The 66766-nt window shown below is 49.9% G+C and overlaps 4 protein-coding genes and 1 long non-coding RNA gene across 5 annotated transcripts in view; 2 read left to right on the top strand and 3 right to left on the bottom strand.

The window, feature by feature from the left end:
• Positions 1–3542, top strand: part of LOC101833734 (H-2 class II histocompatibility antigen, I-E beta chain-like) — a 7641-nt gene extending 4099 nt beyond the window's left edge. The window contains exons 3-6 of the mRNA XM_040732247.1: positions 1432–1713; positions 2332–2442; positions 2820–2843; positions 3114–3542. Of these exons, the coding sequence (XP_040588181.1) occupies positions 1432–1713; positions 2332–2442; positions 2820–2843; positions 3114–3130 (434 nt within the window). The 3' untranslated portion in view covers positions 3131–3542. The remainder of the gene's footprint in view (positions 1–1431; positions 1714–2331; positions 2443–2819; positions 2844–3113) is intronic.
• Positions 3543–10130: 6588 nt separating this feature from the next.
• Btnl2 (butyrophilin like 2) lies at positions 10131–40082 on the bottom strand. Its single transcript, XM_040732525.1, has 20 exons — positions 39794–40082; positions 38007–38090; positions 35760–36110; positions 33094–33375; positions 30863–30883; positions 29849–30196; positions 27500–27778; positions 26510–26605; positions 25420–25479; positions 25257–25336; positions 18971–19050; positions 18358–18461; positions 16033–16380; positions 14685–14966; positions 14360–14560; positions 13876–13896; positions 13769–13795; positions 13566–13592; positions 11662–11688; positions 10131–10871 (listed from the first exon to the last, which is right to left on the bottom strand). Exons 2-20 carry the CDS (start codon positions 38083–38085, stop codon positions 10348–10350), a joined length of 3237 nt encoding a protein of 1078 aa, XP_040588459.1. The 5' UTR covers positions 38086–38090; positions 39794–40082; the 3' UTR covers positions 10131–10347.
• A 2124-nt stretch (positions 40083–42206) lies between these two features.
• LOC121134350 lies at positions 42207–45884 on the bottom strand. Its single transcript, XR_005871441.1, has 2 exons — positions 45603–45884; positions 42207–42788 (listed from the first exon to the last, which is right to left on the bottom strand). It is a non-coding gene; the product is annotated as an uncharacterized LOC121134350 (long non-coding RNA).
• A 1635-nt stretch (positions 45885–47519) lies between these two features.
• On the top strand, positions 47520–52383 carry LOC101828355 (H-2 class II histocompatibility antigen, E-U alpha chain). Its single transcript, XM_005088114.4, has 5 exons — positions 47520–47673; positions 49908–50153; positions 50462–50743; positions 51281–51452; positions 52038–52383. The coding sequence occupies exons 1-4, from the start codon at positions 47592–47594 to the stop codon at positions 51439–51441; spliced, it is 771 nt and encodes a 256-aa protein (XP_005088171.1). The 5' UTR covers positions 47520–47591; the 3' UTR covers positions 51442–51452; positions 52038–52383.
• A 1783-nt stretch (positions 52384–54166) lies between these two features.
• LOC110339725 (H-2 class II histocompatibility antigen, E-D beta chain-like) overlaps positions 54167–66766 on the bottom strand; it is a 13077-nt gene continuing 477 nt past the window's right edge. The window contains exons 2-5 of the mRNA XM_040732202.1: positions 57891–58157; positions 56926–57207; positions 55223–55327; positions 54167–54765 (exon numbers count right to left, since the gene is read on the bottom strand). Of these exons, the coding sequence (XP_040588136.1) occupies positions 54749–54765; positions 55223–55327; positions 56926–57207; positions 57891–58157 (671 nt within the window). The 3' untranslated portion in view covers positions 54167–54748. The remainder of the gene's footprint in view (positions 54766–55222; positions 55328–56925; positions 57208–57890; positions 58158–66766) is intronic.

Below are 66766 nucleotides of genomic sequence, written 5' to 3'. Positions count from 1 at the left end.
GAGAGTCCGCGGAGGGGGAGGAGGGTAACCTGTGAACAGAAGATTCCAGAAAGAACGGGACCTGCTGCAGGGCTAGGCCTTCAGTGATGTGGGGAGGTTGCAATGTTGCAGATCCATCACCAAGTTATACTTAAGCTTGGCGTACCATTAGTCCACTTAATAGCCACTCTTTGCCCTCTGTCTCTGACTTGACACTGTGGACCACTGAGAGAAACCTTTTGGGATGTGTAGAATTTTCAGACAGTTTCTCCCCACAAAAGCCAAGACTGTCATCAGGGAGCACCTGAGTTCCATGGTCACAGCGCCCACCTCATACATCCACAATGCCCTTGAAAACTGTTTACTCATCAAGCCCCGTGTTCTGTTACCATGGACACATCACGGGGCACTCTCCATATGGTAACATGGAATTTGGAGTCGTCTGACTCTGTGTTCCTGGGCCACGGTCACACACACTTGGCTCTAGAATGAACTGTCCCTTGTCCCCTCCGAGGTGGCACCGGTGTCATATACTGAAGATCACAAGGTACCTCTGGTTTTTCCCAGTCTCCTCTGGGTCTAAATCCCCCACTGCTGTCCGTGTCCTCATTCACATATGTTTACGTTTCTGGATGAAGTACACTTGTCCTGTAATTCACCATTTCCTAATTTAATACGCTAACATTGCAATCTAGATGAAGCTGACTGTGTTTGCATGTCCCATGATCTTTCTCTGTGTCACTGTGATGGTGTGAGCCTCAGGTCCCCTCCGTACACTAATTGTAAGGGAGGGAGATGGACAATGATAAGCCGTATGAATGTCTGCTACACAGTGTTGTCAGGACAAAAATAATCAGAAAAACGGCCCTGCTTCTTTAGTGCTAATAGGATTCTCCTCCTGTACCACCATCGGGAGCTCGTCCCCCGCTCTGCACGGGTCAGGGTGCAGACACCAGCACAGCCCACAATTCCCGCAGCTCACACTGTCAGGCCCCTGCTGAGGTGCCTGTGAATCCCTGTGTAACAGACACTAAGAGAACATTGTCCTGAGATACAGCAAAGTTGATTTATGTGGAGTTTGGCAAAAACAGCTGAGAATGGAGTTCTCGCTAAGTCTCCCTGCCCCTCACACACAGAACTGTCACCATCTACAGACAAGAAGAGACGGAATCAGGGACACCCGCGTGTAATTCAGCTGTTGGGGAAAATTCCACAGCTGGGATGAGCCTTTATCTCACCGCCAGGACGTTCACCTCCAGCCGGTGATTCCTCCAGGGTGTGCAGCTGACAGCTGCGGTGTGAAAACAGAACCAGAGTCCTGGGACAGCTGTGTTAGAATCTCAGTTTCCCCCATGGATTTCAGCCTGGGTGGACGGAGGCAGACAGACAGACAGACATCCTGGGAGGACAGCCCCGCCCTCATGACTTACTCTCACCCCCTTTCTACTCTAGTTGAGCCCCGGGTGACCGTGTACCCGACAAAGACACAGCCTCAGGAGCACCACAACCTCCTGGTCTGCTCTGTGAGCAGCTTCTACCCCGGCCACATTGAAGTCAGATGGTTCCGGAATGGCCAGGAGGAGAAGGCTGGGGTCGTGTCCACGGGCCTGATCCGGAATGGAGACTGGACCTTCCAGATCCTGGTGATGCTGGAGACGGTTCCTCAGAGTGGAGAGGTTTACACCTGCCAGGTGGAGCATCCCAGCCTGAGCAGCCCTGACACAGTGGAGTGGAGTGAGTGGGAATCCCCTGTCCATTGGAGTCCCCGCCCACCAGGGAGGGGCGTGGCTTACCCCGCCTATCAGCTCTCTCGGCCCACAAACTGTTTGCACTGGTCTGTGCTGACCCCTCCTTCAGCATGGCTCACAGGGTAGGTGTGTGATCTACAGCACCTTGGCCCCCTGGGAAGCAGTTTTGCCAACACACACTCTTCTGAGCCTTCCAGTGACACCACAGCCCAGGGACCTGCTTGTCCCTGGCTGCAGCCTCTGCCTCTGGCTGCGCTGTGTTTCTGCTGCTGCTCATGGAGATGATGGACAAGGAGCAGCATGGGGTCATGGCTGACCTCAGGGGCGTCCAGTCTCAGCTCTGCCTGTGCTTAGCTCTGTCACCCTAGGACGGTGCAGCCTCAGAGCTCAGAGGCTTCCTGTCAGCTCAGCTCAGGGCGGCCATGTAAAGTCTCTTCATGCTGTGACCCTCTTGCTGTTTGATTTCTTTCCAACATCAGCAGGGTGTTCAATTCCTGCTCTTCTAGAAGAGGCTTCTTCCCCAGTCTCTAAGCTCTGAGTCTCAAGGTCCCAAGGGGAAAAGAAAATTTGTGTGAAAACCTCTAGCCCTGGCTTCATTTCTCAGGGGCACAGTCCACATCTGCACAGAACAAGATGCTCAGTGGAATCGGGGGCTTCGTGCTGGGTCCGCTCTTCTTCATGCTGGGGCTGTTCATCTACTTCAGGAACCAGCAAGGTAAGGAGCCTGGTGTTGGCTGAGACCCCATAGCATTTCAGGGAAGAGCCATGCTTTGTTCTTGGGATGTCACCGGGTGTGACCTCAGGTTTCAATCAACTCTGTACCCAACAGTCTGGGTTACTGGATTGAACCCCAGGGAAAGCTAAGGCGATTCTGACTTGAGACCTGGGAACAGAGGAAGAGAGAAGGACAGGCACTGGGCCGTGTGCCTGAGGCTTCCTGAGCCGTCTCTCTGTCCTCAGTCTGCTCTGTCCTGACTGCTGTGGGCTGTGGTGCCAGAGGAATCTCAGGTGTCAGCTCAGAGTCTGGGGACATGTGTCTGGGGACAGATCTCCCTCCATGCACTTAAGTGTCTACTTTATTCTCTCTTCTAGGACAGTCTGGGCTTCAGCCGACAGGTACAGATCTGCTTTCCCTACAATGTGGGGCTGGGTTGATGGGCACCAGACACAAACACCAGGGAAGGCATAGACCCCAGGGCCTGGCACAGCGGTTTGCACTGAGCCGTGTTCCCTGGGCTTACAGAAGGCCTGTGCACTGCAGCAGCCTTGACTTGGGGCGTGAGACATTCTCTGTGCTCACTTCCATGAGTCAGGAGAGGCCTGAGGGGGTGAGAGAAGCCACTGCAGAGTGAGGTCTGGAAACACCTCTGTCCCTGTGCTCTGCAGGACTCCTGACTGACTGAGGTGACAAGGCTGAAGGAAGGAGCTTCCCATCTCCATGGCTTGAAATTGTGTCCAGTCTGTCTTGACCTCCTCCATTGGCAGTGCTCCTCTAGGACCTGGCTCCTCCTGGCTCTGGATTCTGTAGACTTGTGTTCCCTGTTCAGCCCCTGGCCCCAGCCTGGTATCTCCCTTCGGACAGAAGCTCCCCTCCCTGCACCTGCCCTTTGTCTGGTGTGCCTGAGCCCATCTGCTGCCACAATGCCTGCTGTCTTGGATGGTTTTGTGTCAACCTGACACAAGCTAAGTCATCAGAGGAGGGAATTTCCATCGAGATATTGCCTCCATAAGACTGAGCTACAGGCAATCCTGCAGGGCATTTTCTTAATTAGTGATTGATACTTGAAGTTGCATGGTGCCTTCCCTGGGCTGGTGGTCCTGGGCTCTATAAGAAAGCAGGCCGAGAAAGCCATGAGGAGTGAGCCAATGAGCAGCTCCCTCCATGGCCTCTGCATCAGCTCCTGCTGTCTGGTTTCTGCCCTGCGTGAGTTCCTGTCCTGACTTCCTTCAATAATGGGCTGTGTGGTAGCGTGAAGGTAATCAATCCCCGCAAGCTCATAGGTGATGGGGGACATCCTTCTGTGTATATGTTGATAAATAAAGCACTGTTGGCCAATAGGGAAGCAAGATAGGTGGGACTAGGATTCAAGGAGAATTCTGGGAAATGTAGTCAAGAGTGGGGAGTCGCAATGTGATCACGGGAAAAGAGGACACATGAGGCTGCGTCCCTGCAAGGATAAGTCCTTATAAAAATATATATTAGCAATTACGGATTATTAGTTAAGTCAGAGCTAGCCATTAGGAAGCCAGTAGCAAACGGCCAACAGCTTCATAATTGATACGGTGTCTCGTGCATCATTTGGGGGCTGAGACAGTGGCAGGACCCAGGAGGCTGGCAGAAAGAGCGCATGTTACACATAGGGAGTGGCACTTCTGTATATACGTTTCTCTTATTGGTTGATGAATGAAACACTGATTGTCCAATAGCCAGACCGAAAGCATCGATGCGGCTACCAGACCAGAAGAAGACTAGGGAGAGGAAGGGAGAGGGAGAGGCCCGCACGGAGACGCCATGCTGCTGAAGGAGTCACATGCTGGGTTACGGGTAAGCCACGCCTCGTGGCAATACATAGCTCAATAGAAACTGATTAATAATGAAGAGAGAGCTAGCCAGTAAGATGCCCTAACCATCAGCCAACAGTTTATAAAGTATTATAAGTCTCTGTGTGTTTGTTTGGGGCTAAGCGGCCGTGGGACCAGGCAGGACAGGAACCTCCATCTTCAGGCACCACTAGGTGGTATGGTCTTGTTGGAGGAAGGATACAGGCCACCCCAATTAAAAGTTTTTTTTTCCTTTATAAGAGTTGTTGTAGTGCTGTGCCCAGATTCTGGAACCCCCAGAATCACCAAGAGACCGGTTCCGATGCAAAGGCTAAGAGCCTTTTATTGTTGTTTAATGAGCTAACTGCATTAGCTCAGGCCCTTTGTCTGTTCACCATGGCCAAAGGCAGGAGGAAGACCCTGAGGAAAATTATTGGGGTGCATAAGGGGAGTGTCTAGGGGTACACAACAGTCTCAGGATTGGTGCGCTTCTGCGCTTGGACGACCTGTCCCGTGCTGATTGGCCAACTGGTTGTTATGGCCTATAGGCCCTCCCAGGGGGGTTGCTACGCTCTTCACGTCACTGCTGTGCCACTGGTACTGTAAAGCGCGTACCCAGAGCCGTAACGCACAGCCTGTCAGCTAACTTCTGATGGGCTCCCTGCCATATCTGACCTCCTAGTGACCTGGGCAGGCCCAGCAAGGTCAGACATGTGCCGAGTCAAGAGGCCTGCGCGTCTTCTCTGCAGCCTGTCATGGCTGCTAAAGTGGGGAGCCGGTCCCTTCAGTAGTAACCGTGTCTCTTCGCAGCGATAGAAACGTTAACTAAGGCAGAGGTTGGTACCAGAGCCGGGGTATTGCCGCGATAGACCTGACCGTGCGGAGCCTGGGGGCTATGGATTAGACAATCAGTCGCACGCTTTAAGTGCTGCTTAGCGGGTCACACTAGTAGGAGCACAGAAGACAGTGATGTCGAGGGTGATTTGATGACCTGGGGGGGGGGGCAGGGGGCTGGGGCGGCGTGGGGGTGGGGCTTGCTAAACTGGGTGGGTGGGGGTGGGGCTTTCTGACCTGGGGCCTGGGGCGTGTGAGGGTGAGGCTTGATGACCTGGGGTGGGGGTGGGTGGGGCTTGCTCAGTGGTTACAGAGGAGCAGAGTACCAGTATTTGGCCTAGAGATTACCGAGGTATTTTGGTGAAGAAGGTGGCGGCTGCTTTTTGCCCTTGGCTGAAAAGTCTGCCCGAGGCTAACGTGAAGAGTTCTGGATTAATTCTCTGGGATAGACTCCGCAATGTGGTTGCGAGGGTTGGCGCTAATGGAGATTAGTAACGAGAAGCAGCACACTGAGCCATGAGAAATACAAAGCGGGCAGACTGGAGAGGGGAAACAAAGGCACCGGAATTCTGTGTTCCGGGAGGTAAATGGATAAAGACATGGGATAAAGGGTGTGACGACCTCAGAGCAAGATCCCAGCCAGCTAATTTTCCAACAAGTGTGAGGACACATGTTAGGTTCCCGGAACCCTTGTTACGATGCTGGGTGTCTCTCCATTTGCCTCAAATAAAAGAAAAAAAAAAGACTGTGACTCTCTGAGTCCCTCCCTAATCCTTCCTGTGTGTCTCTCTGTCCATATTCCTGGGTCTCTGTCCTCTCTGGGGCTAATTCCTGTCAAACTAGTCCCTGGCTCTGCCCCCTGAACTAAGGTTAATTTTATTAAGAGTCTCAGAGTTTCGCAGTGTGGTCAAATATCCCATAATAGAAGTGGCAACACCGTGAGGAGCTGGACAGACAGGCAAAGGCCCTGGGTCACTGGACCACAGCCTGATAAGGGTCTCAGAGACCCATCAAGGGGGCCTAAGTAAACGTGAATGTGAGTTTCATCCGTCATGTTGGATGAGACACACCCATCCTCACGCTCCAAGAAGACTGCCCAGTACACACCCTAACACAGCGTGGTGGCCCAGAAGCGGTTTTATGTTAGTCTTCCCACCCCTGGTCACACGCATGCACACACACACACACACACACACACACACACACACACACACGCACACACCCAGGCCCCTGTCTTCGCAGCACCTGACCTCTTTCTCCTAGCATCACTACCCCGAGACAAAGACCTGCTGACCCAGCACACAGGGCAGGGAGTAAAACTCTCATTGGTCCATGGGGCAGAGCCAAGGTCCTCCCGTGGTCACATGCCTCCCTTTAGATAAGATGAGTTCAGGGTGTGCCTGGGTCCAGAGTCACAGCCTGATGGCTTGCAAGAGTCCTCTGCAGACTGAGATGGAGGGGGGGGGGACACTGGGACATGGGTTCTGTCCCCTGCTCTCCTTCACCCGAGGCTGAGCCCAAACATGGGGAGCAGACTCTGAGACGGACAGAGAGTGACTCACCAGCGTGGTCAAGTCCCCCCCCCCAGTTCTCAAAAGAACACACATGGGCACTAGCAGAATCAGCATTTGAATTATTTAATCAGCATTTGAATTTTCCACAGGAGAAGCCAGTCCTTTCCCAGGTGAATTCTAATGTCCCGGAATGCACTTTTGTACATTTTGTTTGACCTAGTGTTTCCTATTCCTTTCCTTACTAAGTACGGATGCTAGAATTAATTACTCTAAATATACTTCCCATGGTGCGGACTAGAGGTGTTCGCCGTACAACTATTGTCTTCTGGAGCAGATAGGAGGTTCCAGTCTCTGCCCTCCCTGTACTTCCCATGGTGCGGACTAGAGGTGTTCACCGTACAACTATTGTCTTCTGGAGCAGATAGGAGGTTCCAGTCTCTGCCCTCCCACAGGGATTTCTGAACACACACGTGGGTGGCACAGGGCGGCTGTGAGGAATGAGGCACGGAGTTCATGTGAGGCTTTCCCGATTTCATTCTCATTATTGAAAGGGTAAACTAAACTCAGAGGCTTCACTTCTAATAATGTAGAAATAAAGGGACCAGACCCTCACTCAGCCCCTGCTTTATCAGCCATGACAGACTACAGAAAAGACATGTAGGCCTGTGACACAAGGAAACTCCAGATCCTCTGGCCTCCCAGAGCCTGGGGTCAAAACTGAACACAAAGAAACTCCAGACCACCCTCCTCCCCAGCCTCCTAGATGCTTGGTTCCTGGGAACTGTTTGGCCACAAAAGAAACTCCAGGGGAAACCAAAACCTCCCCTGTAGTCTCCAGGGTACAGTTCTGAAAACTATCGGTATCTACGTACAACAGGCCACCTGCAAGTAACAAGACAATGCCATAGAAACCACAGAATGTTCCCTCTCAGCGCTGACCAATGAGAATAATGGGTACACAGGTATTACACGCCGAAAACATGACTTTGAAAAATTTCTTGATTGTTCCCCCAAATGTCAACCAATCAGAAACCAACCCGTACCTACTGATGTAGTCCTGTAACTTTCGTCTTTAAAACCTAGCAGTAGACAGGGGACTTCACCCCCTCTGGAGGCTGCTGGGACGGCTAGCCAGACGGGGTCCCTGTCACGGGTGGATGAACAATCACTAAACCTTGCTTTTGCAGTTTAGTGGGTCTGTCTTCCTGGTGGTCTCTGGGGAACTTTGCAACTTGGGCACAACAATTGTAACACATTCCCACCCTCCCCAGGCTGGTCTGCATGCAAGTCCCCAGGCTAGCCCCAGGATGATCCCCAAGAGGGACTGCATCCTGGTTCACACGCTGGTCCCCAGGCTGGACCCTAGCATGGTCTGCATTCTGTTTAGCAGGTTGTGGAAGCTTCAGAAGGCAGGACATAGCGTGAGGAAGACTTTTGCTGAGGTGCAGGCTTGAAGTTTATGGCATGGCACTAGGCTCTGTTCTCACGTGTAAAGAGAAGCTTTTTCCTTGCTAGCCGCTTTGGTTTATCCCCCGCCAGTCACCTGGGCTCTGCCGCATTGTAGTCCCCAAATAACACACAAGACGCTGTATTAATTATGAAGCTGTTGGCCTTGCTTGTTTCTTACTGGCTAGCTCTGACTTAAGTAATTACCCCATAATTGTTAATCTAAGTATGTCTCTTACTGGAGAATAGTTCCGGGCTTCCTACCCCATGGCGGTTACATGTCGACTCTCTTGTGTTTCTCCTTCCCAGAGTCCTCCTGGACTCCTAGTCCCTCCTATCTAGATTCCCTATAGGCCAGACAGTGCTTTATTGACAAATGCACAGGACTTCCCCAACACTCACAGCTTCTTGTTCTGAACAGACTTGAGATGGGAGCCCCAGCTGGTGTGCTCACCCAACCATGGAGCTCCCTGCTGCTCTGCAATCCTTGTCATGATGGACTGTGTCCCCTCAGAACCCGAGCCAGATAAATGCTTCTGGCCTGAGTTCTTTCTCATCCCTTTGGATGCTGTTTTAGGACTGTGCTCAAGGGCACCCGTAAAGAAGCTGTTTATTGCCACCTTTTTTTTTTATGAAACACACATAGATACAGAGCTTTAAAAACTTGTGGAGTAAGTTCACGGAGTCGTTTTTACTTATGTCCAATCTAATGCTGTAGTTGCTCTAATTTTACAATGCTAAGGTTTGCCTTTCTTGGGTCATTTCATAGTAACTCGGTTAAGAAAACTGGTTGTGGGTGGGGCAGCAGTGGCGCACTCCTTTAATCCCAGCACTCGGGAGGCAGAGGCAGGCGGATCTCTTGTGAGTTCGAGACCAGCCTGGTCTACAGAGTGAGTTCCAGGACAGCCAGGGTTACACAGAGAAACCCTGTCTTGAAAAACAAAACAACAGCAACAACAACAACAAAAACGCACACACACATACAAACAAAATCTGGTTGTCCTGGTTTGGTTCTCTGCTGCTGTGGTAAAGACTATGACTGTGGTAGTTAGAATAAAAATGGCCCCCACAGGCTCATATATCTGAATGCTTAGTCACCAGGAAGTGGCACCATTTGAAAGGATTAGAAGGATTAAGAGGTGCAGCCTTGTTGGAGGAAGTGCGTCACTGGGGATGGGCTTTGAAGTTTCAAAAGCCCAAGGTCTCCTCTGGAGGCTTTGCAGACCAGGATATAAGCTCTCAGCTACTTCCCCAGTGCCAAGTGTGCTGCCGTGCTCTCTGCCGTGATGATAATGGACTATGCTTCCAAAATCGTAAGCCAGCCCCATTAAATGGTGTCTTTCACAAGAGTTGCATGGCCATGGCGTCTTTTCACAGCAATGACAGTGGCCAAGGGCAGCTTGGAGAGTAGAGACTCACAGGTCACACTCCATCACTGAGGGAAGGTCAGGGCTGGAACTCAGGCAGGAGCTGATGCAGAGGCTACAAAGAAGTTGCGTACCAGCTTGCTCCTCAAAGCTTGTTCAGTTTGCTTTCTTACATACCCCAGGGCCATCTGACAGAGTGTGTGTGTGTATGTGTGTGTGTGGAACCATCTAGAGTGAGCTAGGTCTTTCCATTTCAGTCGAGAAAATGTCTTACAGACTTACCTACAGTCCAATCTGACAGGGACAGCTTCTTACCTGAGGATTCCTCTTCCCAGATGACTCTAGCTTGAGTCAAATTGACAAAGACCTAACCAGCACGCTGCTGGTATATAGCATGTTAGATATAAACAAAGAACAACACTAGAGTACACTATATATGTGCATGAGAATGGCCCTATTTTGTCCTAAATAATGATGATGATGATGATGGTGGTGGTAATAATAATGCCACTAAACTGGGCGTTGGTGGTGCACGCCTTTAATCCCAGCACTCGGGCAGGAGGCCAGCCTGGTCAACAGAGTGAGTTCCAGAACAGCTTCCAAAACACTAAAGAGAAACCCTGTCTGGAAAAAAATTAATAATAATGCCACTGGTGTATATGCAGGGAGCAAGTGTGCTATCAGACTCAGGAAGCCATGGATTCATTTATCTTAGATTTATATAAAAAGGAAGACTATTAATAATCACAACACTATGTGAGGCACAGTGTCTTTTCTGCGGGCCGTCTTAGAAACCTAGGTCCAGAAACTGGCCATAGAGGCTCATGGAGTCCCAGGTAATTGGCTTCCCAGCCAGAGGTCCCTGTGCCTGCCCAGGAGGACCAGAGTCCTAGAGTTTACAGGGTCCTTTGTGCTCTGTCACTTGGGACTGTGCGATGGAGAGAGGTCTGCGGGATTATGCGTGAAGTAAGGATAGAGGGAGCCCAGGAATCTGGCCTGGGTGAAGGAGAAGATGTGGGTCTCATCCGTCATGTTGTAGAAAGAAAGGTCGTTGTCCTCCTGGTCCAAGAAGATTGCAATCTTCCAGGGCCGAGTCCCCAGCAGCAGAGGCTCTTCCAGAGACACGGTTTGGGAACAGAAGGTGAGAGCCCTGTACTCATCTCCCTTCTTCTCCAGGACCCTAAACTTCCTCAGGGGTTCTCTGGATGGTGCATCCTGGTTGGACAGCTCGTAAACACCGAGGGTCCATTCCTCAGTGTCCCCGACACACACCTCCCAGTAGTATCTCCCCAACATGAAGCCTTCTTGGTACAGCGTGATGATGTTGTGGTCATCTCGCGGGTGGCTGAGGAGTGGTTGTGCTGTCTCCTCTCTGCTGCTCTCTTCTGCCTCGGGGCTAGATTTGTCCTGGTGAGGCATTTCATGATTTATCCTCACAGGAGCTGCGGGGGAGGAGGAGAGGGGAGGGGGATGGGAGGAAGATGAGGGAGGAGGGGGAGGGAGGAGGGAGAAGGGGGAGGAGGGAAGAGGGAGGAGACTAAGTCACAGTTGTAATGTTTCTATACCAATAACTCTGTGTCCAAAGTGAGCGTTGTGTGCAGGAGGCTACCGGACGGGTGAAGTGTTAAGGAAACTGGGTGTGGGGAGGGTGCGGGGCGACGCTCCTGAGGTGTGGGGCCAGGCTCTCACAGCGCATTCTGAGCTCTGCATCTCATTCTATCTTATCTATGCTACAGTCTCGGGAGAGTTTGGAGTGAGCCAGCACTTGGTAAATCAGAGCCTCGTTCGTCTCTCATGGAAGGGCTGGTCACAAGCTGACGGCACAAACTGAAGCTGAGCGCTCTTGCCACTAGGAGCAGTGTTTCCTTCGTCAGGCATCTCCTGAGTAAGGAGCCGCGGTTCCCGAGCCCAGCGGACAGGACGGATGGACGCCACTGACAAGAGTGCTGGGCCAGTGTGTGGAGAAAGAGAGCAGAGCCAGTGTGGCTGAGCCTGGCAAAGGCTTGCAGCAGGATCGCACAGCAGGGTCCCTCCCTCCCCTCCCCACCCTCAGCCTGAACAACAAGGGTCTGTTAGGAAGATCACACAAGACGCCAGAGGGCCAACCGGAGAGGCTGCCTGCTCAGCAGTCCACCTGGCATGCACAAGGCTTCACGCCCGGCTTTCACACTCATCTCCAAAATGAGGGAGCAGCCCCAGAGAGTCGAGGCAAGCGAGAGCAAGTCGACTCACCCAGCTGGAACAGCTCCTTCCTCCAGTCTGGAAGAGAGCAGAGAAACAGGTGCTGGATCTGGGCCCCGAGGAACAGAGAGGAGGCGCCTGACCCCCCCCCACCCCCGTGCGTTCTCCTCTCTTAAGTCCCTCGGACTTTCTAATGTCTGCAAACTCCCGCAGGCAAGAGGCTCTCTATGATGACTCAGGGGCTACTCCCTGGAGCCTCGGTGCTGGGGATGGGGGTGAGGGTGGAGTAGGGGTGAGGGTAGGCATGGGTGCTAAGCTCCTCTTGCTCAGATGCAGCAGCTGTTGGGCCTCAGGTTTTACTTAGAAGTTAGACATGTCCATGTCCACAGCCCCGGGAGGAGCAGAGGTTATGACTTTCATTTCTTAACAGACACAGCACTGTGGTCTCTCATTGAAGCTCCCTCCACAAGAAATTTAACATCTAATATATAGAGCCATGAGGACAGGCGTCGGGGAGAGCGCCCTCCCCATGCAGTGAAGGAGAAAGGCTGACACACCCCCATCTCTCCTGCAGTGAAGGGGAATGGCCAACCCCAGCTGACCGAGCTCTCTGCTTCAGAACCACAGGAAGTGTTTTAACAATATTTGTTTTTAAATTTTATTTTATGTGTCTTTTTAAGTGTTTGCCTGCATGTATGTATGTGCACTACATGAGTGCAGTGCCAGCAGAGGCCAGAAGAGGGCAGTGGATCCCCTGGGACTGAAGTTACAGAAGACTGTGAGCCACAGTATATAGGCCATGGGATCTGAACTCTTTGCAAAAGTAGCCATTGCTACTGAGGCATCTCCCCAGCCCGAGGTTTCTCCCAGGCCCCTGAGGTGTCTCTCAGGCCCTGAGGTGTCTCCCAGCCCCAGTTGAAACAACTTAGAACAAATCGTTAGAGTCTCAGCAGAAGCTGCTTACCGAACTGTCCATCACCCTGGAGGGTCCACCTGTCTGTCAGCTTCTCCCAGCACTCAGGCTGCCTGGAACAGCCTAGTTTCTAGTTTATGCTCTTTGGGGACTTTCAATTTCCACAGGGTCATAGATGACAGCTGTGCCACTACGCATGGCACAGTGTCTGATGTATGGAAATTGCACAGATGGGAATCAAAGAATGACCTAGTGTGGTTGTGCACTCCATCTCTCTCTGTCTGTCTCTCTGTCTCTCTCTCACACACACACACACACACACACACACCATACACATAACATACACTCAGTCACATACACGTCTTACTCAGGCACACATCACATACATACTTCCACACATGCACGCACACACACATATCACACACTCACATAGTCACTCACACATATGCACACACTCATGCACGCATCACACGCATTCACTCCACACAGACACTCACACTCGTCACATGCCACGCAGCCACACAAACACCATGCACACTCATGCACACATCACACGCACATGTACACACACATCACATGCACACACGCATATGCACACACATTATACACACGCAGTCTCTCACACATTTACACACGTCACACACATGCATATACACACACTCATACACATATCACATAAACACATGCACACAGTAAGTAAATAGTTATCCCTCCTTTTTTCTTAGCTACAGGAAACAAGGGATTGCCTGAACCCCCAACACAAATGATTACGACTTTCTGGGCACGGTGACGCACACCTGAAATCCTAGCATTTGGGAGGCAGAGGCAGGAGACCTAGGAGCTCACACCTAGCCTTAGCTACATAGCATGTGGTCCAGCCTCGTAGTGGGAGGTCCTGACTCAAAAATGTTTTTTTCCGTTACTCTGTAAGTTGACAGCCAGTAAAGTGTGCGTGTGTGAGCGCATGCGTGTTTAGGTTCCCGGGTAGCATGCCCATTGTTTTAGAGTTGCTGGCAAGATCCATTGCCCACGGGCCACTTACCAGGGTACAGCAGGGCTTTCTTCCAGTCTGCAACAGAGCATACCCGAGACGGTTGAGTACCGACCTGTGGCCTCACTTCCCCCTTTCCCTCTCGCTTTTCCACACCAGCCATCATTAAACACTTTAGTCCCCCCATCCCCGCCCCAGGGTACGGAGGGGGAGCTGGCATCAGGGTGTCGGGTGCAGGACACCTGGCCTCTTACCTTCTTTGTACAGCGCCTTCCGCCGATCTGAAAGAAACAACACTCCGTGAGTGGCAGCGAAGAGAAGCGAACGCTACGGAGCAAGCGGGAGGAGAAGCCACACTCACCCAGCTCGGCCTGGAGGTCATCTGAAAGAAAGGGAAGCCGTGAAATCCATCACTCGGGGCTCTCAGCCACCCTGAGTCCGGAGAATGAACTAGGGTGGGCTTTCCCTTGGGGGGTGAGCATGCGCACATGGCCACCACCGTAAGCCCATAAAGTGCCCTGGGAGCTTGGGGCGTCTGAGGGCTTCCCCTCAAGCAGGCTCTTGACCCATCCCTGGGCAAAGAAATGGCGGCACCCTCCGGAGGAAGGGTGGGATGTGGGCGCGTGGGGCGGGGTGTGGCTGGCACGGGCTGTGGTTTGACCCTGCAGCAACTTCAGAGCCTGAGGTCCACTCACTCCCTTTGGCCCTCTCTAGTCCTCCGCCCTGGCTGTGGCTCTGTGGAGAACTCGCACCATCCCCCCTGCGCCTCCCTAGCTCCTTTGATTCCCACCCCCCCAGCCTTTCCGCAGCCCCCCGACTCACTCTGGGGTCCCCACCTACGATACCTCTTTTCTTCAGGGCGGTTTCCTTTTCCTTCCTCATCTGCTGCGTTTCCTGCTCTGCCTCTGACTTTTCCTTCTTCTCTTGCTTTTTGGCTTGGTGCTGTTTCCAGGCAGCGAGGCTGGTCCCAGCGAACAGGACCAGTAGTACAGGGAGCAGGCAAAACAGAGCTACTTTCCATGGAGAAGTCCTTGGGAAGAAGGGCTCTGACGGGGCGTGCAGACAGACGGACGGACAGACGGACAGACGGTCAGAAACCGGCCAGAGGCGGCTCCTCCCAGTGCCCCCCTCACCCCCAGCTCCCTGCCTGGGAGTTTGGTCCTCACTGACCTGGGAGCATGATGGCCCTCACTTCCTCCTGGTCATGGAGGGGGTTTTGGATAGAGCAGGCCACTTTGCCCGCAGTTCTATCCGTGACCAAGAGAGACGCTTCCACGTGGAAGAGCCCGTCTCCGTCTTGGGTCTGCGCCTCGGAGGAGGACGGAAGAGCCTCCCCAGCACCGTCTCTCCATCGCACCCTGGGTTTTGGGAACCAGCCGCTTGAGGAACAGGACACCCGGATCCCATTGTTCTCGGGCCCTGTCATGCGAACCAGAGGGGCAGAGCCTAACCCTGAGGAGAGAAGACACCTGCTTGAGGCCAGAGTGCAGTGAGTGAGGGAAGGTGACCTTGCTGTACTGAAGAGCGGGCGGGGGGGGGGGGGGCGGGGGCGGGAAGGACTCAGAGGTCAGCCGAGGCTGCCCCGAGACTCCGTCTGATCTTAGCTCACTGTGGTTTGCACGGGCTTGGACCCGGAGAGGTTAGGGGTCGTCCTAGGAAAAAGTTAAAACTTGAAAATGGGGCTAATTGTATTTTCTGTCTTGATGTACTGAGCGTCACGGTCAGAGGTGTCAGTGTTACTACTGAGCATCCTGTCTGGGATCTTGCAGGGTATGGAGACGGGCTCAGAGGGTTGGACAAATGCATCACACAGTAGCGTGATTCTTGTGCAACCATGAGGACCTGAGTTCACCTCCCCAAGCCCACATGAAAGCCTGGGTGTGGGGGCTCAGGGACCAGAGACGGGTGGGTTGCTGGGCTCACTGGCCACCCAGCCTAGATGAGTTGGTCAGTGAGAGCCCTGTCTCAGAAAAGAAGGTGGACAGTGACCTGAGAGTGACCTCTGCCTTCATACATACACAATTATACACATATGTGCACTTACACACACACACACACTCACACCTCTTAGGTTCAGAAATGTTAAGTCTGTGATGTTAACCTCTGATGGCAGACATTCCTACTCTCACTGGGCACTGCAGTGATGCCCCACAGTCTTTTTTTAATTTTCATATTTTTAAAAATTTTTTAAAGATTTATTTATTATGTATACAGTGTTCTACCAGCATGTATTCCTGCTGGCCAGAAGATGGCGCCAGATCTCATTACAGCTGGTTGTGAGCCACCATGTGGTTTGCTGGGAACTGAACTCAGGACCTCTGGAAAGAGCAGTCAGTGCTCTTCACCTCTGAGCCATCTCTCTGGTCTTACTCTCACCAGACACCGCAGTGATGCCCCCACAGGACACATCGACACATCCAGGATCACAGGCAGCTCAAGGCTGCTCATAAGGAGGGTTCCGGACAGTTTGCTCTTTGTCTTATCATCACAGCCAGCGCCCTGTGCCGAGCTCACATACCTGTGACACGCAGCTCGATCGTGACCTCTTGGGAGGTGGCACCGTGTGTAACCTGGCAGTGATACAGGCCATCGTCAGAAGCCTGGACCTGTCGTATCTGCAGAGCCACGCTCCCCGTGTCGATGGCGTCTCTCACCAGCCGGGTTCTTCCTTGGTACTCCGGCATCTGCACTTGCTCCTGCCCGTCGTGGAACACCAGCACAGCAGGGGTGAGCTGGGCACGGTACCAGCGGATGTGCATGTGAGATGCGCTCTGTGCAGGAGACAGCTGGCAGGGCAGGGTGACATCAGTCCCAAGCAGGACCCTGATGGGATCATCTGGTCCCCTCACAGAAAACGAAGACACTTCTGGGACCAGAGACAGATTACGGAAGCAAGTTAGAGATGTCAGACGTCAAACAAACACAAAAAGAAAACACAAACTATCCTGATCTTTCGTTTTTAGGGAACTGAACGTATTTCTCTTTATATTACTTTCTAAAAGTATTAAACTTTAAGCTGGGTGGTGGTGGCACATACCTTTAATCCCAGCACTCAGGAGACAGGGGGAGGCAGATCTCTGTGAGTCCCAGACCAGCCTCGTCTACAGAGCGAGTTCCAAGACAGAGCTACGCAGAGAAACTCTGTCTCATAAAAAGTATTACATTTTAATAGATAGAATATTAATAGTTATATAAATGTGTATAGATATCTGTGTGTGTGTGTGTGTGTGTGTGTGTGTGTTCTTGGGACTTTTACAACATCAACACTTATTCAGAAATGTCAGCTCCTTCAGTATTTTGAATCTACTGAAATACAGGACCTTATCTCATTGTAAGGTTTAGGAAATGGACATTCTTCAGGTATGCCAACATAGCCAAGATCACAAAAAAACAAAGGCAGGAGCGAGAGAGAGAGAGAGAGAGAGAGAGAGAGAGAGAGAGAGAGAGAGAGAGAGAGAGAGAGAGAGAGAGAGGGAGAGAGAGAGAGAGAGAGAAGAGAGAGAGAGAGAAAGAGAGACAGACAGACAGACAGACAGACAGACAGACAGAGACCTATAAACCTAAAATGAGGTGACTCTGAGCCAAGGAGAGTTCAGGCAGGGGCAGCTGTGCTGGGGAACTTTGTGTGTACACAGAGTTGACAGCCCTGGCTATCACCCCAGAGAATGTGACGCTCTGGGTCAGGAACACCGCAGTGGCCATTGCTGACTGGGGGCGGGGAGGCTTTTTTCAGTTTACATTGCTTCCAAATATGGGGTGCCTCTGTGACTTCAGAGGATGTGTTCTCATCTACCTAACACGGGTGTCAGTGTACATAGATGCCATATATGTACAATTTAGAAAGATGGTTTCACTCTGGGTGAAGCCACAGTGCAGAGGGGAATCACGGTTTCACACAATTGCAATCAAGCATCAGTTTTGGCAATGGAGGACTTCCAACTATTTTAGTACATATCGTTAGTTATGCCCTATTATTTATTTTTGACAATCTATACCACTATAAACAATTGCTATAAACAATCCTATAATAAACTTCTCGCACATGCACACACATACACACATACACACACACACACACACACACATGAATACATACATCTATACATACACAGATTCCCCCCACACACAAAAGTGTTTTTACACAAAACTTTACAGAATTTTGAATCAGCATTTATGGACATTAGTGTTTGATGGTAGACCAGTTGTCTAGCATGTGTTTGATGGTAGACCAGTTGTCTAGCACATCCAGCTCTGGGCTTCATCTGGATTTTTATATTTACCACCTGACATCAGATTCAGGAAATAACACCCGACTGTGCCATTCACATGATCTCCTTTCTGAGTTCTCTCTGGACTCTGGGAACTTCACCTAGAGGGTGTTTCTGCTTATGAAGGAAGGGCCAGTGTCCCAGAGAGAATAAGTGACTTATTCAAGGTCACAGCCAAGAATTCTGAATCCAAACTCTTTGTTCTCCTATGCACACAGAACCCCACAAGGCACACCTTTCCTGGCCACAGTGGCCCAAACCAACCCTCGAACCACAAGCCAAACCAACCACCTCCCCTTTGAGCTACTTCTCGTCTGGTAGCTGGCCACAGCTAGGAGGAAACCGACACACCCTGTGACCCTCACGAAGGCTGTGTCCACAGACACAGGAGGTGTCAACAGGCTGACCTACCCGCACTCAGTAAAGGGTTAGGTAAATGTCACCGTTCTGGGTTTTATAAGGAAAAAAAACTACCCAATAGACCAGGGAGGACATTTCCTTGTCTGAGTGACTTGAGAGAAGCCATCCGAAACCAAGACAATAAGCACAGAGCAGGAGGAGGCAAGAGCACTGACCTCCCGAGGCTCCGGTGGACGCCAGGAGGAGCAGAGGGAGGAGGCAGCCGGCTGGAGGGGAGGTGGGACAGCCCTTCATCTCCACAGGACAAGGACAAGGCCAGGTTCACCTGAAGGAGGGCAAAGGGTGGAAAAACCCCCAGTTCAGAGACTTAACGTCTCTAACTGTGTCTCCCACCAAGCCCTTAAGACAAAACTCACCAAACCCCACCCCTCCTCAAGGCCTTTCCTGTCCTCCCTTAATTCTGGAGACCAACAGTTTCCATGGGCGTGGGTAACTGCCAAGCATTTTCTGTGCCGGGGTGTGTGGGGGGGGCTCTCTTGCCTTTCAGTGGGTCCGTGGTCTCCCAGGGGATCTCAGGGCTGGATTCCCTGAGTTCAGTGCGAGGCATCGGAGTCTCACAAGGATGTGGGCTACCCCCACATCCAGTCTGTAGTCACTCTCTTCTTTCATTTATGCATTTATTTATTCTTCTATTTGTTCATTTACTTTCTTGTTTCCCCGATAAAGGGACCATTTCTCACTACATCCTCATGACTTCAAACCCCGCCCCCCGGCCCCCAATACCCCCCTTTGGACAGACCTGCTGACAGCCACAAGCTCCTCACTCACCGTTGGGACTGAGCTGTGGGTTCCTGGGAGCTCCTGGGATCCTCGGCGATCTGAAGCCTGGCCCTGGCGACCATCTGCACCTGTGTAACCGTGGGTGTAGGTGTGTCAGTTTTCAAAGATGTTCTTTGCATGGAGGACACACAGGATTCCCTCCCCCAAGGCTCCCCCCAGGCTCTGGCTTTAGTTTCTCCCAGAGGAGTCTAGGAGGAAGCTGCCATCATCTCCAGCTCTTCAGTTACTCCAAGAGTGGACAATAAAAGCCCGAGGGACTTTGCACTGGGCTGAGTCATAAAGAAAGGAACTGTAAACCACTTTGGAGACTTCTCACTATAAGCTGCCTCCTACATTACCAGGAGAGGCAATCAGGTCTGAGGGTCACTCACATGGTTAACTGATTTAGAGACTAAAGTCAAGCTTTCTTCTTCCTCTGCTCCATGACTGACTTCTGACAGAATGCGTAGTACCCCAGTTACTGACCTCTGACAGAATGTTCAGCGCCTCAGTTACACGAACTACACAAGACCGTGTCTCAAACAAAACCAAAATGACAACCGACAGAGGGCTCTGTCAACCCTCAATAGATCTGCATTTAAGAAATGTATGTCACGTGTATGGGTGTTTTGTCCACATGCATGCGTGTGTACCACATGTGTGCAGAGTCCGTGGAGGACAGAAGGGGAATGTCAGATGCCCAGAACCAGAGTTACAGGCAGTTGTGAGCTGCCGTGTGAGGAAACAGAGGTACCAAGGAGTCCTGTAGCTCACCCCAAATCCTAAGCATAGGCAATGATGTCAGGAGACTAACCCAAACCATGAGGTTCTAAGATTCCGAGACCCAGGTCACTAACTGGAACACGTACAGGTGCACCTCATAACCACGTAATTATTGCTGTTCCGTTGTCCGTATTGAAGCTCTCTTTTCTAATCTTCTTTCACCTTCGGCTGATGGCAGGGGGCTGACTCCTGGCGTTTCCTGGGAGGAGCGTCTTGCCTCCAGTTCTCTGAATCCCTTAAATGTCCACCTAAGCCCTCCTCCCAGACCCTGAGCCTCCAGCAAGACTTACAGGAGAGCCCAGAAGGTGAGCTGGGAGGCAGGGCAGGGTTACCCTGTCTGGCTCCCTCTCTGAGATAGTGAGGTGGGGGAGGGCTCCCAGAAGCATTCATCTCTCTAGGAACTTAGACAATGAGAGTTTTGCACGAGCCTCCCTTAGATGATGGGTAAGAAGTGAGAGAAGGTTCACAGCATGAACCCTGGGGGTGGGCAGAAGACAAGCAGAGTCCTTTGTCATACGGGAAGGTGTGTGGGGGGGATTCAAGATGAACGAAGCTCGAAACTGCCGTTTCTCCCTCCGTTTGCCTCCCCTATCTTAGGATAACGTGTTCTCATGCCCAAGGAGGGATTAGAGAGGCCGTGGGCAGACTAAGGACCTGTCTCTGGGAAAGGGAATGGAAGGGTCTTCGTGGGAGTGACAAAGGTGTCCCTGGCATTCCTTGGAGGAATGTACTGCTGGTACTGCCATTGTCTGAGAGCCCCAGGAGACCATTTCTTAGCACCACCATGAACCCCTCGGCCACACCCCTCTTACCTTGCCAGTCTCCTTGTCGTGTTTCCCAGTGTTTGCAGGACCTCCCCCTCTGGACCTCGCTGCTCCCCAGCCTAGGGAAGACAGGGTACTCCCTGCGCTTCTCTCTGCCGAGAGACCTCTTCACCCTGCTTCTGCTTCCACGTGGGGCTCAGGGGAAAACCTTCCACGCCTCTAGACGTGGGGCTCAGGGGAAAACCTACCACGCCTCTAGACGTGGCTCCTACTATTTTCTGTATAGAAGGATTAAGTCACAAGGTGAATTTGCAAACATGCCTTGGTTACTCCTAAGGTCCTCATCTAACACGACAATTCATTGGGTTGCACATCAGGGTAAATATATAGCTTCTTAAAGGAACGTGCTTTCATGATCTCCCTGGCCTCTCCTCGCACACACACACACCCTTCCAAGAGTACACCACCATTGCAATCAAGAAGTCACTTGCTTTAAAAGCCTGTCTGCTGTAAAATCCCACTGGCCTGTCAGCCTGCACTTGTGCTGTAACATTCTGTGATGGTGGGAGGTCCCTGGGGCAATAATGATGCCGCACTCGGAAGGCTCCAGGCCCGTTGTCCTGACGCCCTCCACTCTGGTTCTACCCCCATGGATTCCTCAGTAGTGACTGGCCTCTTGGATCACACCCGGGGCATGGTGGGTACAGACAAGCATGCTCTCCTGCTTGCACGCCAGAGGAAGGAGCTGGGAGGGTATGGATCCCGTTTCTCAGAGGCCGTGCGGGTGTATCGGGATGGGATGGAGCAGGAGGGGGGGTCGTCCACTAAAGGTCAAAGGGAGTTAACGAAGGACTGCACGTCCGAGGGGACAGCAGGCAGCCGTGCAAGCGTTTCTTCAGAAAAGGCGATGCCTCTGAGGAAGCCGACGTCAGCTAAAGGTGATAGTGAGAATGTTATAGAAGACAGATGAGCGTCTTGTTGGGCTTGGGGGGAGGATGGGGTATTTTTACCCTGTAGAAAGCCAGGAAAAAAGCTCCAGGCAGGAACTTGAGGCAGGAACTGAAGCAGAGGCCACAAAACAAAGGGAGGGATGGCTGCTTCCTGGCTCCCCCCCCGTGGCTTGCTCAGTCTGCTTTTTTATATGGCTCAGGACCGCCTGTCCAGGGAGGGCGCCACCCACAGAGGACTGGGCTCCACAGGACAACCTGGTGGAAGTGGCTTTCTCAGTTGAGGCTCCCTCGTCCCAGATAAACTTAGGTTGTGTCAAGTTGACAAAACAAAAAACAAACAAAAAAAGAAAGAAAGAAAAAACAACCAGCACATGTTAGAGAAAAACAGATGTGTACCTTTGGAGATGGCCAATATCTTGGATATGCTGGATTTGGCCTAAATGGTCTTGATAAGTTGATGCAGTCATTATGTTGTGCTTCGAAACTGAACCAGGTTTTTAATGGTTTCTTTAAAAAAAAAAAAGATTTTATTTTACTTATTAAGTGTACACTGTTCTGCCTGCATGTATGCCAGCAGGCCAGAAGAGGGCACCAGATCTCATTATGGATGCTGAAAATTGAACTCAGGACCTCTGGAAGAGCAGCCAGCGCTCTTAAACCTCTGAGCCTTCTCTCCAGGCCTCCAAACCAGGGTTTTTGCTTTGTTCGTTTACTTATTTTTGTTTCCAGACAGAGTTTCTCTGTGTAACAGCACTAGCTGTCCTGGAACTCAATCTGTAGACCGGGCTGGCTCTGAACTCAGAGATCTGCTTGCCTCTGCCTCCCGAGTGCTGGGATTACACGTGTGGGCCACCATTGCCTGGCCCATGCCAGTTTTTAAAAGTCTGTTTTAAATCAGGCACTTCATTTCAGTCCACCCTTTGAAACACAGACAGTCTTTCTCACTTGTATCTCATCTTCAGCGGATGCTGCCCTGGCGTGGTTCATTTCGTGCATCCTTATTCCCCATTAACCTTTGCCAAACATTTTGTTTTTATGAGACAGGGTCTCCTCGTGTGGCCCTGGCTGTCCCAGAGCTTGCTATGTAGACCAAGCTGGCCTTGAACTCACAGAGATCTGCCTCATTAAAGGTCTGCACCACCACGCCCAGTCCTTTACTGAAAAAAAATTTTTTAATGAAAGGGGTGTGGGAAAAGCATTTTGTTAGACAAGAACACTGACGGCCTAGGCTGGCAAAATATCTTAAGTGTGGAAAGGGACAGAAAATCGTTTAAAAGGGAAAATACAGAATAGTCAAACGCATTTGCTGTGCCTTCAAGTTTTAAATACGCCTGGAGCATATATAAATCAAAGCAAAAGTATACAGTTCCTATGGTAAAGCCATCTTCCTTTCTAAAAATAATGTTTTTATTGATCTTCGAGAATTATTGTGTTCAGTGTGTTTTGATCGTATCCACTCTCCTCCCCCAACTCCTCTGAGATCTACTGCAACCTCCTGACTCACCCAACATTGCATTTTCCTTCTCTCTCTCTCTCTCTCTCTCTCTCTCTCTCTCTCTCTCTCTCTCTCTCTCTCCACACTACACTTGGGAGTGGGGCCTGCCCTGTAGCCCTGCAGCCCATGGTCAGTAAAGCAAGGACCACACTATTAAGAACACCAATCCTTCTAGCCGCTATCAAATGCAGATAGATCCTGGGGGGGGGCAGGACTTTGCGCCCACCCCCTCCCCCACACTGTTTGCCCATCTTCTTTATTGCATGTTTAAGAGGAAGACACGGAGTCCATTAGGTGGTGAAGGAGTGTACCATCTCCGGAAGAGGTCAGAGGCCTCCTGCGGTCTCAGAACTGATCTCATTGTCATTATCAGGTGGTTGAGCTCCGAGTGTATACACGGCGAGCCTGACCTTTAGAAGCAGTTGGCTGGTGGTCTAATGTGCTAATCTTCTGCTCACACAACCCTGCTGGTTAATTATATATTCGCCCTTATCTGCCATCCTCTCCCCGGGCAGCCTTTGCTCTTCTTTTCTGCCTAGCTGAGGCTTTCTCGCTTCTACTTTGGACTCCCAGGCTGTGTTCCTTCAGGAGGCGTCTACGCAGAGCTGGTTCCTGCCCCTTTGGCTTGGATCTGTTCCACTTCACTTAGGACCAAGTTCACGCACACGCTTGTTTCCATGTTCCGAAGAGTGTGTGGCAGCACTTCTCGGGCAGCCCCGGGAAGATGGCTTGTGCCTCAGAGTATTTACTGTTGTCCAGAACTTTGTCCTCCTTAACTGGCCGTGGTGTGGTGGCAAATATTACTGGAGGGGTTATAATTAAAAAACAATAACAACAAAAAACGATGCAGTCAAGTTTCATGACATCTCTTCCATCCAGGAAATGGGGGGGGGTGAGCCCAATAAAACTTATCTGAGACTTAAAGGCGAACTCGTGTGCACTCTTAAAATCAGTGTGCCTGTGTACTTGGGGATACCGGGTCCTCCCTGCAGGATACAACATCCTGGCACTGCTGTTCTCATGTGGGTGCTGGTTACACGGGTCCACTGGCGTTTGTAAGGACATGAAGATGCGATGTGACAGTAAAAGGAATGCATTGCCAATAAAAAAAAAAAAAAGAAAGCCACCAGGACTCGGTCACGCCCAGCTGCTTTTATTGCTCATGGAATCTCCACTAGGGCATTAAAAAAAGCAAATTTAGAGAAGAATTACGAAGAGTGTGGTGGCTTTTTGAACGAGATCCGCATGGCTCATACACTTGAGGGCTTAGTGCCCAGCTGGTGGATCTGCCTGGACGGGTTAGGAGGTGTGACCTTGTGGGAGCAACTGTGTCACTGGTGTGGTTGGGTCCTGAGGAGCCCAAAGTGCACGCCACTCCTAGTTAGCTCTCTGCGTGTCATCCTCGTGGACCGGATGTGAGCTCTCAGCCGCCGCTCCATGCCTGCCCGCCCGCCACCATGCTCCCTCCAGCCATGAGCCCCAGACTAAATACTTTCTTTTATAAGTTACCTTGGTCATGGTGTTTTGTCACAACAATAGAACGGTAACTAATTTAAGAAGTTACTGGTTTAGGCGTGGAACCTTGGTGTTCCGTGAGACATCAATACATGGCATAGATAGGTATAAAATACCGTATGAGGAATTTAAGTATTAGCATTTTTTCTGACTTTTTTTATTGCCCTTCCATGACCCAGCTACAGACACACTTGGATAGAGAGCACACAGCAGGCTTTGGCCTGACTTTTTTAAAAATTATTTTTATTTTATTTGTATGGATGCGATGCCTGCATGTGTCTGTGCACCAGGTGCATGCCTGGTGCCCTCAGAGGCTAGGACACCAGATCCCCTGGAACTGGGTCAGACCCAGGTCCTCTGCAGGGACAGCCAGTGCTCCTAACGGCTGAGCCGTTTCTCCAGCCCTTGCTCTGATTCGTAGTGTTGGTACGGGGTCTTCCGTAACTGTGAGTCACAGTCATTTCTCTCTCTCGTGGGAAAAGAAAAAGAAACCCTCTCCTCCCACCTGCAGGTGGGTGCTTTGTCCCTCTGGAGCTCCTGAACAGGACATTTCTCGAAGGAAAAAAATGCCCATCCAGGTCTCAGACGAGTGGCATTTCTCTCCAGATCTAGATTCCCTTCTTATCCTCAGGATGGGTCCAGGAGAGGATGAGGAGATGAAGCTGCTGTGCACGGGCAAGGGATGGTCCCAGGCCGTGGGGACAGCAGAAGGGGGGGAAGGGAGAGAAGATGCCGTGGGCTGTGTGTGAGGCGATGATGGGCTGGCTCCGAGGTAGAGCGCCCCCCACTGCGAGCCGCAGGAATGGGTCCCTGCCCTTTTTGGACAACAGCAGGTGACGCCACCGCTTTGCCAGGGCAGGGTTGCTCCCTGAGTGGAAAGGTGGGAAGAAGGTTGGGGGGTTCAGAAAGCGGGTGCACCGGGCTTGCATGAGCTCTTCAGAGCTTCTGGTCAGAGGGAAGCCTGGTTCTCGTCATTCTTGAGATTTTGCTGATTGTTGTGGTGTTTTTGGTCTGGAAGGAAACACAAGGGGACAAGGTTACAGGTGCCATGGATGGAGAGAGAGAAAGGAGAGGTAAGGCTGGGGCAGACAGAGCAGTGTTGGAGGGCTTCTGGCTGTGCGTAGGACTGAGATGGAATGCCGACGAACCACGGAGCCCAGAACCCCTACAGAAAAATACAGAAGGATTTAGCAAAGAGGAACATCACTGGGTGTGAAAAACCAGCCACACAGTTTTCAGTTAGGATACGTTTGTGGAGCTGGGTGATAGAAGAGGCAGGCCACATCTGTGAATAATGCATAGAAACTAGAGATAAACGCTAGGCTTCTGCCCTGAAAAACGATTTTTAAAAGTGATAGGTTCCACTGTGGCATCTTTCTTACACAGATGTCACCAAGCTTTGCTGTCATTCTTGCTTCTTTCCCACTGCCCGTCTTTGTCTCTTTTTCCAACTTCCTTGAAAACCCATTTGCTTTTATTATTTTATGTCTGTGAATGTTTTGCCTCACGTATGTCTGTGAACCATGCAAGTCTGGTGCCTGCGGAGGCCAGAAGAAGGTGTCAGTGCCCTCGAACTGGAGTCACAGGCGGTTGTGAACCACCGTGTGGGTGCCGGGAACTGAACTCAGGTCCTCTGCAAGAGCAGCCAGTGCTCTTTAACTCCCAAGCCATCTATCTCTCCAGCCCCCTCCTAACCTCCTTCTGGGTCCTCTTCTCCATCCGCACTGAGGTATCATGACCTCATTTTCACCTCGAGGCCGGATAAGGCTGAGAGATCCCAACTACCAAGATCCCAACTACCAGGATCCCAAGGGAGCCTCACATTTCCCGGAGCCAACTCTCTAGCCCCCCCACCCCCACTCCCCCACCCTTACCCCGCACCCCCGTTAATGTGTTTTAACACCATTGCTGTTGCATCTGTAAACTCCAAGCTCACTCATCTTGGAACCTTGACGACACGAATGTAAGCCAGGGACTCTTGCGACTCATCAGCTACTGAAGAAATGGCCAAGTGCCTGTCCAGCTCTATCCACCCACTTACCTTTGGAGCTGTGCTTCTCCTTGATCAGGTCAAAGGCCATGGCAAGAGGCAGCAGCAGAACAGGCAGGGCCATCCATAACAAAGCTATCCTGGAGTCTGAAATGCAAGCCCCAGCAAGTCGTGAGACTTGGCAAATGGGAAGATGTCTCTTTTCGCGGGAGCAGCCTGAGGGCTGGGTCTCCCTGGCTTCACTGAAGCCAAGCGGAAGAAGCCAAATTTAGCTTTGGTGCCCCGCCCACTTTCCTCCTCTGCTTCCGATTACATCACCGAATGACAGAATGATTGGCCTAACTATTGTGGTGAAATGTAAACCCTCCCAGGAGTTAGACTTGAGGAAAATTAATTTCTAGTGCAGAAAAAATTCACGAGAGAGGAGAAGGGGGAGAGAGAGAGACAGACAGACAGAGGAATGTTGTTCTTAGGTGACCTGAGGACAAACTTTGCAGGAGACATTTATTTATTTATTTACTTACTTACTTACTTATCTATTGATTTTTTGAGACAGGGTTTCTCTGTGTAGCTCTTGTAGACCAAGCTGGTCTCGAACTTACAGAGATCCTCCTGCCTCTGCCTCCCGAGTGCTGGGACTAAAGGCATGTGCCACCACTGCCTGGCGACATTGATCTATTTTTTTTTAAGATTTATTTAAAAAATACCCCGCCAAAGAGGAGAAAATAAAATAGGAGGAAAAGAAGAAAAGAAGGAGACAAGAGGAGGAGGAAGAGAGAGAGGAAGGAGGAGGAAGAGGAAGAGGAGGAGGGGAGGAGGAGGAGGAGGAAGGCAGGACAGCAGCAGCAGCAGCAGGAGGAGGCTGAGACCTGCAATCCCAGCACTCACTATGTGGAGGCGGGAGGATCAGAAGTCCTGGGCCAGTCTGAGCACATGAAATCTCTCAAACAAACAAACAAACAAACAAAAAACCGCAGCTGCCTGCAAGTTCCTGGCAGTCCGCTTTGGCACGCACTTCCCACCACAGAGGAAGACACCCACCTGAGAGAGGAAGATGCGCAACTTTCTCCTCGCCTCCAGGGAGGCTGACGGAGCAGGTCACATTCACCAAGGAGCTGTTGGTGACCAGCAGGAGCGTCTCCACCTGGAACAGCCCCTGGCTTCCTTGGTGGAAGGTCTCGGAAAGCGATGGTGCAGCCCTTCCGGCCATGTCCCTCCACTGCACGTGGGGCCGCGGGAACCACCCTTCGGACACACACCTCAGCTGCGCGCCTCCATTCTTCAGCACCTCCCGGGTGATCCGTGGGGTGGAACCCACCGCTGGGGGGGACAGAGACCAAGACAGCAGAGATGAAGCCTGGCGCGCTTCCCCGAGGGAGCGGGAGGAGAGAGAGGCTTGGGGAGGACAGCAGAGCTCTCGGTAAAATTTCATATAAATATATATATTATTGTAACCTCAACTCCCATCTCTTTCTTCCCCCTGGCCCTGAAAACAAAGTGGCTTTGATGAGATTTGAGACACATGGGCAGCTTGGAAGAAACTGGCTAGGAGATGTTTCTCAAAGCAGAGGCAGAAAGTGGTGTAGAAATCTTCCAGGCATTTCACGATTTCATGCGTCTGCCCATTAATTTAGACTGGGAGTCGGAGAGAGAAATATGAAGGATAGCAAGATTTGGGCCTATGTCCCTGGTGGACCTTGCGTGCCTTGTAGAACTGGTTCTGGGGTAATTAGTGCCTGCTATCCTCAGAGCACAGCAAGTCTCCTCAGTCTTTGCGAGTTCTGTGCTGAGTCTTCAAATCACTACACTTCCTGGAAACGGTGTGGTTCCCAGAATCTCAGTAACACTGTGGAATGACTCGTCTTGCGTAAAATCGTGGGGGATATTCTCAGATTTCCTGGAACCTATGGCTACCTTATGGAGGTGCTTGAGAGTCCTACTTTCCTGATGGTCCTATACTTAAAATTTTAAACCGCTGGGAGCGCCTGGTACTGCCAGTCTGGCCAAGAACTCTCTGCTACTGCTAAATGGACGCAGTATCAAAATGCCTTCCAAATTCTTTATCTCTGTACCCAGAGATTAGCACAGCTCTCAGACCTCATCGGACAAGTTTCTCTGTGCAGCGAGTGGTGGTTAAGACAGAAGCTCACAAGAGTCAAAGCACAGAGAAGTTTCAGTGGGGCTGCTCAGCCATAAGTGGGACATCTGTGCCCGGCTCCCAACCACCATGGAGGAGTGAAGTAGGGAGGGAGGTCGTAAGAGTCAGAGGTTTGGGGTGGGCACTGGAACTGTCTGAACATGACAGGAACACTGTCCTCACAAGACCTGCACAAGATCGAGCCTGTCAGCATTGCAGCACAGAGGGAGGGGATCACGAGCCCCACCCCTAACTGAGGAGCTGTGGACAGTTCATGGCTTCAGGGGAGGGGGTGAGACAGTTCTCTTTGAGGGCGTGGCTCCTGGTAGGCAGACCACGCTCCAGTCGATGGCTCCACTCCCAAGAGTACATGGACAGCTCGAATTGGAGTTGATGGGTTATTGAATTAAGAGAGACACAGAGAGAGAGACAGAGAGAGAGAGACTAGGAAGTTGGAGGGTAAAGAAGGGGTGGTGGATATTGGAGGAGTTAAGTGGGGGAGTTGGGGGTGGATGTGATTAAAAAAAAACACATGGTTTGAAATTCTCAGAGAATATGTGGTGATGCACTGTTTATGATCTAACAAAGCCACTGGGGATCAAAATGCAAAGCTAGCCACAGCTGTAGAGCCAGGTAGTGGAGATGCACACCTTTAAAATCCCAGCAGCCATACGAGCTAGCCACAGAAACCAGGTGGTGGGGGCACACACCTTTAATCCCAGGACTCAGAAGTCAGAAGCAGATGGATCTCTGGGAGTCCAAGACCACCCTGGGTTACACGAGAGTGAATCAGACAAAAAGAATAACAGAGCTCACACCTTTAATCCCAGCACTGGGGGGGGGGTTAAAGGGAAGAAGTGAAGGGTCTCGTGTGAGATTTGGTTTCCAGACAGGGAGAGCATTGCACTCTGAGGATTCGTGGACACAGGATCACCCATTTCGCTAAGTCTGCGGTAGAGGTCAGAGCTAGTGGCTTGGTTGCACTGCTTTTCTGATCTTCAGCTTGAAACCCAATATTTGTCTGTGGGTTTTTATTATTCATGTTACAAGAATTAGTAAAAGATATTTATTTAAAACCTTCAAACCAGCATCCCAGAAGTACCTACAGTGGTTGCTACACTGAAAGTTCAATATAAACTTGAAAATGAATGAGCATGGTGAATAGTTTGGGTACCAGAGAGATCTCCCAGGAACCAGCATCTGTCACAGCATTAAGAGGCTGGAGAAGCCAAAGACCCACCCGGAATCCTTACCCATCACCTGCACATCCACAAGGGCCTCCTGGTAGACACCATCTTTCCCAAAAAGGCACCGGTACTGCCCATCGTCTGAAGTTCTGGCGTCCTGAATCCGCAGGGTCAGCCTCCCCTGGTGGATTGTGTCACTCATGACCACAGTCCTCCCTCTGTACTCCGCCATCTGCTCTCCAGCCGAGCGGGCCCCGTCCACATACACATGGACTGTGGAGTAATAGTGGGACCGGACCCACCTCACCTCCATGCTCTGAGCATCAGCTTGAGGTGACAGGTGACAAGTTAACTCTATGTTCTCTCCGAGTCGGACAAGAATGGGCCGGGAAGGTCCAATCACCCTCGAGGTGGCTGTTAAATAAACCGGACAGAGAACAAGGAATGAACCAACATGGAGAAGCATCGCTACCAACACGGGCATCTCCTGTGAGGTTCAGAACCTGCAAGGACCCCAGCGGAGGAACGAGGCTCAGGGTCACATTTGGAGGAAGGTGGGACTCTTGGGCTCAGGATGCCATGTTTAAGGGAAAGCCTTGCTAGTTTAAGCGCGGGCCACACACCAAGATGATTTTTACCACAAAAACTCTCCAGAATAAAATGAATCCTCCATCTCTTCAAATCGGGCTGACTTTACACACCACACCAGTCCATGAGTTGGAGTTTAAACTATAAAATTTACCCTAAGATTGTTGTGGGATTAAATGGAGGCTCTTTGGCGATCATGCAACAGAGGATAGGTTCGGGAGATGTGAGGGTGTGGGGATCCACACCACCCTTGGTCTCTGGCTAAAAGTGTGTGTCAGTTGAGTGTGTAACAACAAACTCTTCCCTACGTCTGTGTCTGCAGGAGGCTGCGGAGGTCTGAGCCTTGCCAATCATTCATTCCCTCTCACATGAATTCCCTCTCACACCGCTGCACCAGCACCAGGAGAGCCCTGCCTCTCTTTCTCACGGGGGTCATGAGGTGTCCCTGTTGCTTTCCATGCTCTCCCCTTCCCCAGGGAGGTTCTCACTCACCCAGCTCTGTCTGGAGTTTCTCTGGAGAAAGAATGAGAAAAACAGTTTAAGGAGTTTGGTCTAAAAGAAAGAAAGGAAACCATCCCCAGAAATAAAGACAAGCTTTACATTTTATTTAAGAGCTCAATTTTTTGTTTGTTTGTGTTTTTGGTTTTGGTTTTGGTTTTGGTTTTACCAGACAGGGTTTCTCTGTATTGCTTTGGAGGCTGTCGGAGCAGCCCAGCCTCGAACTCATAGAGATCCGCCTGCCTCTGCCTCCTGAGTGCTGGGATTAAAGGCGTGCACCACCAATGCCCAGCATCTCAATTTTTTCTTAAAAAATACGAAAAGCAGAAAAATAATTCTCCCCCAAGGATCATCTGTTGATACGGATTTTACTTTTTTGCACAATAAAAAGCTGTCAATTCTATTACCAACAGTTCAGTTTGCTTCTGCTGATATTAAGTGATGGTAAAAAAAATACATATTACTTTTATAAATAAACACTAAGTATGAAGCACATGGCCTCAAACAAGTATCGCATAGAATTCCAAACTGGGCTCTATGATGCTGATTTAGCATTAACATAACATTTACTTTTAACTCTTCAGCTGCTCACATCAACAACATGTCCTGAGTGTTGTGATGAAATATTAATTTAAGGTGTGTTATTTGTTTATACTCTGGAACATTTCTTTAATGATGCAAAGATGTGTTTGGCTAAATAAAATTCACCTGCAGTCAGGACCCTGGATCAGCAACTAGCTGACAGGAAGTTGTGGGGAGGAGCCAGGTGGAGAAGGTTTGTTTGTAAGGAGGGGCAGGAGCAAGCATGCGGACTACTTGGGAGATACAAGGAGGGGCGCTAAGTGAGCTGCTTGCTATTCAGCCTCTCTGGGAAGCAGGATTCTACCTCAGTCTTTGAATCTTAAGTATTTTAGCAGGACAGAGTTTTGTTTTTGTGGGTTTGTGTGTGTGTGTGTGTGTGTGTGTGTGTGTGTTGTTTTTTTGAGACAGGGTTTCTCTGTATTGTTTTGGAGCCTGTCCTGGAACTCGCTCTGTAGACCAGGTGCTGGGATTAAAGGTGTGTGCCACTAATACCCAGCCGTGTGTCACTAATGCCCTGCTGGGACAGAGATTTAAATAGGTTTCCTTGGAGCTTTGAAAGAGTTGGTGCCTGAGGGAATAGGATTCCCTCAGGCTTCAGCTCTTGCAGCCTAGCCGCTGCTGGTGGCCATGGAGCTGCAGTTGCTGAATAGGAGAGCGCTCAAAAGGACGAAACAAAGAAAAAACAACAGAGTACCCTAAAAGTATCAGTTCAATTTAAGGCATTTAGAGACAATACTTGTCACATAATAGCAATGTCTATCTGGGCATGTCCTTAAAGCCTATTGTAACATAGTAACAGCCGGTAAGAAGCTCAGCCAAGAGGATTGTTGTGGGTTTGAGGCCATCCTAGAGTACAGACTGTTACTCTGTCTTAAAAGCAAAACAAAGGCCTAGTTCAAATAGAAAAGAGACAGATGACAGACAGATAGATGCTAGATATGTAGAAAGATAGGTGATTGATAGATAATATATTATAGATAGATGACAGGTCAATGATAGATTAATAGATGATGGTGATATATATGCGATAGCTAGTTGGCGGATTAGAAATATGAATGATAGGTAATAAATGGTAGATATATGATTGATAGATTAGATAGGTAGGTGATATATGATACTAGATGGTAAATAGATCTTTATCATTGAGCATGAGGATTTTTCTGGGCTCCCCAAATCATTCAGTGCGTCTCTCCATCTCTGCTCTAACTTCTGACAATGTAGGAAACACACCTCATAACTACCGTATTGTGTATTTTTATTGTTGTTTCTGTTAGTATTTATTGACAAGATTACAATTAAGAAGCTGTTAAGAGAGCCATCCCATTCTGACCGAGCATGTGATTGGTTCCTGGAAGTAACTGGCACAGCACAGGAAAATGTTTCAGTTGGTGGAATATTTTTATTATATTTCCAATGTATTGGACATCTGTCAGGGAAAACCAACACTGGAGTCAAACTTAGAACTTGAAGATTACTGAAATATTATGAACTGCCATCTAATCAAAATGCACCGTATGCTTTTCTCATAGAAATGTTTGTGAATTTTAACATATCATTTAAATATGATTAAAGAAAACACGGGTTACTGCTGAGCACCCCCCACCCCACCCCACCCTTCACGGTGCCAGAGGCAGAGCACTGACCTGGCAGGGCAATGGTGGCCTCCTTGGCCTCTTTGAGGCCGCGGTTGTAGATGGAGCAGGAAATGGTCTCTGAAGTGTCGTTCCTGACCACTAGTGTGTCCTCCACATAGAACAGCCCGTCTTCACCCAGCACGTGATTCTCAGAGAAGCTCGACAACTTTTCTCCCCAGCTGCCCTCCCAGAAGACCTCAGGCTCAGGGAACCAGCCCTGGGAGGTGCACACCAGCTGGACCTCTCCTTCTCCAGGTCCCTCCACGTGGATGTTTGGGGAAGATCCTAGGGCTGGAGAGAGAGAGAGAAAGAGAGGGGGGAGAGAGACAGAGAGAGAGAGAGAGAGAGAGAGAGAGAGACAGAGACAGAGACAGAGAGACAGAGAGACAGACAGAGAGAGAGACAGAGAGGAAGAGAGGGAGACAGAGAGAGAGAGGGAGGGAGAGAGAGAGAGAGGGAGAGAGGGAGACAGAGAGAGAGGGAGGGAGGGAGAGAGAGAGAGAGAGAGAGAGAGAGAGAGAGAGAGAGAGAGAGAGAGAGAGAGAGAGCGCACATCCTTGAAGTCCAGAGTCCACACAGTTCCAGAGGGAACCAAGACCCCAAGTCCCTCTCTGGGAGGAGGTGGGAGGGAGCTCAGGGCCCAGAAGCGTGTTACCATGGTTTCTGCTCACTCAACTGAGTTCTGGTTTTCCATTTGTTCCCCAGTTTGTGTCTTTAAACTTTAGCATCTGACCATACTTTTCTTCAGATTCGGATGGTGAAAGGGGAGAGGAGGGAGACGTGACAGAATTTGTTTCTTGTCTCTGGCCCTGCATAGATGTGGTGTTGATTTACTCACGATAGCTCTCTGCCCCCAGATTTCCTTTTCCCATTCTCAGTGTTCTCTGTACTTGGTGCCGGTCTGCCATTTTTTTTAATGATATCGGGACTCTAAATTAGATATTTATTATTAAACTCGGACATCATGGTCATGAGCTATTTTCATTTCTTCTGTGGGCAGTTGCAATTTTGGCACTCAGTAAATGCATGGGAAATGACTGTACCTTAACGTTTTTTTTCTCAATGGAGAAGTCTAACTCATTTGTATAAATCATAAAGTGCCTTCTTTAATATCACAACCAGTTACTGGCTGAGAGAATACATGGATAAGCCTCTCACTTGCGCCCAGAGGAAACACCTGGCTTAATTCTCAAAGTCCCTGAGTGTACATGAATCAGTGTCCAGGTCGGCTTGCATCTCAGAGATACTCGGATTCTCATGTCCACTTTGAATCAATAGAACATAGTGATGGGAACAATTACAGCCATGAGTGTCAAGAAAAAAAAAAGTTTAGTGTGGGAGTTTCTCAGAACAAACAAACCAAAAACTAAAAGCAAAACGGATGTGTAGCCACACTGTCCCACTTCTGGGAAAACACCCAAGGGAATTTAAACCCATTTCATTCACTTTAGCACCCGTCTCAAAGCCCAAGTTGTAAAAGCAACCTAGACATCCACCCACAAATGCGTGGATAAAGAAAACGGGATATGAGTGCACGATGGTATTTTGTTAAATCATATTTTATGTGTGTGGGTGTTGTCTGCATGTGCATCTGGGCACCACGCGTGTGCCTGGTGCCTGTGGAGGCCAGAGAAGGCATTGGATGTCCTGGAACTGGAGTTAAAGGAGGTTGTAGTTGCTGTGTGGGTGCAGGAATCGAATCTGGGTCCTCTGGGAGAGCGACAAACACTCCTACCTGCCGAACCACTGCTCCAGCTCCCACAATGCAGTTTGTTCTCAGGAAAAAAAAAAAGGATTAAATCAAGGCATTCACGGGGAGTGCATGAAATTGGAGACCACCATATTAAGCAGAAGGAGGTTATGGGGTGGGGGAGGGAGACAGGAGCAGGCAATGGGTAAATATGGTCCAAGTCCATGATAAACTTGAATGAAACTGTCCTGAGACACATCATTTTGCACAAGGAATGCGTGCTAATGGATATTTTAAAGGTGGCAAAGAAAGAGCTGCATTGGCCAGAGGGGTCATTGTCTGCTTCCCCTGGTAAAGCAACGGGGTTTGCCTGACTTCCCCTTCAGCATGTGGTGCGGTTATGACAGCTTGCACAAGACCGGGTAAGCTCAAACCAGACAAAGCCCCAGTGTAGATGGGGAGATGAGCCAGAATCTTACCACTACTTAGACACTATTGGAGACTGACAGCCGCTGGGAGAAGGGTCAGCTTTCCTTAAGGGGTGCAGCTCCTGTAGGCTGACCAAGCCGGCCACACACCCAAGACAGCCCAGACTGTACTGGATGAGGGGAGGCAGAGGAGACACAGATGAGCTGGTAGGGAAGGGGGTAGAATCTAGGAGGAGTCAGGGAGGGGGAGAATATCATCAGAGTACACTGTATGAAGCTCTCAGATGCAGAAGAGGAAGATGGCTCAGTGGTTAAGGCACTGGCTGCTCTTCTGGAGGACTTGGGGTTTGATTCCCAGCACCCACATATGGCGGCTCACAACCACCTGCAACTCCAGTTTCAGGGGATCTGACCCTCTTCTGGCTTCCCATGGTCACTGAGCACACACACAGGTCGCACAGACGCACAAGGGTAAAGCGCCCACACACAAAACATAGAACAGATCATTCTTCTGGACGCCCCTGTTCTGGCCCTGGATCCCCTGTGCAGATACTCACCTGTCACTTGGAGCCGCACACTCGCCTCCCTCCAGTAGTCCCCCTCCTGGAATCGGCACCAGTATTGCCCGTCATCGCCTGGCTGGATCTGGCGGATCTTCAGAGCCACACTTCCCTCATCAGCAGCGCTGTCCTCCGTCTGCTCCACCCGGCCTCTGTACCCCTCCGCCTGTAGCCCTGCAACCTCGGCTCCTTCCCGGTGCACAAGCACAGGCGAGTCCGGGTCGGAGCGGTACCACCTCACCTCCATGTGCGCTGCTGCCCTCTGGGGGAGGAGCCGGCATGTGAGCAGGGCATCTTCCCCGACTTTGGCCAGGATAGGAAGGGCAGGACCGACGACCCTGAAGTCATCTAGAGAGCAGTGGAGAGGGAAACAGCTAAAGGACGGGATGCTCGCTTTGAGCAGCCGAGAGGCTGGAATTTTGGTGCCAGGAGGCAGGAGGGGTTTCCCGCCGATGCTTCAGAGAACCCGAGCATGGAAATCTGCACATTTTCTGGTTAAAAAAAAAATAAACTACGTATCCTAAAATTTAAAAGTTGGAGCATGAATGTGTCACCAGCCTAGCGATTGGAAGGCAATTCCATGGTTAAGGAACCTTTGAGATCTGGGATTTCTTTTTTAAGTATTTTATTTTTAATTATGCAGCTCTGTGTGGGTACACACATGTGTGTGCAGACCGGATGAGAGTGTGAGATCCCTAGGAGCTGGGGTTACAGGTGGCTGTGAGCCATCTGTCGTAGGTCCTAGGGACTGGACTCGGGCTTCTGGAGGGGCATTCAGCTTTCTCAACAACTGAGCCGCCTCTCCTGCCCTGAGATTTGCACTCTTAAACCACGAAACTTTAAGGCACTAACAGTGACAACACCATGGGGCTTCATCCCCTAATAAATTAATATGTGAGTTGGTGTTTCCACGGTGAACTTCATCTTGATTCTATAGCCATTTTGAGTTTGGGTAAATCAACCATGCCATTAGGTCCTGCAGTCCTCCAGGGTTGCCCATTCCAGGGTGGGACCTGACTTGGTTTTATTTCTTTCCATCTGGAGAAGGCAAAAGTCCTGTAAGCAGCCAATATGGGTTTCACAGAGAGTGAGAGGCACGGCTTGCCTAGAAAGTTTGAGTCTTCCGGTCAAATTTTAAGTCAGCTACCTTGATATCTAAAAATGTTTGATAATTCTGTGTGTTGCTGTCTTAGGGTTTCTATTGATGCAAAGAAGCACCATGACCAAAGAGAAGTTTGGGGAGGAAAGGGTTTATTTGACTCATACTTCAGCATTGCTCTTCATCATTGAAGGAAGTCGGGACGGGAACCTAAACATGGCGGGAACCTGGAGGCAGGAGCTGATGCAGAGGCCATGGTGGGGAGCTGCTGACTGGCTTGCTCTCCGTGGCTTGCTCAGCCTGCCTTCATGTAGAACCCAGGACTCTCCCCCATTGATCACTAATGGAGAAGCTGCCTTACAGCTGGATCTCATGGAGGTATTTCCTCAGATGAGGCTCCTTCCTCTGATGACTTTGGCTCGTGTCAAGTTGACACACAAAACCAGCCAGTACAGTGGCTGTGCCTAAAAATTTCAAATGTCATTTATACCGTGTTCTTCCTCAGCAGCCCCAGCGGGGTTGTCAGGAGTTCATGAGTTTGAGGCCAGCCTGGGCTATGAGAGACCCTGCCTAGGGAGAGGGAAGGGCTCAGAAGCTTAGCAGGGAAAGACACTTGCAGCCTGAAGAGCCGAGTTCAAGTCCCAGGGTACACTCGGTGAAAGAAGAGAAAGCTTTGGCAAACTGTCTTCTAACGTCTGCACACAAGCCCCAGCCATGCATTTGAGCCCCCTCCCCCATAAATGTAACATTAAAGCTAATAAAAGTAGTCATAAGAATAAATTTATTTCACTCAGATCTAAGATGAAATAAAATAGATACTGCTCAAAAAAAAAAAAAAAGCTCTCCAGAACTTAAACGGAGATCTTGTGTCACCCGCCACTGGGATTTATTTACATGTGACATCTTACCCACAGTGTTAAGAGCACGGCATGAAAACTGCGCATGCCCAGATACCTAGTGAAGCGCGCGCTTTCCCGGTGACTTTCATGGCCGCCTAAAGTTGTTACTCGCGCCCAAGAGAGCCGGCAGCATTGGAAAGCTCACCGTGAGCCCTGGACCCCCACACCCCGAGTTGCTGCACTGTCTGGTTAGGTTGCCCATCTTAGATCCGCAGGGGGTGCCAGCAAGGGAGGGAAGGACCGTACCTGGGTGCTTCATAGTCAGCAGAATGAAGAGCAAAGAGGCAGCCACGCCAGACAGACTGTACCCTGGACCATTCACCATCCTCCCTGGAGCAAACACGGGAGAAAGTGCAGCTGTGATGCTCCCAGCACGCCCTGCAGTTTCTGTGACATCTGCTGTTTGTTTTTGTCAACCCGACACACGCCAGAGCGGTGGTTCTCAACCTACCGAATGCTGCGGCCCTTTAATACGGTTCCTCATGGGTCACCCCCAAGCATAGAATTGTTTTCTTGTTGCTACTTCATAACTGTAATTTTGGTAGCCATGAATAATAATGTAAATGTCTGTGCTTTCCGATGGTCTTAGGCCACCCCCGTGAAAGGGCTCTATTGACCCTCTAAGGAGTCGCCACCCGCAGGCTGAGAAACGCGGAGCTAGAATAGGGACCCTCAATGGAGGAGCCGCCTCTGTCTCCATCACATTGGCTTGTGGGAAAGTCTGCACCGTTTTGATCCATAAGGAAGCCGGACGTTAGTGGCGCAAGCCTTTAGTCCCAGCACTCGGGAGGCAGAGGCAGGCGGATTTCTGCGAGTTCGAGACCAGCTTGGTCTACAAGAGCGAGTTCTAGGACAGCCTCCAAAAAGCCACAGAGAAACCCTGTCTTGAAAAACAAACAAACAAGCAAGCAAAAAACCCCAAAACAAGCAAGATGATGGATGAGGGTGGATCCAGCCCACTGTGGGCGGTGCCACCCCTGGAAAGGTGGGTCTGCATGATATAAAAAAAAAAAAAAAAAGCAGGCTGAGCAGCCGGGCATTGGTGTCACACACCTTTAATCCCAGCACCCGGGAGGCAGAGGCAGGCGGATCTCTGTGAGTTCGAGAGCCAGCCTGGTCTACAGAGCGAGTTCCAGGACAGCCTCCAAAGCAATATAGAGAAACCCTGTCTCAAAAAACCAAAAAAAAAAAAAAAAAAAAAAAAGCAGGCTGAGCAAGCCATCGAGGGCAAGCCAGTAAGCAGTGCTGCCTCACGGTTCCCGCTTCAGTGCTGGCCACCAGGTTCCTGCTGGAGTCCCTGCCTTGACCTCCCCTCACAGTCAATGGTAAGCTGACAACCCTTTCCTCCCCAGGTTGCTTTTGCCCTTGATGTTTATCATCGCGACAGAGAGCCAGCCAGGGCGGTGTCTGATGGCTGTGCCATCTTAGCAAACAGCCAACACCACATCCACCACCGCCAAACTGTGGTCTGTCTCCGTTCTTTGCAGTTATTGGTCACATCTGACCTCTCCCTACGAGTTACTCCTTAGGCTCCGCTCCTATCGGGTCTCACATAGCCCAAGCTGGCTTCTAACTTGCTGTGTCGCTGCCGAGGGGCCTTGAAACTCCTCCCTCTACCTCTCAAAGTGAGTTTTGAGACTGAAATTCCCCACACCGGGAGGCAAACACTGAAGAGGGTGAGGCAGGAGGATGTCCAGTTTGAGGCCAACCTGAGCGAAAGGAAGTTTTCTGATCAGAATGAATAGAGCCCAGAGCTAAAGAGACAATAGCAATGAAAAGAGAATGATGCAGCCTGTTGGGATGACGCAGCACTTAGAAGGCTGAGGCAGGAGGATTACCATGAGTTGGAAGTCAGCATGATGCGGCTCTCTGAAAAAAATGTGCAGTGGAGATCAACAGGAAGTGAGAGCCTTTGTAACCGGTGCCCACTTCCTGATGGGACGCTGGCTGTGCATAGACCTTACTTCCTCATCTTAGCAGACTTCCCCAGATCCCGTGTCTCTCTTTCTCTAGAGACTCTCCAAACCACTCACCTGTCTCTCCTCTCTCTCCTTTGGGGTGAAATCGAGGCTGTTGAGTTTTACTGTCTCAATCAGGGGTGTGTCCCTCATTCACATAGCGGGCTTCTAAAGACCGGTGAGCCCAGGACACACTGGCTGGAGAGGCGACTGTGGAGGCATCTCTGGGTGAAAGATGATTTGAATGCTGTCAACCTGAAGGCAGAGCCAAGTCCCCAAGGTTCACTCTAAAAGGAGACTCCAGCCGGGACAGCACACCCACCACCGGCCATTGCAATACTCTCAAAAGTGAAACTCGGAGGGAGTATGGACTTTGACTGGACCCTGCTCTGGTTTTGATAGACTCCTAGGCACAGATATAACACTGGCATTTACCTTGTCAGAACCCGAGTGCTCAGGCTGTACCCTGCTCCACACCCTGTCCAGAAGGCGGTCTGGTAGCACCCCACATCATGGCTACCAATGTCCTGCCCGCCAGCTTGCTAAATATCTACCATTCCCCACATGGGGCCAAGCTCCCTTCAGAACACAGAGCCTTTGGTCTTGCAGGGTTGGGAACATGACTGTCTATCTTAGCCCTACTGAGGAAAAATAAGGCAGGAACGTTCCTTCCCTGAGGTCAGAGCATCAGGCCAAGGTACCCTGAGTGGCACTTGGTGATTTTATCTTTTTTTAAAATCGATTTTGCTGGAAAACAAAAGGTTTAGCCAAGAAATTTGATAAGGTTTCTGACACAGTGGGTGTGGGTACAATGGAGGGCGTTGGGCACCCTGGCGTGTGCTCCTCTTCCCACAGCCCTTCCTTGGGGTTCCCCAGAATTCTTCTAGGCCAGTGAGGGGTCTCTAGAGTGTGGCAGGGCAGTGCTTATCCCCCTTGGGAGAATTCTCTTCACTGTAGCAGTGTAGAAGCGGAAGCATACAAAGCACCATGGTTGGGGTCCAGCTGCCTGCTTTGATTCCCTCTCTCAGGATGCTCGGCCAATCCTGCACACAGTTGCTGGTCTTGATGTACAGATAGTGGGGTCTAGATGAGGCCCTGCAGTGCAGCATGGGAGGTTCTCAAAAGGGAGGGGTGAAGGGGAAGGACACAAGGGCCCTTTCTCCCTCAGAATGAAAGGGTTGTGCCCTGTGTGTAATCATTAGTTTTGTTGTGCGTGTGCTCTTTTTTGATACAGGGATTTTCTGTGTAGTCTTGGATGTCCTGGAACTCTGTAGACCAGGCTGGCCTCAAACTCACAGAGATCTGCCTGTATCTGCCTCCTGCGTGCTGGGGTTACAGGTGTGCACCACCGCTGCCTGACTTTGTAATGGTTAGTTTTAAATGCCAGCTTGACCCAACTAAAGATTGCATAGATTGGTCTGTGAGGGAAAGTCTTAGTCGAGTCAGGAGAAGCAGGAAGACTCAGTCCTGAATGTAGGAGGCACCATTTCATGGACTGGGTCCTTAGCTGGGTAAGAGTGAAGAGGCAAGACTAGCTGAGCAGGCATTTACACGATCAGAGCGTCCATGACATCACAGGATCAGAGCATCCATGATATCACAGGATCAGAGCGTCCGTGACATCACAGGATCAGAGCAGCTGTGACATCACAGGAGCAGAGCGTCCATGATATCACAGGATCAGAGCATCTGTGACATCACAGGAGCAGAGCAGCTGTGACATCACAGGATCAGAGCGTCCGTGACATCACAGGAGCAGAGCAGCTGTGACATCACAGGAGCAGAGCATCCATGATATCACAGGATCAGAGCAGCCATGACATCACAGGAGCAGAGCATCCGTGACATCACAGGATCAGAGCGTCCGTGACATCACAGGAGCAGAGCATCCGTGACATCACAGGAGCAGAGCGTCCGTGACATCACAGGAGCAGAGCATCCGTGACATCACAGGATCAGAGCAGCCGTGACATCACAGGAGCAGAGCATCCGTGACATCACAGGAGCAGAGCAGCCATGACATCACACGATCAGAGCATCCGTGACATCACAGGATCAGAGCAGCTGTGACATCACAGGATCAGAGCATCCGTGACATCACAGGAGCAGAGCAGCCGTGACATCACAGGAATTTGTAGTCAATCTGGCTTTCTTAGGAAAGCCTTTCAGCAGAGATTTGCCCCCTTGAAGTCCCATAGAACTTAAAGAGAGCTAAAAAACTAAAGAAAGCAAGGATTGGGGGCGGGGCAAGAGCAAGGGAAGGAAAGGGAGGGAGGGAGGGAGGGAGGGAGGGAGGGAGGGAGGGAGGGAGGGAGAGAAGATAGGAGAGGCAGAGGCAGGGAGGTCAGTGGTAAATGACACTCCAGACATTTACGTTTCGGAGTGGGCAGTTCTTAGGTCTGGCATCCGTCTGTCTGCTACAGAGCTCTTTGTACTGTTGGGGTCATCACGGTCCGAAAAAGTTCTGACAAACCAGTTCCTCTGAATGTTTAATCTTTCACTTAAATTTTTAATTTACTCCAAGTCGACCCTATAAGATTTTACAAGTGTGAAATTATTGCTTTCTACTCTCCAATCATTGTTTTCTGAAAATGATAAAATCGATTTTGCTGCAGATAACAAACCAGGTGCCTCCGGGGGAACTGGAAGGACCACGCATGCGTGTGCCCCAATCCTCCAAACTCCCCAGGACCACAAAGAACCCCAGTCCAGACCAACGCTGAATTCCAGGTCCCAGAACTGTGAACATGCCCGCCCACTTGTCACTTTGACTCACACCCGCCCTGTGAGCGTGTGAGCCCCCAGAAGCTCCGAGCTCTTCACTCGCCCGGGTCAGGGTCAGTAATTTATCCTCTTGGGTACACAACTCCCCTCACCGACCCTGGAAGGTCAGTTGGAGCTTCAGGTTGGAATATTCTCTAACGGGGGTCAGCAGGCCCCTTCTCTCAAAGCCGGCTCGCGGCTGCCCTGTCCGGAGACGATGCTCCCTCCGAGGAACAAACCGGAGAAGTAGGGCCTTCAACACTTCAGACTCTCAGGCTCAAGTCACACTGGGAATAAGAGGAGCACCCTAGTTGAGAAAAAAAACTAGAAGTGAAGCTTACTGGATACCAGCCCCCCAGCATTTGCACCCCTGAAGCCCACCCCATTCTTCTTGGGTCCCTCCCCTTGGTTGCTGTCTTGGTCCATCTGGACTCAGGCATGGCTCCATCTCTGTGAATTGCACCCAATGAGGACAGTTCCGTGTGTTACCAGCAGGTGGCGGATTTGTCCAAGACAAACGCTTTTCAAGGTGCCGTGCCCCAAAGCCTCACAAATAGTAACTTTGAAACCATCATTGTATCAAATTGTGGGGTTTTGTTTTGTTTTGTTTTGTTTTGTTTCATAGGCCTCAATTCAGGGCCTGGGTGTTGGGGCAGGGGTAAAAATAATGAGACTCTGTTACCTACTATGTCAAGTCTGCTAAGGACCCCAGGGCAATTCCAGGACCAAAGCTTTGTTGGGGAGTAGGGAAGATGGAGCGATGGAGGGAGGCTGCTTCCTCAGCTTCAAAGCCGCTGCCATGTTTCCTTGCCTGGCACTCTTTTTTTTTTTTTTTTTTTTTTGGTTTTACGAGACAGGGTTTCTCTGTATTGTTTTGGAGGCTGTCAGTCCAGCCCGGCCTCGAACTCACAGAGATCCGCCTGCCTCTGCCTCCCGAGTGCTGGGATTAAAGGCGTGTGCCACCACCGCCCGGCGTGCCCGACACTCTTAAAAGGCACCTCGAAAACGATCAGTTCTTCTCAGAGCCAGCTGAAATTCTGAGAGTAGATAGCTCAGGCTTGATTGCTGTGACAGTTCAAAGGCTTTGGAGGAGTCAAGAGCATCGCCAGAGAGACCATGGTACTTGCTTAGGCTGGAAGACTGGGGGGTGGGTCCCTCATAGTTCACTCTGGGCTGTAGGGGAAGGAGGCTGAAGTATTAGGGACACTGAGTTTTCAGTACTAGGGTAAAAGGTTACTTGTAAATACATAGAAAACTTGGTAGATAACGAGGAGGAGCATTACATCTCCAGAGGCTATAGCCCCTTATTTAATTCATATCACTGGAATTCCTAACAGTTGGCAGCTGTTTAGTTTCATGAACCCGTGTGGATTTAACGCACTGCATCTGGGTCTAATTTCATTCTAACTAGGAAAGCCCGTGGCTTCTCCTAAGCTAGGTAACAAAAGAGGACCCTAAGAGAGACATACATGGATGGATCCCCCTGGGAAGGGGAAATAGATCTCCTGAGTAAACTGGGAGTGTGGGGGGGGGGTAGAAGGGGAGGGGGATGGAGAGAAGGGGAGTGGGGAGGAGGAGAACATGAGGGAATGGACAGTTGGGGGGAAGGACAGAGAGGGAGAGCAAGGAAAGAAATATCTTGATAGAGGGAGCCATTGTGGGGTCATTGAGAGTGGAGAGGGTGCCTAACCTGGCCTTCCTCTGTAATCTGATTGATTACCTTATTGTCTTCCTAGAACCTTCATCCAGTAACTGATGGAAGCAGATACAGAGATCCACAGCTAAGCACTGGGCTGAGCTCCGGGAGTCCGGTCGAAAAGAGGGAGGAGGGATAATATGAGCAAAGGGGTCAAGACCATGATGGTGAAACCCACAGAAACAGCTGACCTGAGCAAGTGGGGGCTCATTGACTCCGTGCTGACATCTGGGGAACCTGCACAGGATCAACCTAGGCCCCTGAATTCCGGTGACCGTTGTGTGGCTTGGCAGTTTGTGGAGCCACTGGCAGTGGGACCAGGATTTATCCCTAGGGTATGAGCTCATTCCCATCAGGAGGGATACCTTGCTCAGCCTAGATGCAGGGGGGAGGGCCTTGACAGACTTTGCTGACTCCCCATGGGAGGGAGGCCTCACCTTCTCTGAGGAGCAGATGGGGGGTGGAGGTGGGGAGAGCAGGAGGAGGAGAGGGGGAGCTGGGGTTGGTATGTAAAATAAAAAAGATTGTTTTAAAAAATGAAAATTAAAAAAAAAAGGGAGAGAAAAAAAAACAACCCAAAAGCTTTTCCTGCACACCAGCAGCAGGCTTTTCTAAGGAAGAAATTGTGAAAGGAACTCAACCCTTAACAGTCACAATTCGCTGCAAACTAAAAAAAAATGACTGATGAAAAAAGTTGAAGAAGCCAGGCTTGCCAGGGTCCTGTAACCGTGCCTCAGCGTGATAAAACCAGACTATACTACAGTTTTTATGCTGGGTTATAGTTTGGCAGAGGGGAGCAACATTCCTGGCATGCGATGAGGCCCCTGACGTAATTAAAAGAAAAATAAATTAAGTGAGCAGAAAAAGAAACTGAAGAAGATGCAGAAACGAAAAAAACGCTTCCTATGTTTGTTGTTTAGAAGAATTAACATCGTCAAAATCGCTATTCTGCTAAAGGCATTTTAACGATTCAATGCCATCTCTGTCAACATAACAATGGCGTTGTTCACGGAGCTATAAAAAAAAAAAGTCAGTCCTAAAGCAAAAAGAGCAGACCAGGATGTGACGCTGAGCAGCTCAGGGTACAGAGGCTGACGGGGAAGGGGAGCCAAAGCAGAAGCTGGGGGTCAGCAGATCTCAGGCCACACAAACCTAGACTGCACCGGAGCCCCAGAACTGGCCTGGGCCCAGCGTGGAAGCGCTCACTCTTATGCTGGGGAGGAGTCAGAGTGGGAGAGTGAGGACAGACCACAGGCAGGTCTGCAGTGGATGCATTTGTATTCACATACATCCAGTAACCTTTATTCCATTCCCCTTTGCCTCCCGGAGGCCCTGTTTGGCTCTCGGGGAACATGTGCCAACCCCAGTTCTCCCGCGCCCCCCCCCCGTTTTCTGAACACACATTTTTGAGCGTGGGGTCCAAACCTTGTGGTCTGGGTGGTGGCGAGCACGACGGAGCCGTGCCATGCAGTGGGCCAGCCATCGCGGGCTCGGACACGGGCAGCAGACACAGGTGACGCCCTCGGCAGTTCTGTGTCCCGTGGGCTCTGCTGGGAATGACGTCAGCGGGACTTCCCAGAGGCCTCTGACCACTTGAGGGTAAAAGGTCCCCCCCTGACCAATGCTCTCCCAGCCTTAGGATATATATATATTTCTTGTGATAGGTTACATTCTGTTTCCTGAAGGAACTATGTCTAGAGGCTCATCACGGTCGATTGTCACCCAGTAAATGTCATTCAGGTGGCATCAGAAATCCCCTCACACACGAGACGCTAGAGTTTGGGGGAGCAGGAAACCACAAATGGTGTTCAGATAGAAACTTCCTCCTGTCACAGGGAAAGGGGAACTGAAAGTCTTTTTCTGAAGTCTAGCCTAATAATCTCCCGAGCAGAACCAATCAGCACAGGGGAACTGGGCAGCGTCATCAGTTGCCGAGCAGCACTGTGTATCTGGAAGGACTTTAAACTCACTTGCCAAGAACACAGCATTACAGAAGCTTGCAAAAGAGAGATGCAAAAATCGTGTTTGGATCTGGCTCTGAAACAGGTGGTCAGACCACATCATAAAATTCTGACATCAGCCTCTGGGCCTGGAATGATCCCATGGGACGTTCCTGACTCTGGGAAATGGGTACCTAACGCACTGCTGGTCTCCTCTTAGTGACCTGGGGGTTGATGCCAGATGTCTAAAGCCCCTGTGTGATGACACCATGAGGGATGGCTGCCCTCCTGGTCTGTGGGGTTCTTTGCTCGGCTAGATAGGACCTCACACAGCAGTGTGGACGATCCGTCCTGAGCAGTCTCCATCCAACTGACATTCAACAACTACTTCAGCACGCCCGAGGGCTCTTCACTGGGTTCCAGTCCTTTCTGTGTGCAGATAAATTTTTTTGTGTGTGTTACTGGATGTACAAGAGATGTAAAGTCTCCTGGCCTGCAGGGGCCCCTCTGGAGGATCTCAGAGCACACTCTTGTCTCAGAACTTCAGTCCTTATAAGACAGGAGAACCTCCACAGCCCGCTGGTGCAGGCTGCAGGGTGGTAAGTCCTCCTGTGGGCACCACCTTACTGTTCCTGGTGGGATAAGCTGTGCCCAAGCCATCCTTTAATTGTGACCTGAACACCCAGAGGAGGCTTCACCCTCAGGTGGCATTCTGTCTCAAGATCCAGGCCATGACAGAAACTGGAGAAGGCACCCCACACAGCCCCTGGCTTCTAGTGATATAGAGTGTTCTACCTCTCTCTAGTCTTTGGAGACTTGGGGCTCAGTTTACTTTCTGATGTTCTCAGAATACAGCGGATGCCAATGGTCCTGGACTCTCGGGCTGAGCTGACCATGTTGGGGACCAGCACCCCGGGAATGGAGATGTAGCCAGCAATGAGGGGGGGTGGTCCTTGAGTGACATTCTGTTACCAGAATCCAGGCATTCTCCATGGCCCAGTTGTGCAGTTTCCCCTTAGATGATCCAGTGTCCGTTAAAACCAGTCTTCCAAGCTGCGGTACCCAGAGATACAATCTACATTTTCATGCTAGTGAATTTTAGATTTATTGTATCCTCACTAATGTGTTTCAGACAGAACTTGAAGTGGGATAGAAGAGTACGTGTTTTACATTCCCAAACGCTTGAAATTTTTTTTGTTTAGCCTGTCTAAAGACTCTGTTTTTTGAATAAATGTAAAAGCTTCTTCTTGAAGAGAATCCTTTCTTGAAAGGGTGAGTAGAGAATAGGATATTAAATAGTGAGTAGCCTAGGACCTAGACGCTCAAGTCCTCTCCCTAGCAACAGATGTGTCAGCCTGAAAGATTTTTTCTGATTGGCTAAAAGGGAAGCGGTTGCATTTTAATCCCCTTTCCTTCTCATTATTTCTGCCTCAGTCTGTGATCTCTTCTGACCCCACCGAACACCAAGAAGAAAATGGCCATGACTGGAGCCCTGGTGCTGAGACTCTTCTTCATGGCTGTCCTGATGGGCCCCCAAAAGTCATGGGCTATCAAAGGTAAGTGCCAGGAAAAGCAGAACCAGGGGCAGTGGCTTTGGAGACAGGCACACCGGGCACTTGGGAGACAGCCTTGGGGCTGACAGGTAAGAAGAGAGCGCGCAGCAGGTCTGAATCTGAAGACCGTAGTGCAGTTACACTTTGGGGGAAATTTTTCCTTCCTGCAATGAAGTAGGGCAGGACAGGTTCGTTGAGCAAGACAGGTTAGGGCGCGCGTTGCTAGGACCACCATCTCACCAGAGGCCAGACTTGGAGGGCTACGTGGAAGCAGTTCTTAAAAGGCGCCAATGAGTCATACATCTGGGCTTTAATTTTTTAAAGAAAGTTACTAATTGGAAGCCCCATGCCATGTTGTGAAGATCCAGTGGGGGAAAATAATATTTGAGAAGCCCTTAGTGCTGTTCTCGGGTGAACACACCTGGCAGTTTCAATTTTGCCGTTGTGGACCCCATCGCATTTCAGGCACAGGCACTGTATTTAAGGCCACTGGAAAGAAAGGTCACCAACCACCAGCCCCCCATCCCCACCCCCAAATCTACCCAAGAGGATGGAGTGGGGGGGAGGCAGGCACACTGATGGGAAGTGCGTTTAGTTTACTGGCTCTTGGGGCAGTGGTAGCCACGCCCACCCCTTTACATTACAAGGTAAGCGGTCACCACTACTGAGTTCTGAGTAGAAACATGAGTAAGTGGAGACTGCCTACTGGACCCCGTCATCATCTCCAAGGCAAATGTTTTGTGCCACCTCCTGCTGTGAGAAGGGACCCCGCATCCAGAGGGACCCTGTCAACAGCTACAGGCAGAGAGGAAAGCCCTAAAGTGGAGACTCAGCTCCAAGCACGAAAGCAGCAAGTTTGGGCTTCTATTGCCCAAGGACTTAGAAAGGCAGATGCTCTCCCTGTGGCGGTGTGGCTGGAGGGGAGGGGCATCCAGAATACGTGTTTGTGCATAGAGGCAACTATAAATAAATCCCTCAGTCAAACATTGGAATCCGTCACCATAGTCTCAAAGGCAACAGGGACGCAATGGTCTCCTTATCTCCCTCACCGCTGGTGTTCTCCTTGCCAATCCCAAAAGACCATGTCCCACAAAAGCTTAGTCATGATCTAAGTAGTGTGTAGCAAAGTTTCAAGGTCAACCCAGGTGTGCCCCTTCTCCCAGAGGAAGCCTTGGAGCGAATGTAAGTGGTTCGAAATGTTGCAAGGTCTCCGTCCCAACCTCCTGGGCACCTCAGGCTCCGCTGATGTCTCTAAGGGGTCTGGTCCTTGGTGCTTAAAGCAGTTTCTGCCCACAGAACATCAGCCGTGTTTGTTAGAGGCCCCCGGTGGGGTGTTAGGAAAGCTCTTGCCTCAAGCCTATCCTGGCAGAATGGATCTCACTGGAGAGCTGTGATCAGAAGCTCACTATGAAGTAGATAGTGATCTGCTCCCATCACAGGTGTGTGTGTGTGTGTGTGTGTGTAATGGGATCAGGTGCCACAACTGTATTTGATTCCAGAGCTCCTAATCCTGCTGGTGTGCTGACCTAAGTGATTTACACCCTCACCACAGGGAGTGAGGGACCCTTCTTTCCCATGCAACACCGCCACCACCGCCACTAGATTCCTAAAGCCATGAAGTCACCAAACACCCACTCAAAACCCTGTTTTCTGAGTCAACCTGCCTCTCCCTCAGGGCTCAGGGGACAATGCAGGAGAGGGGGGCGGAAAGAGCCTAAGAGCCAGAGGATGGAGAGGGCTGCTGTGAGACCCTGTCTTTCAGACATGCCATGACTGCTGCTCACATGAGTGAACGTGTGGTTCCCAGCACTCTAGCACTGATGGGGGAAGGGTCTCTGCAGGCCCCGCCCCTATCTGAGGGGCTGCTGTTTGCTGCTGAGCGAGAGTTAGCTCTCTTTTGGTGCCTGTGTTAGGGGGTGGCCACTGGTAGGTGGCTCAGGCTTCAGTGGGTGACCTCATCCGCGTGCATGCAAGGACAACACTAATTCGACTTGCTGGGCTAACAAGGAAGGCTACGTCGTCGTCGAAGGCTGTGCCATGCATCCATCCCGAGCACAGCCACCTTCTCTCCCACCACCCAGACCCTGTCTCTTAACCCCCAGCCTATCCTCTGCTGTCCTGCTTGTGCCAGTCCCTGTCCGTCCATCCGTCCGTCCGTCCGTCCATCCATCCATCACACCCACCACCACCCCCCTCTCCCATCTCCCTCCCTAAACTCCCCTTCCCTTCCTTTTCAGAGGAACACACCATCATCCAGGCGGAGTTCTTCCTTTCCCCAGATGAAAAAGGGGAGTATATGTTTGATTTCGATGGCGACGAGATTTTCCACGTGGACATCGCAAAGTCGGAGACCATCTGGAGACTTGCAGAATTTGGAAAGTTTGCCAGCTTTGAAGCTCAGGGTGCCTTGGCCAACATAGCTGTCGACAAAGCTAACCTGGACATCATGATAAAGCGCTCCAACCACACCCCAGATGCCAACGGTGCTCACCCCTCCTCTGTGTCACTTCCCTCCCAGACGTGGGGGACTCGTGGGGCCGCAGGCTCAGGGATTTTAGAAACCTAGGCTTTCATCATTGCCCGAGTCTACACAGGGGGAGTAAGGGTTGGGGTGGATGTGGGTGGGTTGGCGGGTGGGTGTGGTGCACCTGGATGCTGACTCCGGATGTCGTTGGGTGGCGTGACTCCTCACGGCACAGCTTGTAGAGTCCTGGGGTAGAACTGTACCATGTGCCAGCACGGGGAGGGAGAGGGAGGGAATGAAGGCTGATTCACGTCGTGTCCTCCACAGTATCCCCGGAGGTGACTGTGCTCCCCAACAGTCCAGTGAGCCTGGGGGAGCCCAACATCCTCATCTGCTTCGTCGACAAGTTCTCCCCACCGGTGGTCAATGTCACCTGGCTTCGGAATGGACAGCCTGTCACCACGGGCGTGTCAGAAACAGTCTTTCTCCCCAGGGAGGACCACCTCTTCCGCAAGTTCTACTACCTGACCTTCCTGCCGACCACCGAAGACGTCTATGACTGTGTGGTGGATCACTGGGGATTGGATGAGCCTCTGCTCAAGCACTGGGGTAAGGGGCATCTGCCAGTTCTCTTTAAGGCACCCTGCTGTGATGTTGGATTCAGAGCCCTTAATGGTTCACAGTATAGGGATGGGAACACAGCTCAGTGATAGGGCATTTGCCTGGGGAGGGGGGGGCTCAGGTTCAATTCCCAGCACCATAAACTAAGAGTTCACAGTGTTTCATAATGTCGGTTGCAATTTGCACATCTTTCTTCTCTCATTAAGCAGGCTCCTCCACTTAAAAAAAAAAACGTTACGTGCGTGGGCGTTTTGCCTATGTGTCTGTACACCGTGTAAGTGTCCGGTGCCCACGCAGGTCAGAGAAGGGTGTCGGACCCTCTGCGAGAGGAGCTATGAACAGTTTTGAGCTGCAATATGGAAGCTGGGCATTGAACCCAGGTCCTCCGCAGGGGCAGCCAGTGCTCTTAAACGCGGAGCCACCCTCTCCGGCCCCAGAACTCACTTCTTTATTACATGGGTCACCAGTGCTACCCCCGCACCGCAGCAATTGACAGCTACTCTGCTTTATTTTTTCCCCCTCCAGAGTTTGAAGAGCACACCCCCCTCCCAGAAACTAAAGAGAACGTGGTGTGTGCTCTCGGGCTGTTTGTGGGTGTAGTGGGTATCATCGTTGGGGTTGTCTTCATCATCAAGGGTATGAAAAAACGCAATGCTGCAGAACGCCGCCGCCAAGGAGCCCTTTGAGATGCCTGGAGGTGAGTTAGCTGTGGTAACACGTGTGAGGGTATCTGAGGGAGGAAAGCAGGGGTGGGGGGAGTGGGCGTGGCGCCTTTAAGAGAAGGGCCAGGGAAAGCGGTGCCTCTTTATTCCTTTTATTGGAATGGATCAAGCCTTACCATTGGCTGGACCTTCAGGATCCGCGACCCCTTCCTTGGGTGTTCCTGGGCCCCATCTTGAGTCTTAGAAAATTTCTTTAGCTCATAAAACCTTTGACTCACATGAGAACGCTGCATCCTGGTGACTTGGGGAGGCTAGTTTCCGGGGCTCAGGCACTGACGAGCTCTCGCGTCCCGAGGCAGCAGCAGCCGCGGCTCCAGAGTCCGAAGCCTTTTGGAGTTAGGCTCTTGGATCCGTGGCAGGAACTGGAAATCTCTTGAGCCAACGACTGGTGTTGATCGTTTAGTCTGAAAGATGCCTCTAAGGGATCTAGGAAGGGGCGAGGCATGTTGACCTTTGTGCAAAATAGGGTTTGCAGTGATCAAGAGGGACACCAAAGGAAGCTGAGAGACTCTTGGTAACAATCTTGAACTCGCTGGTAACCATGTGTGTCCCCACCACAGGCGATGCCTTCAGTAGAAGCTGAATGAGGAAACTTGCTGTGACAACGGACCCTTTTCTCCGTTCTTCACCTCAGCGGAGACCGGTGTGTTCTGCAGTTTCAGCCTTAAGCCTCAGCAATGGCGACGGGCGCGACCGTCTGGCTGGGATTCTCTGTCTCCTTCCTGCATTTATTTTCTATTTCCCACCATTTATAGCCACCACCTAATTCCTGTGACAAATATTTCAGAGTTCTTCCTGTGCTGTGGAACGTTCTGAGCACACGGCTGTTTCTCCAAACTGTGTGTGCATGTTTTTTTTTGTTTTGTTTTGTTTTGTTTTTACAAATAATAAATATCTTGGATGGGTTGTGAAGTGTTTATGTGTGTGTGTGTGAGAGAGAGAGAGAGACAGAGAAAGAGAGCAAGTTCTTGGTGGAGAGGAGGGGTCCTGAGGAATATGTGTGTTCCCCCCAAGTCTGAATGTTGAGTACCTTTTACAAGCTCTGGGATTAATCAGAAATCCCAGGTTCACGAGGGCTTCAAGCATCTGAAGGTGCTATGCCGTGAAGCTGTGTCCTCACCTGGCAACAGAGCAGGGCTGCTGTACTGCAGACCCAGGATCAAGGTGGGGAGATCCGTGCGGAGCTGGGGGGGGGGGAACATAAGGGCGAGTGTGACTTCCCCTCCCCCACCCCATTTTATACTCAAAGACACTTTTAAGAGATTCAGCATGCAAATAAGGAAAACACTGACTGGATTCAGTGTATATCTACATATAAATATACAGATACAGTATACTTATGTATACATATACAGATACAATATACTTACATATAAACTCCCCAACTAAAGTTTTTTTAAAGCAGAGATTTAGAATCAGCACTTGGCTTTTGAGATGGTCTCTATCTGTATCTTCAGGAGAATAAGTCTCAAATCTGAGAACCTGGACTCGGATAATGAGTGAGAAAGATGGGGTGGGGTGGGGTGGGGGGTGGCGGTTGTGGGTAGAACTGAGGAGATCCACACCTGTTACCAACTGCAGCTAACGATCAGGGACCCCGCTGCAGGTCCTTTGCATTAGGCGAGGGCCAGGAGACATCGGGGTCAGGGTGGGATGCTGAGGCTTGAATCTCAATAGCTCCCTGCTTTGGAAGCTATTCTCTGGCTGACGGTGAAATTTTGGGAAGTGGGGTAGCCTTTACCGGGTGAGTCTGGCCCCCAGAAGGCAGCCACTAGTGTAGGGCTGCTGAAGTTTTTACTCCAGATATTTTGGAAGTAAAAAAAAATAAACGGACAAACGTGTGGTGATATTTTGTTTATAATCTCACAAATGAAGCTTGTCTGAAGAGCAGAGTGCAGAGCTAAGCCACTGGTTAGCCACAGAGGCCAGGCAGTGGGGGTGCACACCTTTAATCCCAGTACTTGGGAGACAGAGGCAGACGGATCTCTGTGAGTTCAAGGCCACCCTAGGCTACAAGACATTAAATCTGTCTAAAAGAGAGACGGAGCTCACACAAAGGTGATCCCAGCACTTGGGATGACACGCCTTTAATCCCAGCACTAGAGGGGGAGACAGGAAGATACACCTGGGCAGGGAGAGGAGTGTAGGGTGGGAAGAGACAGGAGCCCAGGGCAGTCTGGGGATTCTTAGGGACAGGGTTGCCCTTTGGTCTGAGCATTGCTAAAGGTAAGGACTAGAGTGCCTGAACACTCTGCTTCTCTGATCCTTCAGATTTCACCTCCTGAAAAAAAAAGACCAATTTGAATTTGTGCTACACACATGCATAGCATTAGTAATGTAGGATACAAAGTTATTGTAAATAAAATTCTGCCAGAATCAAATGATAATAAAGTCAAGACGATGATACTAAAAATGCCAACTGTTCAGACAGCACTAACAACACATTAGGAAGACTTTTGTTTGGGGGAAAATGGAGTCAGTTAAGCACATGGAGGGGTAGGTAGGGAGATAGTAAGACTGGACATGTTCAAGGCATTCTCTTGAGTTCTCTCTAAATCACTCCTCAAAAAGAAAATGCTCAGAAAACCAGAGTCAGTCTACACTTATTTATTTTACTTCCTGGTTGTGTCTATTTCTCATCTCTATTTAGCAATATGGTGATTCATTAAGCTGTATCAAACTCCACATGTAAGCAGTGAGGTTTTATTAGGTAAGGAAATTATTGAGGGAAAGGTCAAGGTGACAACAGTGTCAAATGCAACCAACAACACACTCAGAAAACCTATTTTATGCAAATCATACATAATAACGCTTAAAATATGCATAATAGAGACCTTGAATTTTCCCTAAGAGGATGTGACTCCTCGGAGATGGTGTGTAAATTCTCCAGCATCACACTGTCATATGCATTACTTCATATAACTATAACTAAATGAAAGCCATGTTGTGGTGATGTAATCTTTCCTCTCTGACTCTTATATCTGTCTTCAAACATGCACGCTCATTTGAGGAAGAACATGATAAGGGATCCTGTCACAGGATGGGTTCAGATGCACCAGATAAAGGACAGGGGTTTACAAGGGGGAAGGACAGGGGAGGGGAGGGACTTCTGTCCGGTGCTGCCAGGACCAGGCAGGGGCTGAGTCAGCCATCAGGGAGCACAGGTCTGCAGGGTCCAGAGCCAGGAGGAGCCAGGTCCTGGGGCAGCACTGTCAATGGAGGAACTGGAGCCATGGAGACAGGGGAAGCTCCTTCCTTCAGCCTTGTCACCTCAGTCAGTCAGGAGTCCTGCAGAGCACAGGGACAGAGGTGTTTCCAGACCTCACTCTGCAGTGGCTTCTCTCATGCCCTCAGGCCTCTCCTGACTCATGGCAGTGACCAGAGAGAACGTCTCACGCTCCAAGTCAAGGCTGCTGCAGAGCACAGGCCTTCGGTAAGTGCAGGGAACACGGCTCAGTGCAAACCGCCTGGCCAGGCCCTGGCAGGGCCCCCATCCCTCTCCTCTGCATTTCCCAGTCTGTTCTTCCAGGTCGGCTCATCTTCCTCCTGTCTACACGTCACTGTTCCTCAGGCTGCACTCAGCAGCCACAGAGTGTAGAGTCCAGAAGTTTTATAGAGTTTGAGGTAGCCCAGGTGACAGGCATCTTCACAGAGGTTCTCCTGATGCCTGATAACAAACCTTAGTGAAGCCACGCCCCTCCCTGCAAATGTTATAGAGACTGTTGGCCCCTACCAGACTCCTTACCTCTCGGGTTCCTGAAGTACATGAACTGTCCTATGGGCAGCAGCAGACCCAGCACGAATATAACCCCACTCCATATCTTGTTCTGTGTAGATGTGGAAGGAGGCCCTGAGGAGAGAAGCCAGGTGTGGGTTTTATCACATAGAAAACGCCCCTCATTGAGGTCCTGATATTCAGAGCACTGGGGAGCCAGACCTAACCACACCTGGAAAGGAATTTCAGAATCAGACAAAACAACGTAAGGGGAAGACTGCAGCAGCCATGAGGGGAATTGTAATGTCTGGTTTGCTTTATAAATCTACGCTGTCCCTCATGACGAAACTCATGACATAATTCCTGCTAGGGCAGTGGCAGCAGCTGGCAGCTGGGTGTGTTGTCTACTGCGCATGTTCGCCAATGACACGGGATCCACGAGTGGTCTCTACAACCAACAGTGAGGGAGCACAGCAGACCAAGACGTCAACCGTGCTACCTGCAGGCTTTTCCGAGGGCAGCAGACACAGACGCAGGTTCAGAGTGGAACAAGACCAAGAGGAACTGAGTAATTGTCACCCAAACCCAGAGTAGCCCTTTGCCTTTATCCTGCTACTGACTGCGTCTGGTCTCAAGGCAGAGTCATCAGCCCTTGGTCCTGCAGCAGCAGAGCCTTCCAGACTCTTGGGTCCCCTGCTGGACGCATCTGCACATCAAACACTGTCAGGAGTGGAGATGCCTTCTCTTGGACCTGTGGGATGAACTGGGGCGGCCCCCTGAGTTTATAAACAACTGGGCCCAATATCTGCAGCTCTGGAGTCCATAGCCTGTTGTGGAGGGCATACATCTTAACGCAGGAGTCCTCAGCACCATGGAGAGCTGCTTGGTGAAATTGGTCAAACATGACATTTTTTGGTGTTGTTTTGTGTTTCCCTGGCTGTCCTGGAACTCTGTAGAACAGGCTGGCTTTGAACTCAGAGATCCATCTGCTTCTGCCTCCCAAGCTCTGGGAGTAGGTTGACCAGTAATGTCTTCACCTGCAGCTCCACTTTACGATTTTATTTTATTTTTTGAGACACGGTTTCTCTGTGCAGCTGTCCTGGAATTTGCTCTGTAGACCAGGCTGGTCTCAAACTCACAGAGATGCAGTTGCCTCTGCCTCCTGAGTGCTGGGATCAAAGGTGTGAGCTAGCACCACCAGTTGTGGTGGTGAACAATGGCAGGATTTCCTGAGGGAGGTGAGGCAGGAGGATCTTGAATTCCAGGCCAGCCTGGACTCCACTTGACACTTAATAGGTGCTCTCTTGAAGAGGTTTGTCTAAATTCAGTTCCTTTCTGGGATTATGGCCTAAACCTTAGAGGTTCACTTTATCGGGATTCTGACCAGAGAACCTAGCTCATGGTGTGTGCTGTACTGGGGATATCTGTCTTCATAGACACATCTGGCAGAGGGTGCCCAGAACCTTCACCCAACCTATATAAATATTTTAATTCTCAATGATTTTCTGTTTGGCTCACTTCTTAATCAGCCAGTTTAAAGGGTGTAGAGATAGAACTAGGTGAGGGATAAAAGCCAGTAACCTGGAAATTCTATGCATCTTTCTCTGTGGAGTAAGCCAAGCCCTCTCCCTGATGGGTGGGGGTTCAGAGGGTCAGAGAAAACTGATAGGAGGGGTAAGCCACGCCCCTCCCTGGTGGGCGGGGACTCCCAGGGACAGGGGCTTCCCACTCACTCCACTCCACTGTGACAGGGCTGCTCAGGCTGGGATGCTCCACCTGGCAGGTGTAAACCTCTCCACTCTGAGGAACCGTCTCCAGCATCACCAGGATCTGGAAAGTCCAGTCTCCATTCCGGATCAGGCCCGTGGACACGACCCCAGCCTTCTCCTCCTGGCCATTCTGGAACCATCTGACTTCAATGTGGCCGGGGTAGAAGCCACTCACAGAGCAGACCAGGAGGTTGTGGTGCTCCAGAGGCTGCGTCTTTGTTGGGTACACGGTCACCCGGGGCTCAGCTAGAGGAGAAAGGGGGGTGAGAGTAAGTCATGAGGGCGGAGCTGTCCTCCCAGGGTGTCTGTCTGTCTGCCTCCGTCCACCTAGGCTGAAGTCCAGACAGACCTCCTAAACCTTCCTGTAACCTTAATCCTGATGTCAGGGCCCGTGGGATCTGAGGGACTCTAATGTTTTATTTTATAGCTTGAAACAATAAATATTCCCAGTTTGTCAACTGAAGGCAGTATAGCTGGTCCACGGGCACAGCACCTCAGTGCACACACCCCTATAATAGCTCAGGGATGATCCTACCCTGGGAAACAGGCGCAGAGAGAGGCGATTCTCAGGGGATTGAGGAAAAAAATCTAAAAAGTCTTCACATTTAGGGCTAGTGGGGTGGCTCTGGGGTGGCTCATTGGGTAAGGGTGATTGCTGACAAGACAGATGAGCTGAGTTCATCTCCCAGGACCCACAGGGTGGAAGAACTCCTCCAGGCTGTCTGGTGATCTCCACACATGTAACACAGCATTCCCTTCTCTCAGTCTCTGTCTTTCTCACCTCTCTGTCTATCTCCCCCTTCACAGACAGACAGACAGACACACACACACACTCACACACACACACACTCACACACACACACACACACACATACACACGCACACACTCCACAACACTTTTACCTATGCACCTCCAGACCAATGCTTACCTTTTAAGTTCAACAGGAACCAATCAACAAGTATGTAGTTATTTCTGCACCTGTCCACAGAGGCCCGGTAATTGTCCAGGACGCCTTTCTGGCTGTTCAAGTCCTCAGCTATGGGCTTCCCGAGCTCAGTCACTGCCAGGAACTTCCCAATGTCACTGTCAAAGTTTACAAACTCTTCCTGGTTATAGATGAATCTGGTCACACTCCTCACACGCTCCGTCCCATTGAGGTAATGACACTCAGCCTTCAGCTGCTCCAGAAAACGTGCTGTGGGGACAGCAACACACTCTATTACAGACTCTCTGGGAGGGGATTCAAGCAATGTCCCAAACTGGGAGGTCAGCGAAGGGAACTATGACACCTACAAGGAACTCACCTCCTGCTCCCTCTAATTCCCAACTGCACACACCACAAGTCCATCTAGATCAACTGAGGCAGAGGGAAACTTGAGTTTTGTCACTGTGGCTGTGATAAGGTATCCTGACAAAGACAGTGTAGGGGAGACAGTGAATGTTGCATGACAAATTCAGAGTACCCTCTATGGGTGCCTGCAAGTCAAGGTGAGAACTTACAACCTCATGTCCAGTCAGGAGCAGAGAAAGACTGAACACATGGGTCCTTCCATCTCTCATCTAGCTTCCTCTTCTCCAATGCTCTTCAGGGCCCCCAGCCTAGGGAATGGTGTCACCCACACATGGCTGAGTCTACCTACATCAGCTAACAATCCAGACAATGGAGGGTAAAAGGGTCAATCTAAGAAATCCACTTTGGCCGTAACACCAGAGCAAACTCTGTCTCTGACCCACTGAGACAGTAAATCAGCCAATCCCTGAGCAGGAAACCAACCAATCCATGAGCATCCCAACTCTGATCCCAGAGCCCATGAAAGAAACACTTCATCCCTGAACTAAGAACCAAAGGAGAACAACACCCTGATTCTGAAATTGGTGTCAAAGAAACAACACTTTGACCCTAGAATCAGAGCTAGTTAAAGAAAGGTGTCCTAGTCCCAAGAGTAGAGCCAGAAAGAAAAAAGAAACACTTCTGCCCCCAACCCCTGAGCAGAAAAACTCCTCCCTGGGATAACTCTGCCTCTATGAAGCCCCATGTAAACCCCTCTGCCTGTACAGTTGCTGTCTGTCCTTTCGCAGCCTGGCCTAGGCAGCCGCCCACCTGGACTCCTCATTCACAAGAAAATCTCTTTGTCCAAATTGTCTAGGGTGAAGATCTTTAGCCAGCAGCCTAGAATAGAAGAACTTGCTGGGAGGTTCCCTCAGAGAACTCAGCAAGACTGTAGCAGAAAAAGTAACAGCTTTTCAGTGGAATCCCAGGAGATTGAACATTTCTGCAGGGGCTCCGTCATCAGCCGACTGGAGCCAAAATAGGGCAGAAGAAGCACTTAGCTATGCAAGAATGTTCAGTTAGGGGAATGGAGCAGAGCTCAGCTGTAACCATTCTCTGTCTAGGAGAGAAGCAGGGCTGGGGAGACCATCCCCATCGCACCCCAGCTTCAGGGAGCCTGGCTTCCCAACACATCAGGACAACTTTTTCTCCAGGGCTGAGCTGTCCTGTTGTGGCTGCAGACTCCAGAGCTGCCCTAGGCAGCCTGCCTCCCAACAAGTCAGGACACCTTTACAGCTCCAGAGCTGTAACACACTGGCTTACAGTTTGGTGCTGAACCCAGGCATTCCCACCAACTTATACTCAGTCCCTCACACATCTGCCCACGGGCCATCCTGATAACGATAATTCCTCATTAAGATGCACTTCCCAGGTGATTTAATTCGAGTTGTGTCAAGTTGACAGTTAAAACTAACCAGCAAAGAAACCATGGAGGACAGGGCCCCCTTCTGATGCTGCCCTATTCACCACCTGCTGTCCCTTCTCATGGGCTCAGGTCTCCACCCTCACCTGAAACAGCATCCACCTAGAACTGTCTGTAAAACACCCCTGAGTACTGGCCTTGTGTCAGGCCTTGCTGCCCCTGGGAACCCTAAGAGGAAAAATTCAATCTGCCCTTTCCACTCTTGGAGCTTAAAATTGTGGGAATAAGGTCTGAAATTATCCAAGTGTGGGAAAATACAAACAGAGGCACTTCTGTTAACAGGGTAAAGAGGCAGATGCCAACGACAATGCATAGAAGGACTCTAAGGACTGGCTTCCCAGGTGTGTGAGCACTGTGGCATAAAAAAAAAGAATAAGGAGGGGAAAATAAGGAGGAAAATGTAATAAAAGTAACCTTGGATAAAAATAAATAAAATTCACAAATCAAGTGATATAAACTGGCTGAAAGGATAAAAAAGGCTCAACTATGTACTGGTTTCAAGAAACTCATCACATTCATGACCATATACAGAGGCTAGGATTGAAGGCTGGGGAAAGTATAAATGAGACAAAGTAACAACGCTCACACCACGTTAAGCAGACTTTACATTCTAAAGAATGAAAGAGACAAAGGAGGTCTTTGCACATTGATGCAATGATGAATTTAGCAAAACGACTTAATGGCTGTAAATAGACACACATGCATACACCTGACCTGAGAACACCCAATACATAAATCAAACATTAATAGATCTAAAGAAAGAAATGGACTCTAATGCAGTAATAAATAGGGTTGCAAATATCCCATTCTCCTCAGTGAACAGAGAATCATCAAGGAAACTGCTGACTTTAACTACAAGGCACAGACACAGGACACCTCCATGCAATCACAGCAGAGCGCACAGCAGTGCTAGCAGCGCCTGCACATTCTGAGCTGTGAAATAAGGCTCAGTAAATTTCGCAGCAAAATCCGTTCATGCATCATGCATCATCCCAAACCAGAATAAAGTAAAAATACAATTAAAAAACAATTAGGAAAGTGGAGACAATACAACCAGATATGGATTATACAACATGCCTCGACATGGCTGATTGAAGAAACTAAGAAGCAAATAAAGAACTTTCCAGAAAGAAGCAAAGATAGCCATACCACATATCATCTACAGGTGTCAGCAGAAGCAGGGATTTTTTTTAGAGTCATGCACCATTGTATGTTTATTGTACAAAGCGGTGGTTTTCACACAGACATTGCCAATCAAATGTAGCATGTACTGTGACATCTTCCTGGCCTCTTTCCCTCTTCTGTCTGCCCCGCCCCTTCCTGGTGATTTCCATTTTCCAGTAGGTCCTTCACCTCAGTCAGGCTTACTCTGCTGCTGTGATGGCTGCCACATCTGCACTGTTTCCTGAAAATGGTACCAGTTAAATTTGTCCATTTATCCTTTCTATGGCTAAAGGAAACTTTTTTAGTAACAAATAAATTAATTAAAAAGAAAATGATATATAATAAACAACAACAAAAGCCAGTGTATCTGAAGTAGTTAGAAAAGCAGAAGTGTTTTCAGTTAGTTCCCAATACAAGGGTTGTGAGACACTGCCTTAAAGGAGTCTGTGTCAAACACTGGGCAAAGCCCAGAACAGAGGGAGAAATCCCTAATCAAACACGGCCCACAGTAACTGAATCAAGAAGAAATATAAAATCGAAATAGGCCAATCATATGCAGAGTCTAGGTCTTGATTGTACTGTTGGAGTCTATGAAACACTGGAAGAATTGTTTCCCATTGTAGTTAGACTCTTCTAAAATCTGAAAAGGAACTGAAATACATAGTTATATGTGAGGGCAGAAGTCCCTGACACAGACAGACAATTATCCAGCCAAAACTAAAGGCAAGTCACTGCCTTTTGTACAAAGGTGACAATAAGTCTCCAGCAAATGGAATTCAAGAGCACATCAAACATTCCTAGGTAGTGTCCAAGGATGACTCATCGTCCAGATGCAGGGATCCTCTGCTGTATGTAAATAAATAGTGACACACCAACAGGATAGAGGTGTAAAACAGCAGGGCCATTTCAACAGATGCCAGGAAAGGTTTGATAAAGTTCATGCTGTATATGACGAACAAAACTGAAAAAGAAATAAGTGAAAACGATACTCATGATATATAAAAATTCAGTTGTTTTAAGAGTGGGTGGGGCTAAAGTCGATTCTTCCTGGAACCCGCAAGATACAGAACTTCCACACTCACTGGTGTTGCTCACTGAATTAATGAAAGCCTTTATGAAGTCTATTAAATATTAAAAGTCAGAAATATCCAAATAGAGAAACCTAAATAATCTACCAAAAAGCTGTTAAAACTGATACATTCAGTGAAGTTGCAGCCACAAAAGTCAGCAGCACTTTCTGTAGCAGTAATGAACCTGTTGAAAGAGACCTTTAAGGACCAATCCTGGGGCTGGAGAGGTGGCTCAGTGGTTAGGAGCACTGGCTGCTCTTACACATTGAGGACCTGGGTTCAATTCCCAGAACCCACATGGTGGCTCACAAATGTCTGTAACTCCAGTTCTTGTGGGATTCAGTGCCTTCTTCTGGCCTCTATGGGCACTGCATTCTTATGATACACAAACTGCAATGTTAAACTGCAGGTTAAGCCACCCATATACACAAAACTTTGTTTTGAGACAGGTTTTCTCTGTGTAGCTCTAGCTGTCCCGGAACTCACTCTATAGTCCAGGCTATTGTACCAGACTTTTCCTTTGGGGCCACCAACCAGTTCTCAAATCATGACACAGAGACTACTTATTAGTTATGAATGCTCTGCCTAGCTTAGGCGCATTTCTGGCTAGCTCTTTTAAACGTAAGTTTACCTGTTCTTCTTTGTCTTTGTCTTGGGGCTTATTACCTTTCTTAGTTCCATATAACTGTCGCTGCTTCTCTATGTCTGTCTGGCTTCTTGCCCTAGGCGTGTCCCTCGTTCTCTCCTCCTCTCCTTCCTCTTTTCTCTCTCAAGCTTAGATTTCCCCTCCTATTTATTCTCTGCCTGCCAGTCCCGCCTAACCTTTCTCTGCCCAGTTATTGGCCATTCAGTTCTTTATTAGAACAACCAGGCAGCCAAGGTGAAACAAATGTAACACATCTTTTCCTAATTAAACAAATGCAACATAAACAAAAGTTACACAGTTAAAGTAATCACAACAAAAACAAGTGTAACGCATCTTTCCAGAGTTAAAATAGTATTCTGCAGCATAAGCCAATGTAACACATCTTTGCCTAGTTCAACTAATATTCTACAACAGGCTGTCCTTGAGCCCACAGGGATCCACCTGCCTCTGCTTCTGTAGAGCTGGGATTATAGGTGTGTACTACCACTGCCCATAAGATAATCTTTTTAAACTTGAGCCTCAGAAACCCAAATAAGTCAATTAAAAACACAGGAAAGGGAATTCTAAAGACAGCTCTCTGAACAGGACATAACATTCAAATGGCCAACAAGTGTTTGAGAAATACTCCGTTTCACAAACCATGAAGAACGTGCAAGCCAGACCACAGTAAAATATTGTCACAGCAGGTAAGGGGGCTCAGCAAAAGTTAACAAGCGCTGGTGAAGGATTCCACGGTGTACACACACTGCCTGGAAGCGATGGGAAGCAACCCGAATGAGTCAGACTCAGAAAGACAAAGGCGACGATTTCCCACTCGCTCATGAACTGATAATCCAACCTGGATGAAGAACAAAGTGTGTGTGTGGGGAGGGGTCACTAGAGCGTGGGGACCGCAGAGGAAGGGGGGTGACAAAGTTGAAGGGGGACCAAACGGAAGTGAGAGAGTCGTTCTTGCTTTTCTGCAGTGGGGTTATCATTACGGAGTTAAAACAATCTACAGTGCACACCAACATGGCTAGAAGAGAAAGGAATTCCAATGTATACACGGCTGCATGCACACTATGTCAGCAGTCACCTGTACACATACTATGTGAAGAGTCACCAGCCACCATACACAATGATTTGTGGGGAGCTCAGAGATAGCTCAATGGTTAAGAGCAATTGCTGCTGTGACAGAAAGAAAACCCAGGTTTGGTTCCTGGAACCTGCTCAATCAGGTAGCTTACAACTGTCTGTAAATCCAGTTCCAGGGGATTTGATGTCCTTTTCTAAACTCTATGGGCAGCTTCACTCATGTGCACACACACACACACACACACACACACACACACAATGTAATGTGCATTCTTCCCGCCAGCCTGGTCTCAGAGTTGCATCAACCACAAATAACACACAGAGACTTTATTAGTTACAATGCTCTCAGCCAATGCCCAGGGTTTCTCATTGACTAGTTCTGTCTTAAGTATTAACCCATGTCTACTAACATATATATATATATATATATTTCTATAAGTACTTATCTTTCCAAGGACACCATCCTGATGAGTCCTCTCTTTCTGGGATCAAATGGAGACTCTCTACTCTTGACTAAATTTCCCAGAATCCTCCTCGTCTCCTAGTCCCACCTATCTTGCTTCTCTATTTGGCCAACAGTGCTTTCTTTATCAACCAATAAGACAAACATATGCACAGAAGGATTTCCCCCATCAACATTAAACACTAATAAAAGCAGATCTTCAATATTTGTGTCATGTCAACACAATATAGCTCAGGCAAATACAGTGATAACACATTTTAATAATTGCATCTTATCGTGTGTACGTGTGTGTGTGTGTGTGTGCATGTGCCTGTGTGTGTGAGTGTGTCTGTGTGTGTGAGTATGTCTGTGTGTGTGTGTGTATGTGTGTGTGTGCCATGACACATGTTTCGACATCAGGACTTCCGTTCTCTGCTTTCACCATGTGGAACCGGGGACCAAATTCAGGATGTCAGGATTGATGGCAAGTCCTTTTACTCATTAGCCTTGAGATAAGCTTCTGTTTTTATCTCAATTGTATTGTTTGCTTTTATTCATGCATAAGTGTGTGTGCTCGTGTGTGTGTGTGTGTGCTCGTGTGTGTATGTGTGTGTGTATGTGTGTGTGTGTGTGCTCCTGTGTGTGTGTGTGCTCCTGTGTGTGTGTGTGTGCTCCTGTGTGTGTATGTGTGTGTGTATGTGTGTGTGTGTGTGCTCCTGTGTGTGTGTGTGTGTGTGTCTGCTTGTCTGCATGTGGGCCACTTGCATGCAATGCTCACAGAAGTCAGGATAGGGAGTTTGGTCTCACGGATCTGGAGTTACAGACAGTTGTGAGCCAGACCATGTAGAAGCTTGCATAAAACATTCCTTCCAAAAAATATGTATTGCTGACACTGAGGAGTAAATTCCAGAGCAGACAAAGCCGATCTTACCATTCATAAATCCCCGAGGCCCTTCCTGATGGAGGGACAGTTAAAACATTGTGTGCATACAGGTTCTGTTCTGTGTCCTCCTGTGGTTTATCAAGCAACATAAGCCTCCTTTCATTCTGTCGGGGTGACAACCTTAAGAAGACACTTGCACAACTTGAGGGTGCAGGACACAACAATTAAGAGAATGGGGGCCCAGCCAAGCACTGGCTTGCTGTCTGAATGCAGATTTTCACACTGAAGTTCTGGTCCTGATTTTACATAGAAATCAGGACTGAAGAGGAAGGGACACATCTGATGCTTCCTCATTTTCTCCCAGCACAGGGTCCCCCGCCTTACCCGTCCACAGCACCAGGAGGTGCACATGTGACTTCACAATCAGTCCAGAGGTCACAGCTACTCACTGTAGAGGCCTCAATGTGCACTAAATCTGCAGGAGCACTGAGAGCAAGAGCTGTCGGCCATGGGGGTTTCCATCCAGATGTCACGTGGAGCATGACCCAGGTTTAGTTGTAAGGGTTGGGCTACCACAAAGAGACTTCACCCAGAAGCCTCCTGGGGACCACAGGACTAAGGCCACCACAGAGTCCCCATAAGGCAAAACCAAGGATATCCATGGGAGAGGTTCATCACTGGACTACACAGGGGAGCAGCTGGGTTGAGTGGAGCCAGATAAGCCATAGGGGGAGGCTCCCTGATACCTGGAGGAACCACTCCCTGGTATTCTGCAAGAAAGAAAGACATGAATTTGGAGTCCTGATGGTCTGGCAAGCAATGTCCTCTAAAGTTAGTGTGTTGGAAATCCCATGCCCCTCACAACTGAGAAAACAAATAAAATATTAGCTAGTGACTGTTTCATGGGGACTTATCTTAATGAAAGGGGTGATGACTTCACACATACATACATATGAACAGATTTACATCTTAGGTGTTGCATCCTGGCACTGGGAAAGCCCAGAGGTAAATACCAACAACTCGACATGGATCATGGAGAGACAGTGAGATGAAGGAAGCCAGAAAGTCTGGGGAAACCCTGGCAGACCAGTGGCCTTTATTTGCTGATTGGCTTCTAACCAGAGAAATGTGAGCAGCCTTCAAGCTGGCTGCACCTCTGCTTGGGGCACAAAGCTTGAACACTGTGAAACTGTTGATTCTGACCACTGCTGATATACAAAAATATAATTTCATATCTAAAACCAGTTGAACCCTCTCCCTTACACTCAGGCAGAAAGGCGGCAGGCGCTGGAGAAACTGTGGGCTAGTTCCAAGTAACGCGGACACCATCCTGTGACAGGTTGTCAGGGGAACCGTTAAGTCTTCAAGGCACTGAAGAGCACACCATGCATGCACCTTGTCTAGGTGACTGACACAAGGGTTAAGTTCCAGGATGGGCACCAGGGTCCCTCTGACAAGAGAGAGAGAGAGAGAGAGAGAGAGAGACAGAGACAGAGACAGAGACAGAGACAGAGAGACAGAGAGAGAGAAACAGAGAGACAGAGAGAGCGCCAGGGTCCCTTTGACAGAAGAGGGAGAACACTGACTACTTCCCAGGACAGCACCTCCACCACATGGTGCAGGACTCATAAACTCTGGGGTTCAGGAAGAAGAGAAGATGCCATGATCCCCCCTGGCATATTAGCCAGATGTATGAATGCCACAGACCCCAGTGAGGGCACAGAGCCCCCCAATTCCTCTTGATTACTCATTTCCTTCTTTCCTTTTTAAAA

This window comes from Mesocricetus auratus, unplaced genomic scaffold (genome assembly GCF_017639785.1).
Source record: "Mesocricetus auratus isolate SY011 unplaced genomic scaffold, BCM_Maur_2.0 Super-Scaffold_100027, whole genome shotgun sequence".
NCBI classification, from domain to species: Eukaryota; Metazoa; Chordata; class Mammalia; order Rodentia; family Cricetidae; genus Mesocricetus; species Mesocricetus auratus.
This window is presented reverse-complemented; position numbering and strand designations above follow the sequence as displayed.

What these genes read in the sequence shown, in the direction of transcription:
- Btnl2 (XM_040732525.1), bottom strand. Translation starts at nt 38,085, where the DNA reads ATGGTGAATGGTCCAGGGTACAGTCTGTCTGGCGTGGCTGCCTCTTTG. An exon ending in GAAAGCCCTGCTGTACCCTG is followed by an intron (nt 11,689 to 13,565) that starts GTAAGTGGCCCG and finishes GCTCTCTTCCAG; the next exon opens with ACTGGAGGAAGGAGCTGTTC. An exon ending in GAAGGAGCTGTTCCAGCTGG is followed by an intron (nt 10,872 to 11,661) that starts GTGAGTCGACTT and finishes CCTCCCCCGCAG; the next exon opens with CTCCTGTGAGGATAAATCAT.
- LOC101828355 (XM_005088114.4), top strand. Translation starts at nt 47,592, where the DNA reads ATGGCCATGACTGGAGCCCTGGTGCTGAGACTCTTCTTCATGGCTGTC. An exon ending in AAAGTCATGGGCTATCAAAG is followed by an intron (nt 47,674 to 49,907) that starts GTAAGTGCCAGG and finishes CTTCCTTTTCAG; the next exon opens with AGGAACACACCATCATCCAG. An exon ending in CCACACCCCAGATGCCAACG is followed by an intron (nt 50,154 to 50,461) that starts GTGCTCACCCCT and finishes TGTCCTCCACAG; the next exon opens with TATCCCCGGAGGTGACTGTG.